Source organism: Gigantopelta aegis, chromosome 4 (assembly GCF_016097555.1).
Source record: "Gigantopelta aegis isolate Gae_Host chromosome 4, Gae_host_genome, whole genome shotgun sequence".
Classification (NCBI taxonomy): domain Eukaryota; kingdom Metazoa; phylum Mollusca; class Gastropoda; order Neomphalida; family Peltospiridae; genus Gigantopelta; species Gigantopelta aegis.
The window spans coordinates 27656115-27728203 of NC_054702.1; the positions used below are offsets into that span (position 1 = coordinate 27656115).

Consider the following 72089-nt stretch of genomic DNA (forward strand, 5'->3'; position numbering starts at 1 on the left):
ATCAAGTCCAATCTAATTAAAATTAGCTCCACTATTACATGTGGATCTAACACCAGCCAGTTGGAGCTCATGTCCACCAATCAAAACCTTACTTGCAGCATCCTGCCAGTGATTTAAAAATAATTTGAAAACATTCCGAATTATCCTGAGGGTATACGATATGTTTCATGTGAATTACAAATGCCTTATTTAGACCAGTAGAACTAATTTTAATCGGATTGCTAACAACACTGCGTAGTCCCCAATGTCCAGGTAACATTTCGTCTGTAAATAATAATTTATGGGATGGGGATGGGAACTCGTTTAACGTGCCCATACCCACAGAGGTTCAGGCATGCCCACCGCGGATTTAGCCTCTGACTTCGCCAGTGACTAATTCCGGAGCAGGATATGGGGGTGGGGGTGGGGGGTGGGGGGGTGGGGGGATTGAGTTTGAAGTGGGCGGAATTTGGAATAAAACCATTTAGTACAGTCAGCGAAAGCGCGGACCGATTAGCAGACACCAAGTGGTAGCCATGCTGTGATTGGCTGAAGTTCGATTCCTTGGTAAAACCTGTCAAAATCCTAAGTCTACTGAGAATAACTGCATCCAAAACATGTCTGGACTCTAAGTTAAGCCAAAAATTGGTTAAGACTGCTCGGCCGAAAAGGTTTTAAGGTGATATTGAGCAATTGATCGGGCGCCAAAGTAAAATGCGTCAGACATAAGAATTTTGAACTCGATCGAAAATGTTTAAAGTCCAACTAGCCCAAAAAGGAGGTTGTTACCTGTCCTAGTTAAGGTTGGCGCAGCAGGATTCATGGCGAGGTGATGGTCTGTTCAGGCGTGAAGGACGGGAGAGCTGCGTTGAAAAGCTCGAGGTTCTTATCGATGACGTCCAGATAAATGCCTCGCAGCACGATCTTCATGATGCGATGGATGTAGTGTTGGGCATTTTTCGGCTCAGAATTCTCTGCCTGAACAGTCCGTCCTGCTGTGCAGTCATATAGAGATGGTCGATGTTTCCTTCTGTTAGTAACTGTATTTGGTATTTCCCTCTTCCGTTTGGTATTCTTCGCCAGTGGTTTTCCGACCAAGGTCCGGTCAGTTGGCGGGGACTGGAGAAATCTCCAAAGATCGACGCCCGGTACTTGGGCTGGAGTTGGTCGCAGACGATAGCCCAATCAGAGCGGTTGGGTGTTTCCGGTTCGGTGGCCGTTGACACCTTCCTTTTCTTGAGCTCTCGTTGCCCCGCTCCTTGGACAACAACTTTTGGAGGCGCTGGTGGGCTAGCTAGGGGGTCCGTGATTACCACGTGCCCAGTATCCATCTCAGCTGGTGGGTCCACAGGAGAGATCGCCACTGTCAGTGGAGCTGACAGCTTTGGTCCCCCCCTGTTCCGCTCCTGGCAAGTGCTTCTGTCGAGTCTCTGGGGGCGGCCGAGTAGAATGAACCGCCCCCGGTGGTTTAGCCACCGGGTTTGGATCAACCTGTATCGCCCCTTTCGGTCTCGTTTTCCTCTTCGGAACAGGAGGGACTGCCCCTGGCGGTTGAGCCGCCAAGTTAGGTCCCCCCTGCGAAGTCTTAGGTCGCCGCCTCCGGATTCTCCCCTTCGCTGCAGGTGTCTTGATGACTCCGTAAAACAAGGTTACAGTGGCATTGTCCCCATTGTGCTTGATGCGGTACTTGACCAGCGGGCCAAGTACACGCAGCACAGCCCCCAGGGTGGGGGGGTGGGGGGGGGGGGGAGAGATCACCACATTCTCGCTAATCAACTTCGTCGCTTGAAGGTCAGCTTGGGTATGCAAGAATCGACTAGTATAGAATGCCGACAAGAATCGAATGATAATAATTTAAATATTGACCAATCACACTTCGCCTTTTATAACGTTATTTGGGAGCATACAAATTCTAAAAATATCGGGCGAGTCTATTTTAGTGGGCACAGTACAGCGAACCATACCAATACGTACGGGGTGGGTTATCAGTCTTCAATTTTACATTAAAAATTATTTATTTATTTATAAAAAAAACTAAACTAAATCAGTCTTCAGTTTTACATTACAAATTATTTATTTTATAAAATAAATCATGTTTTAAGTGCGAGTGCGAATAATTTTAACATGCTCATATACCACTAGAGTTTCGAGCATGTCCGTCCCGGGGCCTGTCTCTGGATAGCCAGTGACTTGCTCCGGGATAGAACAAAATTAAGGGGATAATTTTGAAATTTACATCTAAAAATTAAATAGTGGGAATTGACTGCTCGGCCGAATATTTATATAATTTGGAGCATTTTAGAAGGACAGTCCAAAAATAAATAAGAGAAAGAAGAGAGGATCGGATAATTTAATAATATTTTTGACATAAAATTTTGAACGAAGGTCTAAAAGTTTAAAGTCCGATCTATATGGTCCGGGCCGGGGGCGGGGGGGGGGGGGGGGGGGGTAATTTTGAGGTGGGCGGAATTTGGAATACGAATTTAGTAGTTAGGTCAAAGACCGAAGACCAAAATGTGCTACAAAAATTTAAGTCCAAACAATAAAATTAGAGTGCTCGACCAAAAAGGTTTTAAGGTGATTTGAGCAATTTAGACGGGCTGCCAAAATAAACTGCGTCGGACTGTTTACAAAGAAAAAAAACAAAAACAAAAAACATAAAATTTTGAACTGCGGCCGAAAATGTTTTTAAAGTCCAACTGAGCCCTAAAAAAGGAAGTACATGTCCTAGGAGAGGGTACGCAGCGGAACTCATGGCGAGTTGATGGGATGATTGGCTCGGAACTTCGGGAAGAAGTGAGGCAGGTCGATGTAGCACTCTCCCCGAAGTATTGCTGAGTAGTCTTCTGGAACTATCAGCTTGATAATCCGATGGACGATTGGATTATCCATGTCTGATTTCAGTAAACCTTGTCGGTACATCCCGTTCTGCTCCGACGTCAGGTAGTAGGTACGACTTCCCTCGACGTACTGGAACTGGTACCGCCCTTGACCAGTTGGTGTTGGTCTCCAGCTCTTGGTGACGAAGGGGCCTGGCAGCTGAGAGGTCGCAGTGAACTCCCCCTTCACACAGTTGCGGTACCGTCCAGGAAGCTTGTTGCGTGCGATCTGCCAAGTCGTGGGCTGTGTGTCGGACAAGTCCTGGACCGACACCTTCCTCTTCTTGGAGAGAAACCTCGACGTTTGCTAAACACAACCGCATTCTGCGCTGTCTCGAGTAGGAATCCATGTTTTAAGGCATTCGTAATTCACACGAAACATGTCGTATACCCTCAGGATAATTCGGAATGTTTTCAAATTATTTTTAAATCACTGGCAGGATTCTGCAAGTAAGGTTTTGATTGGTGGACATGAGCTCCAACTGGCTGGTGTTAGATCCACATGTAATAGTGGAGCTAATTTTAATTAGATTGAATCAAGTCATTCATGTTGTTTTACAAGTCAGGTTGATGAAAGCGAAGCGCCTTGTAGTAAATTAGAGCGTTTGTTTACACTGTGTATAGAGCAGATGGACGGAGTTGACGTCACTTCGCCCCAAGCTATACTACCGGACGTCTCAAAAACGAAACAAAATGGCTGCCCCCATTCTAAAATTATGCGTTTTTCATTTGTTAAAGTGTCAGTATGTGTTGGTGGTCCGGGTATGCATCTTTCCAACACACAAGACTCTTGTTTGAGTTGACCCTACCTTTAATGCTTGCTAAAGTTAACAATATTATAAAAGAACTGAATATCAGCACCAGTACTGAAACAAAATATAGGGGCGTAGCCAGAAATTTTCGTAGCATTACGCACGCCAAAGGCGTGCCCGAGCGGAGATATTCAGGGGGCCTCCCCCTGTGAAAAAGTTGAAAATCAGGACGCCTGTAGATCTGAGCCTTTTCGGAGGCTTTTGTTTTTTCTTTTTTGTAATCTTTTTTCCGAGTCATTTTTAAGAGGATAGTTTATAGAACAATTACAGACAGCCTCGACCTATTCCCGGATTTTGTTTTTGCATTAGGCACATGTGTAATGTGCGTAATGGGCGCTACGCCTTTGAAATATATACATAATCATTTGGAGGGATTCTTTTTTGCCGTTTGCGTTGGCTATGCTACTTTCACTTTATCGATGGTACGTCTATACTACGTTAAAACTGTTTTTAATATATGCAAAATTATAGCCAATCCAATATTATATCTACATATATACCTTTAAGAGATAAAATAGCAGGAGATAATTTAGCCGTCCCTAGTGGTCCGAGTACATTTCTTTAAAACTTTAAAAAAATGTTTAGACTGGTCGCAAGTCACAAATGTTGCAATATAATGTAGTTTACTGGTTGGCTGCGCATCAAGTATCTAAAATTCAGCCTAAAACATTTGTCGGAATACTAGTACTAGTAGTAGTATGTCTGGATGAATAAACTTCCTGTAATCGTGAAGTTTGCAAGTTTTAGTTTCTGAACGTTTACATGTCATGACGTAACCAATTTGCGGTTCGCGTAAATTTAATTTTGCGTAACCGACACGCGAACAGAACGGCGGTTCGCGTGAAATATTGTGCCCTGAAATAGATATTAGAGTTGGACTCTAAAAGCTTTATAAGCACCAGACTTTTTCTGAAAGTTCAGTACCTATACAGAATGTACTTATGTAATTACAATATAATTGTACATGTTGGACCAAATATATTTTGCAATTAAGTAAAATGTTAAATAATTTATTTCAGTACTAATCCACGTGTTTTTCAGAAAATGTATTTAACATAATTTCTTTTCGCATATAGCTGCTCTCATTCGATACACTCCGCAAGTTGTTGCAAGGGAAGACTTCTTTTTGTACTGTGTTCAAGATCTAATTTAATATAATCTAACAGTGTCTGAAAAGACTCCTTAGAAAGTCAATATCGTTTAACAAACTCAGCGTCATTAAATTCTTTCAATGGATTATACCTGTCTTTAAACATTGGAAATGCTCGTCCATAGACGTACGGGCTCTCATTTTTGTACGGGGGGACAGGCTGTTTTTTGCCCGAATTAGAAAATGCCCGAATCTGGAAACAAATGTTTTAAATATTTGTATTACTGCCAAACGGCTATATAGAGTTGCAAACGAACCATTACGCATTTTTACATGGATTACTAATTTTGCGGGTAGACTGATATAAAAGTAAAAAGGTGAAAAGGCCTCAGTTTAGCATATTTTCCCGAATATCTCCATCATTTTTGCCCAAATTTGAGGATTTGCTCCAGCACAAGGGGCGGGGTCAGTTTCCCCCCCCCCCCCTCCTCCCCTTGTTTTGTAGGTTTATTTGTCTGCTCTATGACATCTTCCTGAACAATTTCGAGCACTTGTAAGGCATCCGGCAGCACTGTTTTTTTTCATGAAAATTGTCCATTACTTTGACTTAAATAACCACTTTCGTGCGTTTAAGTATTCCAATGTGTTTTAAACGCAGGTGTATAACTTAGTGATCTTGATTATACGCGTGTAACATAAACGTGCTTCGAAATTTGGTTACTAAAATATACACGGCTGTTTTGGATAGTTACAGGCGATTGAGGGATACACACCTTTCGCAAATTTGGATTTATATGTCAAAATGACCAAATGTTTTACATTCAATAGTCGATGATTAATAAATCAATGTGCTCTAGAGGTGTCGTTAAACAAACCACACTTCTATTTTTGTTTTCATCGGGATGGACACAACAAATTTCGCAAATTTTACCTATTCAGTTTTAAAGAGATTCCGTGTAGTTCGTTTGCGTCAATGGGAACCGATTAATTAACATGTAACTCTATTATAATTAATAATATTAAAATTGATATAAGAAATATATATTAGAATTAGACATAGTTTAGTTTATTAGCTTTAAGCCTTCCGGCTCATAGGCATACCTGTTATATAAGTGGTGCATAATAATTATTGGAGGATGGACACAGAAAACATGGATGGAGGGACAAGGGTTGGAGAGTGGAAAAGGACGTAAAAATGAAGTGGAGAATTGGTTGTGCACATGAATACTAGAACTGGCGTGGGTGTAATAAGGGAGATCAACTCACCAGCACAATGCAAGCTAGGAGGAGTCCACCTTCCATTTAGTTTACACGTTGATGTAGTCGTTCCAAACACATAACCGTAGCCGACATTGCATCTGTATGTAGCCTGTACAGTTTCGTATAACAGCGATATGGTTGCAGTGGCATTTGCTACACTAGGAACTCGGTTGCAGTACATACCTGGAATAAATAAGTGTGGTTGGGTTTTTTTGTGTGTGCTGTTCCAGCCGTCTCTGTCTGTCTGTCCCTCCCCCCCCCCCCCCCACATGTTTGACATCCAATAGCCGAAGATTGGTAAATCAATGTGCTCTAGTAGTTTCGTTACACAAAACAATTTTATTAATTATACGCTCTTGAGTTTTCGGACTGCCAGGTGCTAGGTTCGTATCTCGCTATTTGTGTGTGTGTGTGTGTGTGTGTGTGTCTCTCTCTCTCTCTCTCTCTCTCTCTCTCTCTCTCTCTCTCTCTCTCTCTCTCTCTCACACATACACACACACACACACACTTCTTTCTATCTTGTAATTTGTAACATGCATTTACCTTCTAACAAACATTGTCTTTTAGATCCTGACTCGGCGCAGACTTGCATCATTTCACATGGATTCTTCCCACAAATACCTTTATTCTAAAAACAAATGGGATACACAAAAATACAGCAAATCAAATGGCTTCTTTTGCTTAGAATATTAATTTATGTTAGTCTCATCTCAGAACATTTCAAATAATTGTCGACAGCATGCTTTTTTATTCACTATGATGCTCCACGATGGTGATTAATGTAAAGTTTGTTTTTTATTTAATAACGCCACTAGAGCACATTGATTTTTTTATCTTATCATCGGCTATTGGACGTCAAACATATGGTCATTCTGACACTGTTTTTTAGAGAAAACCCGCTGTCGCAACATAGGCTACTCTTTTACGACAGGCAGCAAGGAATCTTTTATTTGCGCTTCCCACAGGCAGGATAGCACAAATCATGGCCTTTGTTGAACTAGTTATGGATCACTGGTCGATGCAAGTGGTTTACACCTACCTATTGAGCCTTGCGGAGCACTCACTCAGGGTTTGGAGTCGGTATCTGGATTAAAACTCTCATACCTCGGCTGGGATCTGAACCCAGTACCTACCAACCTGTAGACCGATGGTCTAACCATGACGCCACCGAGGCCGGTGGTGATTAATGATGATGGCGATGGTATTGGTGCTTATTGTATGTTCAAACACGCTCTGTGGAGTGTCGTTGTGCAATAAAGTGCCGAATTGAAATTTTGAAAACATATATTTTTCATTTCCTATTCCAACTTACTCTAACATGATATGTGGTCTCAGTTGAATACTGCCAAACCAATTGTATCATTGAGTCGATCAACGCATTTGTGAAATGTTCGGACTAATTACATTTCTATTAGCAAAAAAAGAAAGAAATGTTTTATTTAACGACGCACTCAACACATTTTATTTACGGTTATATGGCGTCAGACATATGGTTAAGGACCACACAGATTTTGAGAGGAAACCCGCTGTCGCCACTATATGAGCTACTCTTCCGATTAGCAGCAAGGGATCTTTTATTTGCGCTTCCCACAGGCAGGATAGCACAAACCATGGCCTTTGTTGAACCAGTTATGGATCACTGGTCGGTGCAAGTGGTTTACACCTACCCATTGAGCCTTGCAGAGCACTCACTCAGGGTTTGGAGTCGGTATCTGGATTAAAAATCCCATTCCTCGACTGGGATCCGAACCCAGTACCTACCAGCCTGTAGACCGATGGCATGCCACGATGCCACCGAGGCTGGTTTCTATTAGCATGTCATTTTGCAATAAACAGCCTTTATCAAATAAAAAAGACTGTTTAATCATTTCACTGACATACACCTTTGTTGGTATATGATGGTGGGTGTCTTTGCGAGTGTGTTTGGGTTGATATCACCAGCGTAGCCAGGATTTTATTGGGGGGGGGGGGGGGGTCTACATTATGTATGAATGGATGTATGTATGATTATATAAAAATTAATAGTCTTTTTTAAGGTTAATTGGGAGGCATGGCCCCCGTGACCCCACTCCACCCACCAACCACCCCACCCCGTACGCCAAGGGCGGATTCAGAGGGGGGACCAGGGGAGACCCCCCCCCCCAATTTAAAAATAAATAAATTCAAGTGCCCTCAAAATGTTCGAGTGCCCTTTTTGTATAAACATTGTTTTGCACGTAAGCATTTTTAGCTGCATGAAGTTAAGTTGTGCGTGTATGCGCAAGCTTGCAGATGTGTGTTTGTGTTACTCATTTTCAATGAGGTTCAACACATTGTCTAACGCGAGTCATTAGCGCCTTAAATTTCAGTTTGGATTGATGAAAGAAGAAAGTAAAAATGTTTTAGAAACAATAAAAAAATACTACTGTGTGCAATTTAAAAAACAATCGCCTCGAAAATAAATAACTTGTAGACTAGTAAATTCTATAGTATAAAAACGGCCGTTTCCAATGAGACGGATTATAGACAGAACCGTCCCTAGAATAGTTCCAGTTAAAGTTATAATTTACAAGTGCTCCTTTGTATCGTTTTTTTAATGTATAACTGCCCTACTCAGACCGAGCCGTCCCTTGAAAAGTCATTTTAAAGTTTTAATTTACAAGTGTCGTTTGTTTTTGTTTTTATTTGTTTTGTTGTATTTGTTGTTGTTGTTGTTGTTTTGTAGGCGTTATCTGCCCTACCTAGACAGATCCGTCCCTGGAATAGTGCCCTTTAAAAAAGTTATCAATGTCAGATTACAATGTAATATATGATAGTCATACTTACATTCGAAGCAACGTTGATTCTATGGCTTTTTTCTGGATCCCCCTCCCCGTTCTCCCGCCACCGGTCAACGCTAAAATTCACCATTTAGTGATTGAAATCTAAGAGTAACGGGTTTGAACTCTTCTAAATGAAATTTTTGGGTTATAAAACTCCAAAAGAGGAAGTGATCACTGTCGGAAAAAGGGTACTTTTGCTACCAAGATGCGAAGTGGGGTGTGTGTGTGTGTGTGTGTGTGTGTGTGTGTGTGTGTGAGAGAGAGAGAGAGAGAGAACACATTCTTGGGTTATAATATTATGCAAAATAATGTTTAAAATAGTTTTAAAATTATTGTTTAAAAATGGCTAATTTTGCTATTCAGATGCCAAGAAAAGGCGTTTAAAGCCATCTAGTTTTAACAGAATTTCCGGAGTAGCGTACACATCTCATGCCATGCTTAACAACGACCCTGATCATTAGCACTCCCCACTTTTAAAAAAAATGACTCGACGGGCCTCAAAGCTCATATTTTATTATAATTTTGATTAATGCAGCTAGCGCTACAGAAAACCGCAGCTAGTCATTTAGTGTACACTTCCGTTCGTACACTGTGATATACACACAAACGCATTCATATTAACTGCAAATATTAAAACGTTTATTAAGATTTCCTTTTAACGAGCCAATGTGCCCTTTTTTCTTGGTCCCCACTTAAAAATATGTCCTAGATGCCATGCTACACCACTGGTTAATACGACATTTCACCTGCTGAACAGAAGAATTCTTGTTTGCATACATCATCTCGGCGCAATCAGTAAATAATGACGTCATTGGAGCACTGACGTCGACTTCCACTGAGGAGGCTGTGCATTCTCTCGTCCTGGGGTTGTAGTAGACGGATCTACACACCGATCGATGTCCACAGAGTTTCTCGCACTGGTGGAAATTCCTAACTGTCTCCGTCTTCATGAGACGATGGTAACTCGGAGGGGGATAGACGTAAGTCCCCGACACTAACGCTAGCATGCAAGAGCACCACAATGCTGATTCTAGCATCCTTTGCATCGTGTGAAATAGTCCTGAGATCCGTTTTACGTACCTCTACAAGTAATACCTTCCACAATACTGATCCAGATATGATGTGTATCGGTACCCAAGTGGTAGGCAAGTCGGTTAGCTTGAGACAATAAGTATGTTAAATCGTTTAGCTTGAGACAATAAGTATGTTAAATCGTTTAGCTTGAGACAATAAGTATGTTAAATCGTTTAGCTTGAGACAATAAGTATGCTAAATCCCTATTGAAACTTAACCGGAGGTCAATTCTATAACAAATGCAATATTTTTTCCTTTCATATGTCTTGAAATATTTATTAAATATTAAACGCGATTATGCAAATTACTATACTGTTGTAGTGACAGAATTGAAAAGACTTCATTGAATTTCAAAGTAAAATGTCTGATTCAGGAAAATAAAAAAGACACAATGCAGAATACTAGATGAAAGACATGTTAACATAACAATTGCGTTGACGTATAACCACAGACAAAGGATACATTAAATCGGCTTTAAAAACATCATAAACAGGATGACAGTTTCAAAGAAAACCTTGCATAGAGCGGGATTTTTGTAATCAGGAAATATACAGACTTGTTTGCTGTTTGCTAGGTGGTATTTAGCTGCTTTATGCACGTTATTAATAAGAAATAATCGTATAAATGTTTTGTATAATCAGTTACAGAACGATTTATATTGAAAATATGTGTTCTATCACGCAAAAGAACTGCAAATTAAAGCCTGGTTTCCATTCAATGTGTAGCAGGTCGGCCATTGACGCAAGTAGAGAATTTTTTGTTTTGTTCTTGTCTTGTGTGTGTGTGTGTGTGTGTGTGTGTGTGTTGTTGGTTGGGGTTCTTTTGGGGGGGGGGAGGGTTGTTGTGGGCTTTTAGGTTTTTTTAGTTAGGCAGATAGATGACAAATTCTTGTAGTATATAATTTTGTATATGAAGGTTTTAAGGTATCACTGTAGGGGCACGGATGTGTATATAATTGTTTTCGTATCGGATGTGGAATTACTGTCAAGCGAGACGTTCGGAACACGTCAAAGGTAGGTAGTAAGAATATTACTTTTACAATGTTTTCCTTAATATTTGATGCTAGTTACGATTTCTTGATTAGGTCTATACTTTGTCAAATGATTTTATCAGCGTATTGCATAAATACAGCTGTTATTTATTGTATTTGTATGTGTTCAATCATCATTTAAAAAAAGAGAAGAAAATTATCACTTGGGTCCAATTACCAATTACGTGTTCAATCATCAAGACTACATCAAGAAGACCCAAACATTGCGAATGAAATCACGATAAACTTAATTATTTTTTGCTAAAACGTTTTCAAACGTGTACAAACCATAGTTTGACACCCAATAGCCGATGTATTTTTCGTGCTGGGGTGTCGTTAAACATTCATTCATTCATTCAAACGTGTACAGAAACAAACTCAGTTCTATTTAGTGTCAAAAACTTTTACACAAACCCTACAATAAACATGAAACAAATTTTTAATTAATTAAATTCTACGTTGTTTAACAACTGACGTCTGTATAGGTTGTTATAATAATGTTGTATAGGTTGTTTTGATATTAGGCCAAAAAAATGTGTTGGTTGTTTGATTTTGAATTTATGTCCAGCTTTAAAATATCAAAATATATTTTGTAAAAATATATTATAGAATGACATGAATATATACTGTAATAATTATATTATTTATATTTAATTTATATGAGACATCGTTTTTGTTTGTATTTTGCAGGAGCACAATGGCGGACTCTCAATATATATGTTACTACTGTCTAGTGCAGTCGGGTGATTTTAAAAAGATTATTTACCATGGCATAATGTAACATGGAAAGTTAGAATTAAAGTTAAAGGTAGCCACAATTTCAGACATGAACAATGTTTTTCAAACTAAAAATTACAAAATTATCCCTGAACAATTTGCTATGGAAGGAAAAATTATAATTCCACAAAAAGCAACTCTGAGTGTAAAAATTTCACGACAAAAAGAACTAACCTCCCCAGCACAGCCAATTAAGAAAATTAAATGGCATTCAACGCCAAAAAAATTAAGTTACGATGCATCTGATAATTTGTGCCATGACGATGTTTGTGAGGGCCTTTTGAATATGTCTATTGATGACCTTCAAGAAGACAGCAACACTGGTCTAAGTTCTATTGTACCAAATGTTGAAGATGACACTGAAGATGCTGACTATAACAACTTAATAGAAATGCTTCCGAAAGTAGTAGAAACTTTAAGAGATGGTGGCCGTTTAGAAATGTACATCAAATTCAACCAGCTTCTAGCAGAAAAGAAACTTCCTTTGTCAAATATAGCTCTTTTGTTGTTCAGTGACGTTGTGGAATGGTTCTCCTTAAATGATACTCGAAACATGCGATACTCTCCAGAGGTTAAGCAGTTTTGGAGAGTTGGTGCCAAATTGTTTAAAGGTAATTTTTTACGTTTTATGAGCGGATGGATGAATAAGGGACAAAAGGTTGATGGACATATTAAACCCGATGATTCTGCAATAAACTTCGCTGTTCCAGACACAAAATGTCTCATAGACAGTGAGCTATCAGATGTATTGAAAAACATGAAGCCTGGGATCTTGTCTGAGATGATTGACATCTTGCATGAGGACGACATACAACAAACAAAGTCGTATAAACTCTGCGTTGATGGGAAAAAAATAAATTCTAGAGTGGAAGGTCAGAAATACGATGATGTTAATTTGTGGGGATATAAAGGTCCACCTCCAATTAAAGACCAAGAGGATAAACTTAACTAGAGAAAATCAGAAAGTTGGAAATTCTTACTGGCGTATTGGAAATGAGAGATATTGCAAATATATGTCACGCACCAGAAATTCACAAGATTAACATAGTTTCTCAACTGAAGGATATGTTAAACACTTTACGTGAAAGAATAACAGATCTGCGTCAAATTAAAATGAGGAAAACTATTACATTAGAGAGATTAAAAGACTCATGCACCACTACTGAAATGAAGTCAAAATACTTCTATGCAATCAGTGCTGTAAAAACTTATATATACCTATTTCTAGGCGCCTTTTTTCCCCTGCTACACAGGTGGTGTTTAATTAATGTTCATGTGTAAATGGCTGATTTTGATACATTCCACGGAATAATATAATACAGTGTAGTAGACAAGTCTAGTTTCAGTTAACTTTACTTTAATTTTGTATGAAATGACAGATGTTCGTTCCATAACAACCTATACAGTAAATCAGAACAATCTATACAGTTTACGGGGTTTTTTTTTTGGCACACAACCTATACAAAAGGTGTTCGGCGCGACATACAAAATGTTCTTATAAAGCAATGGCCAGTAACGTTATGCATACACAGTGGTCGTTATTCTCATTTACGAATACATATTAACTCTCGGTTGTGTTCTATGTTTCCATTAACTTCTTATTTTTGGTAAAATTTTCAACAATGCGACGTTTCCAACGTCAGGAACGTCTCACGGCTGTATGCAAGCTCCAAGTTGGCACCAATCAGCGAATTGTGGCCCGTAGACTTTAAAGTGTCACAATCAGTCATTAGCCGATTGTGGGGCCGATATCGACAAAACACAAATGTGGATGATCGTCCCCGTTCAGGGCGGCTAAGGGCCACAACTGCGGTTCAGGACCGCTTGATTAGGACTTACACGTTGAGGAATCGAGATCAGTCAGCCAATCAAATCGCAAGAGAACTCCATGTTACAACTGGCGTTATAGTGTCTGGTCAGAGTATTTGTAACAGACTGCATATAAGTAACATCCACGCATGACGACCCTACGTTACCTCACATTTGACTGCGAGACACATTGCTTCTAGACGTCAATGGTGTACACAGCGTAACCATTGGGCTAACAGGAGCTGGGCTCGGGTAATGTTTTTAGAGTAGTTCAGATTCACATTAGACTTCCATGATCGACGTCAGCGTGTCTGGCGACGTCCCAATGAACGCTACACCAACGTCAACGTTCGTCCTCATGACCGATTTGGAGGAGGGTCCGTTATGGTATGGGATGTCATCACCATGACTGCCAGGACCCAACTGCATTTTGTTCATGGGAGAGTCACTGGGCAGTACTACCGTGACAACATCCTTGCACCGATCGTTGAGCCCTTCGCACGTCAGGCTGGATGCCATTTTGTTTTTCAGGACGACAACGCCCATGCTCAGCGGAGTCTACAGATTATTGCGTATCTGCAGCAACAGAATACCACCACACGGCCGTGACCAGCCTTAAGCACAGACCTTTCACCCATTGAGCACATGTCAGACATTATCGGACTACGTCTGAGAACGTCAGCGTCAGCCAACCACCTTGGCTGAATTAGGCGCCGCTCTCCACAAGGAATAGGACAGGATCCCCAAAAATGTTACTGGACGTTTAATCAGAAGCATGCCACGTCGGATTCATGCCTGCTTGGCGAACCGCAGGGGTTTTACCCGTTACTAGTACAAATATTGAAAACGTATAATTGACAAGCACCACCCCTGTTGCCCAGGTGTGTCTCCTCCAGACCTACAACACTATCCTGGCTATAATCTTTAATGCCAATCCCTTGTCACATGAGTGCTTGTGTTTTACCATAAATTAATATTGCAATAAAAATTAATACAACTCTGTTATATTTGAATACCCCCTACTTATTTCGAACATTATATTGATGTTTGATTATATTTCTTGCACAGCCATTTAGACTACATAATGAAATAACTACCAAAATGTTCACTAAAATTATAATAACCTTTTATTATGCATCTATATTGCATGTCACTGTACTGGTTTTGTACTGGTGCAAAATCCTGCTTGAGCCTCTTTTTTCTCTCTTTTTTTTGGGTGGGTGGGTGGGTGTGGAGGGAGGGGGGCCTTATATCATAGCGGGGTCGGGAGTTCTAACCTCAAACTGATTGTTGAAGCACCCGGTAAACGCTTTTCTTGAATGCCGGCTATAGATGATCATATCCTTCATATAAGCTGGTTCATTCCTGCAGCAACTATAAAGACCATTGCAGGCTGAAATGTAGCGGGTCGCCGATTGATGTACAACACCGGGGAGCAGACAAGTTATGTTGTTCGTTGTTTGTTTGTTTTTTGTTTTCGGGTTTTTTTTGGTTGTTTTGGGGGGTTTTTTTCTTTGGGGGTGTGGGGTGGGGGGGGGTTTCTTTGTTTGTTTCTTGTTTTTGTTTTCTTTTCTTGGGGGTTTTATTCTCTTTTTTTGGTAGGACTTTGTTCCCATAACATTGTTCTATGACCTGCGACTGTCTGTATCTGATTTTATGGAAACCTGGATTAAGGTTATAATAATGTTATACATGTATATGTTTAGTGAAGTAGCTTGATTATGTCCATTCTTTGTGTGTGTGTGTGTGTGTGTGCGCGCGCGCGCGTGTGTGTGTGTGTGTGACAGAGAGAGTGTGAAGGAACGTCCACATTTATGGTACTTTACTTCATTCATAAATTTACGAGACTTTGTTATATTCGTTTTAGCTACGTTCATTCTGGGTGATTTGGGCTATTCTTAGATTCGTTCATTTCCGGAGATTGTAACTGAACGTATTTAATTATATTACATTTGTTTGCTGAAAGGTTGCAATAGACAATGTTATTTTATTCTTTGAACCCAGTGTATAGCCGCCGATACAATTATAATACTCTTTGACTAGAATTTAATTGTCTACAGTGATGCTTTAAGAGGTCAGGTTACTACCGGAAATGGCAGTTGCGTCAGAACAAACAGAGTGAAGCAAAACTAATTTCAAAACGAACTAATCGATACGCGTGTGTGATTTACACCAAATGAGTTGGAGCACCTGTCTGTTTCTTTGTACATCACCCGGGAGTCATCATTTTGGTGCATTTTCGTCATCTTCAACTCTGATCAATAAACATGTTGCCGTCTTGTGTTGACAATCCACGTTACATATGTATGTATGTATTATGTATGTATGTATGTATATTGGCCTTGACTAGTATATATTAACGCATTGGCACAGGGGATAAACTCGTTTTGGGCCTCACAAATTGTCTCTTTGCTGGAATTCGAACCTTAGGTACCGACTCGTCCGCAGTTCCCAACCCATCTCGGCCACCAGGACATTCTTTGAAAATAATGTTCAGTTAATCGATAATGATATACGCGGGGCCTACAACCCACGTGTTTGACCGTTAACGTACATGACGTTCTGGCCAAACTTGGCACTAGCAAGTATGTATTGATGTATGAATATCTATAAATACTCTTTGTTTGTTTGCTTCTTACAACTTATTTTCGTACTAATATCCAATTACGTTTCAAGCACGTTGTCCTCAGCTATCTGGGCTGTCTTGTCCAGGACAGTGAGTTAGTAGTTAGCTGTTAGTGGTTAGTGAGAGTCGGTGTAGTGGTCTTACACCTACCCACTGAGTCATTAAAACTCGACCTGGGTGTGAGCCGGTCTGAAAACCCAGTACCTACCAGCCTTACGTCCGATGGCTTAACCACGACACCACCGAGGCCGATTTACAAATACTCTATACCGGTCTTCTCAAATCTACGTCCAAGGGCTGTCAAACATGAATAAATTCCATTTGTGACAGTTATGGCCCTTGAATATATTCCCATGAAATTCGACTTTGATCTGCCCATAACTCTGCCAAGAGTGGGTAAATTCCCATAAAAGTTAAACTCGATCTATAACTACATGATTAATCTATACACAAAACTTAAGTTGAATATCTTGAGGCATTGCGAAAAAGCTATATAGTATGTGGGACAGACGGACAGAGGGACAGACAGACAGAAGAACGGAAACGATATCCACATTCTATTTGAGGTATTTTTTGGAGGGGTTGTTGTTGTTGTTTTGGGGGGTGAGGGGGTGGGGGGGTGGGGTGTTTTGGTTTGTTTTTTGTTTGTTTGTATTGGGTTTTTTGTTGGGGTGTTTTCATCCTAACTTCGTAACTGTATACTCAGAAGAAAACAATAACGATAGTGATGGTGATAGTGAATGACAGTTAGGATGGTTTGGCCGGTGGTGGTAATGACGAGTTTAAGGATGATGATGATTGTTCTGGTAATAATAATAATGATATTGATGATAACGATAGAGAGATTATTTTGCCGATGGTGGTGGTGGTGGTGGTGATTTTGATGTTTATCATGATGAAAATAATGATGATGATGGTGATGGTGATGATGATGGTGATGATGATGATGTTACGAGCCGACGCTGGATCAAAGTCAGTCTGTAGCTTGCTAACACTTTGTACCATCTTTCTCATTATTGATAATGTTTGCCTCAATCAGTATTTATAAATAAATCAAGCACATCCCACTTTTCTCTTTGGTTTTGCTTTTGTAGGTGGGGGTTTGGGTGGGTGTTAGCACAGTGATAGAGTCGTTGCCTGAGGTAGAGATATAGATGTATAAATATACAGATAGATAGATAGATAGATAGATAGATAGATAGATAGATTTGCTTTTGTAGGTGGGGGTTTGGGTGGGTGTTAGCACAGTGATAGAGTCGTTGCCTGAGGTAGAGATATAGATGTATAAATATACAGATAGATAGATAGATAGATAGATAGATAGATAGATAGAGATATATAGATGTATAAATATACAGATAGATAGATTGGTTGGTTGGTCGATTGATTGATGCAGATATTTATGTATTGATGTATGAATCTCTATAATATAGTGTATGTATGTCAATGTTGACTCTTACATACATAAATATTAACGCAGTGTCGCAGAGGATATGCATGAGAACTACAAGCTACGCGGTCTATCCCGCTTACGTGCATGAAACAGTGGACAAACCTGGCAAGGTTGACTATTACATACATAGTTATTAGTGCACTGGCGTAGGGGATAATTAAATCCTTTCTGGCCTCATAAACTGTCCCATGCCATTGCTCGGACTCGACCCTGTGATATCGAATCGCCCGCAACTTACAGATATGCCACGATGTGTTATGAGCTGTCCAGGCATTTATCAAGAAGATGCTCTTTAACTCAACCATATGCATGGGGCCTACACGCTAGGTCTATCCCGCTTACGTGCATGAAACAGTGGGAAAACCTGGCACTGGCTAGTATGTATTGGTGTGTGTGTGTGCGTGCGTGCGTGCGTACGGATACATGTACGTATATAGTAGTTAGCTTTATGGTATAGACGACAAGAACTCAAGCTACAGAGACCAAGTTTTATTCAGTCAATACACCAAGTGAAGAGATAAGCGATCAGAAGATGTAACGAATACAACACATCGTCTATTAAATATATTATTAAAAAAAAACGTGCATACACATCACAGAAAAAATCATAAAGGGAAATAATTCTTACATAAATAATAATTTACTGTTTAAAAAGAAAGAAAAAAAAGTTCGAATTACATGTATACATATTTTCATTGTGTTTTTACATTTGTTGTCTGTACTAATCCACGAATATTATATCACCACGAACAAAAGTTATTTCATAATATATTAATGGCACACCTATTCTGTAATTCATCATGTTCAGGCTTTAATACTGGGTTTACTGTCGCACAAAATTCATTCAATTAGAATCGGGTACAACCCTTGACATATTTCACAGACTAAGTACAACATATAAAGCCATTTTGATACAGTCATAAAGAGGAAACCCACTATATTTTTTCAGCGACGCACTCGACACATTTTAATTACGGTTATATGGCATCAACCATATGTTTAAGAACCACGCAGATATTAATAGAGAAAAGCAGCTGCCGCCACGCAATGGGCTACTCTTTCCGATTAGCAGCAAGGTGTATTTTGTATGCAGTATCCCACACATACCAAAACCTTTGTTACACCAGTTGTAGAGCACTAGCTGGAACGAGAAAATAATGTTTAATAACACCCCAGCACGAAAAATACCTCGGCTATGGGGTGTGAAACAAAGGTAAATGGGAACGAGAAATCGTCCAATTGGCCCCATTAACGGAGATCGATCCTAGACGGACTGCGCATCAAGCGAGCGCTTTACAATTTTATTAATTAAATGTATTCACACACACACACGCACACACGGATAGATATAGATAGATAAACGCTAAACCTATCATTAGTGACGTCACGCCACAGTCGCTCTGCTAGCTAACGAGTCGGTCAAATTTCTGGGAGTTATTTTCGACCATGCCATTGCATTCGGTGAGCACATTGCGGAGGTGACTGACAGGTGTATTTATTACATTAATTTAATCCGGGTCTTCTCAGGCACACCATGGGGATCAGACAGGCAAACACTTCTTATAATCTTTGAAGCCTTCATAGTATCCAGACTCCAATATGGGGCCCTTGCCTTTGGGTGTGCCACTGATAATCAGCTTAAGAAACTTGATGGGATCTACTGTAGAACCCTCAAAATTATAGTAGGAGGGACCGTATGTACCCCATATGAGAGTGTCTTGGCTGAATTGGGTGTGGTCCCTGATTCTCCCATAAATAAAATTAAACCTATTCAAATAGCTTCTGTTAGAGATAAACACGTATCTATTATTTCATATTTGTATAAGTTTGCAGTTGATTTCGGGATTGCGGGTCTGCCAATCAGTCGTGCCAATCTGAACTTTGAGTTCCCTTGGCAGATCGGTACCCCCGTGGTCGGCTACCACATCCGCAAAGAAATTATACAAGTTAAAAATGATAATATTAAAAAAATTCTTTTTTCCGCTGTGGTTGGGGACTTGTACCCGGATGCTATACATGTGTATACAGATGGGTCCAAGGATCCAGCTACAGGCAGGACAGGGGTGGCCTTTGTTATTTATAATAAAGATATTCAGGACAGACCCGTGGCTGTTAGGGCTAGACTCACGGATAACATCTCTGTCTATACTTCAGAATTAATGGCCATTCTCTGTGCGTTGATGTGGATTGAAAATTGCCATTGAAATCATAGCCCTGATAGATACGTGATTTTCTCGGACAGTCTTAGCTCCTTACAGGCAATATCAGGCTCTAATGGCGTCAGACCGGAAATAGTTAAACAAATTTATAAATTTTCAAACAAGTTAGTAGCCATTGGAGTAAAGGTCACCCTCGAATGGGTCCCAGCCCATGTGGGGATAGCCGGTAATGAGCTGGCTGATGAAAATGCCAAAATGTCTCTCCAGGAGGTCAAGGTCGGGGTGACGACTAGTTACAACTACGCTGAGATATGTTCCCTGGCAGAGCCACACTTTGGTAAGTTGTGGCAGTTAGAATGGGATCACCATACCAGAGTGTGGCACTCCTATATTAAACCGAAGGTCACTACTCCTGGTCCAGTTTCATTTAATGTAAAAGCTACTAAAATTATTGCAAGATTAAGAATGGGTGTATCTTATGGTTTAAATGATACTAAATTTAAAGTCAGGACATCCAATACACCCAACTGCTTGGTATGCAATAAAATTGATAATGTTAATCATTTTTTGATTGAGTGTACCAAGTATAAATTAATTGGACAGAAACTGGAAGACTTTTTCAAATCAAAAAATATTATCTTTAATTCCTATAATATTTTAAATCCTTTAGACAGTTATAAAGCAGTAATTGATAGACTTCTGGTGGCCTTCGTTTATCAATCTAGGGCACATATGTTGTGATTAAAATTTACTATTTTTCTGCTTTGTATTGCTGTTCCAACTAACCAGTGTTTTTGTTGCTAATTAATTTTTGGATCTTCTACGTAAGGTTAAGACGTATGTTGGGGCCGGGCGCGGCTGTTGTTTATGGTTTGTCCTCCTCAGTCGTGTCCGGACCCATATACTGGATCCTATACTTTTTTGTACAGTTGGCTCCATTTTTATTGGGGCTGCTGGCATTATTGGTGTAGCTCAAATTACGCTTGTTGGTTGGTTATTTTTGCCTGTATTGACTGTTTGCGTCATCTTTGGCGTTAGTTGCTTTTGTTCTAGCACGCTTTCTCACCTCTGAGGGCTGTCTTTCGCCGTCCGCGGATTATAACGCTTCGCGCTCTATCCGCTTTTAAAGAATTTTCTCTCGGCTTGTTTTAACAGTTTTAAATTTTATTTAATTATTTTTAAATGTTAGTTTGTATGGATGTGTGAATGTATGTTTATTTAGTTTAGTTTGGTCAGCTTCAGGTTTGTATAGGCTGGGGTCCATTATCTGGCAATAATGCACTCCATCCTTCGCCGGCTTGTCCTTAACAATTAAAAAATTAAAAAACGCCAAACACATTAGGGGTTAGACGCTTAGGCGTAGGCGTTTTGGATTTAGGGAGATATAGGATTGTCTGGGGCCTTCCCCCGTCCCTCGCTCTCCCTGGTCACCCCCCCCCCCCCCCCCCCCCCCCACGCTGAAGCTCAAATGGACTCGGTATCTCCCCATAAAGGTAAATTACTGTTAGTATTATATTTTAATATCAACCTCCTGTGACAACCTTCAATCAACAACCTCCAACCTCGTTCCAGATAGGGCTTAGAGTTTGTTGTATTATTTTAATTTAGAACGCCCATTTAAAATGGTGAAAAATGTATTAGTGTAGGAAAATTTTGGATATAATAATAGTTTTTAAATAAATTTTTGGAATACACCTTCAAATTTTTTTTCTTTTCTTTTATATATAGTTAAATTTGTCCCCCTATATATATTTTTTATTTTTGAGTAAAATTCAAAATTATCCCGTAAAATTTTCTGTCCCGGAGTAGACCTCTGGCTATCCAGAACTCGACCCCGGGACAGACATGCTTGAAACCTTCGTGGTATGGAAGCATGTGAATAAATACATGAATGAATGAGCTAACGAGTCTACCGCTGCCAAATATAGTGACATTCAACCTACATTATTGACATTGTTTACAATTGTCGCAAATGAAAATAATGATAAAAAGAATATCCCCTCGTGTCTTGTGATATAATTTAACAACACTCGTTCATAAAAGCATAAAAAATCCTCGGCAAGTGTCGGATTTCATACTTTTATCAACGAGTGCTGATAAATTATGATATCACAAGACACGAGGTGAGTATCCTCTATCTATTAGGCTTTAACTGGCCTAGGTAAAATGTATTTCTGGAGTCGTTTTGATTGCTACAACATACCGAGTCCTTTCTCTTGTTCGGAGCTGCTTACAAACAACATTTAGCAATAGAAGGTGTGGACTATTCAATATATAAATTTTAGTCTTTCAATAAAAATGTCTAAAGCAATATATACTCCAGACGCCATCACCACTGGGTGCGTCGCAGTGTAGTTGTAAATGAAACCACCGTTGGCAAAAAACTGTAATGACAAGAAAAATAATAACAGCTAAAACAAAGATCAAGATCATGATGATGATGATGTTGATGCTGATGATGATGACGATGATGATGATATGTCCAACAGTAATAACAAAACATTTATTTGTAACAACACATATAATACTTATTAAAATTGAAAGCATTAAAAAGATGTTCCTAAAAATTCTCCTAATTTTACAAACATACAATTTAGATTTCGCAATTCAAACAAACCTACAACGGCTCTAGTATTTAAAGATGTCTGAAATATATTTTCATTAGTTACTGACACCATCTCGGTTGTTAATGGAAAATTAATTTAACATTTTTAAAAGTTAGGTTTTATAATTGTATACGGGTGTATACCACCAAATCAAATCACATAGATGATTAATTTAATATGCGTGGCAGAAACTGCTAACACATAGTGTCTTGGTCCACATTAATCCTACAGTCACTGTATACATCGGCAAAGATATAATGACTATAGTCTGTCCCACAGGTAACGACTTGTTTTTCATACCATAGAATTTACTACAAGTTATTCATTTCTGACCCCATTGTTTTGTAACTTGCACACAAAAGTAGTTTTGTTTTTGTTATTTCTAAACCACTTTTACTTTTCTTCTTACGTCATACCAAACTAAAATTATTACTAAAAACACTTTCGTAGAACGCTGGGACGGATTGTAGATAAAATCTCTATATTTGTGTCACTAATCAAAAATATAATCACGTGACATAAGCCTGACTCGACTCGAGTATGTCAGACTAGATGTTCAATAAACATAGTCTTCAAATCATTGTTTTAGTACAGTAAACCGGCCTTTCCCCAGGATATTTTAAGCCGCTTCCATTTTTAGCATCAGTATAACACAAATCAAGCCACAATATGAGGGTAGTGGGTTGAAAGCAGTTAAGTGTTTGCCTTGAATCCAGCTAATCATACTCTTTTTTTAAACTTGTTTTTTAAAAGTAACCCATCAGTTCCCCACCCCCAACAATTTCATAATTTGTGCCATGTTGTTGCTGTTAATTTACTAAATACAAATACCTTTAAGTTTTGCGATAACTATATAAAACTTGTATATGTATTTATGAATCCGAGTTTAGAAACGCTTTTTGAATGTGACAGAATGTAGCTAGCGTCTAACAAAGAATGACATCATTTATCTATACTGCAAAAGCCTTGCTAGGTTGACGATACTCGATTTGCATACACAAAATTTTTTGAATAAATAATGATTCTCCGACTATTTCTGTAGGATTGCAGTATAAATAAAATAACCAGCTATTCTCTATATATACCATAGATAAAAATATTACAATACCTCACACTTAAGGTAAATATGAAAATCTGGTACATCAAAAGTCGTGGTATGCGCTATCCTGTCTGTGAGAGTGAGAAGGGAATCTTCATACCACCTCACTTCTACTATTGGTTTTAACGACACTACTTGGTAATTTTGACATATATTTCATTAGTAGTAAGGTATATTTTATATGCAGCATCAAACAGACAGAATAGCACATATCACGACCTTTGATATACCAGTAGTGGTACAAAATATCCCAATGGGCCCAGATCCTAGACCGACTACGTATCAGGCAAGCGTTTTACCACTAGGCTACGCCCCCCCCCCCCCCCCCCCCCCCCCCCACACACACACACACTGATAAAGTTAATAGTTGTTATTAAGACAATTATCGAAACGTGGCATTACCATAAACGTCCCGTTGTGGTAGGCTATCCTTAGCTCGAAGAGAACACCAACTTGAAATGGAAAAATGTCAGGTCTGATAAATTCACCGCTTCCTTTTTCCCATATAAGAGAAAACCTACTGTTGAAAACCAGGTTTTGATTACGTAACCTCGAACTAAATACTACATAAAGATCTGACGAGTCTCGGATATCCACATGGAATCTGAAAAAAAGAGTATATATCAGTTAAAAGAAACGCATTTATTACTTTTTAATAGTTGTTGTTCTTCTTCTTTAGAATGAAGGAAGGAAGGAAGGAAGGAAATGGTTTTAAACACTGGGTGATGTTGTTAATTTTCACAGAACATAAAGTTGCCACCATGAGGTACACCCATCTTGTGGGTGAATGTTAGACAAAGTCGACCCCAGTCAGACTTTAAAACATCTATCCTTTAAAAAAATTGAGAAATAACAACAGGAAGTCGATATGGTGGAAAAGAAGGAAATGTTTTATTTAACGACGCACTCAACACATTTCATTTACGGTTATATGGCGTCGGACATATGGTTAAGGATCACATATATTGAGGGACGAAACCCGCTGTCGACACTTCATGGGCTACTCTTTTCGATTAGCAGCAAGGGATCTTTTATATTCACCATCCCATAGACAGGATAGCACATACCACGGCCTTTGATGTACCAGCCGTTGTGCACTGGCTGGATGAATGAATGAATGAATGAATGAATGAATGATTACTGACACCCCAGCAGAAAAATGAAGATCGGCTATTAGGTGTCAAACAAAGGTAAGCACATCAATACGATTATCTCCATTAAAAATAGAAATTGTAAAATGATGTAAGACAGTGTAAAGAGCTGAGGGAATCGTGCAACAGAATACAATACAAATGTCAAGGTAAGTATATTTTAAAACATTGTATAGAAATATTCTTATGTATGTCATCTGGTTCCTAATAAAAACATTATTTAAATTTCTTAATCTCCAACCAGTGCACCACAACTGGACAAAGGCTGTGGCATGTGTTTTCCTGTCTGTGGGAAAGTGCATATAAAAGATCCCTTGCTACTATTAGAAAACAACATGAAGCGGGTTTCCTCTTATGTCTGCGAGTCAGAATTATCAAATGTTTGACATTCAATAGCCGATAATTAATTAATCGATGTGCTCCAGTGGTGTCGTTAAACAAAACAAACTTTTAATTGTTCAGGTAGATTAAGTGTCAGGTCAGGTCATAGGGTTTAACGTGTACATCCAGCACAAGCTGTTGTAGCGGACGCCTGTCATGGGCGCAGGTGTCATACCATGCCGACTCCTCCGTCCAGGACACGAAAGGGGTTTCGGGTAGGTGGAAGGAGGGCATTTGTGGTGCTATTGAATTTTGAATGTCCTGTAGGATTAAGTAAAAAAAAATAATAAAGGTTTGCGCAAGTTTCGTAAAGTAATTTTGGAACGGTTCACCGAAAGAGAAAAAGAGCTATTGATTAATTTTGATTTAGTTTGCCGAGTAGTAGCTCAAAGATTAAATGAGAGATGAGGCATTGGTATACGTGCACTGTCTGGGAGTGATAATAGTAATATGTTGCTTATATGGGTTCATTGCCACATTACCACAAATACAAAGTGGTTTGGAGCAGTGAAATCATCATCCCAGAGCACAGCTGATGGTTGAATGGCAGGCGCTTAACGACACCACTAGAGCTCACTGATTTATTAATCATCGGTTATTGGAAGTCAAACATTGGGCAATTCTGACATATACAAGTTGTTTTAGAGGGAAAAGCCACTACAGTTTTTCATTAGTAGCAAGGGATGTTTTATATGAAACATCCAACAGAAAGGATATCTGACACCACGGCCTTTGATATACCAGTCGTGTTGCACTGGCTGGAGCGAGAAATCGCCCAATGAACCCACCGACAGATATCAATACGGTTACAGACAAGGACATGGATGTGAATTGGGGAAAATAAGTGACCTGAAAGGGAGGTTCAGTCAGAATGTGAAGAAGAAGTGAATTTCAAGTGTAGCAAGAATCAGTGTTTGGGGAAGAATCAAAATTGATATTCCTTTTATAAAACGACTGTCCTGGGTTTGTCGTCATTATAAGATGTTTCAATCCAACAGAGCCTTATAAAGGGACATTACTGAGTTTGCTGCAATTTTTAAGATGTTATCGACTAACAGAGACTTTTTGACGACTGTAATTACATATCAAATATATTTTTCTGCATAAAATATTAGTGGATGTATATTAAACATATTTCTGGTCGTTCTAATATTTGTACTAGGTTAAATTTCATTTTATTTCCTAAAAAACATATTTTTTCCTAATAAATTATTTGAAGACAAAATCCAGTTTGGGCTTCATACAAATATTAAGACGTCCAGAAACACATTGGATATACAGACACTGATATTCTAAACAAGAAAATATATTTAATATGTAACTTTAATCGTAGAAATATTTTGTTTGTCGTAAACATCTTACAATGCAGCAAACTCGGGAATGTCCCTTTAACTACTAAAATTACATATTAAATATATTACCTTGTTTAGAATAACAATGTCTGTGTAATTATACACAATTAGTGTATGGTCGTCCTGTTGTTTGTACTAGCTCAAACTGAAAACATTATGGAAGGAAGGAAATGTTTTATTTAACGACGCACTCAGAACATTTTATTTACAGTTATATGGCGTCGGACATATGGTTAAGGACCACACAGATATTGAGAGAGAAAACCCGTTGTCGTCACTTCATGGGCTACTCTTTTCGATTAGCAGCAAGTGATCTTTTATATGTACCGTCCCACAGACAGGATAGTACATACCAGGGCCTTTGTTATACTAGTTGTGGAGCATTGGCTAGAACGAGAAATAGCCCAATGTGCCCACACACGGGAATCGATCCTAGATCGATCGCGCATCAGGCGAGCGCTGTACCACTGAGCTACGTCCCGCCCGGAACATTAGGGTGACCGGAAACGCGTATTATACGCACCTACAAACATTGATATTCTAAACAATAAAATGTATTTAATATGTTATTTTAGTATTTAAAAGTCTCTATTACAATAGCAGCAAACTCGAGACAATTTCTCAAAACATATTCTTACTGATTGTTTGTCTCTGGTATGCCATTGAAAACCGTTTCCCAGCCATCACGTATTGGTTCAGGAAGCACTGCCAGATAATGTCCGACACCGTCCGGAAGAGTCTAAATTAGAAATTACACTTTTCTTATTTAATACATTGATTTTGTTTTTATTACTGATTATTATGTGTGTGTGTGTGTGTGTGTGTGTGTGTGTGTGTGTGGAGAGAGAGAGAGACAGAGAGAGAGAGAGAGAGAGAATTCGTCACGAGTATTTTTTAATATGGAAAGTATCAACCGAGTCTACGTTAATCGGTATTTGTCGAGGCTCTCCCGAGACAAATACCGATTGACCAGACGAGGTTGATATTTTACATATTAAGAAACACGAGTAACGAATTCTATTTATCCTATAATACTTCTAAAATAACATTTTAATTACATTTTTAGTAAATCACTGTACTAAAGTCGCCGCCATCGGTAATATGACATCATCACGATTAGCACAAATTAGTTTGACGTCACGCATTTCAACTAAATCTTTGAAGACACAGGTCTTACTGGCTTGTAAGCAAATGACCCATCCACAGCAACACATTACCTAGAGACCTTGCAAATTTGCATACCATTATTAACCGGGTTAATACACTAACATTATCGCATGGGTTTATGTCATGGATATATATACTACTCAAAAGAATTTAAGGGTCAGACGATTATTTTCGACATTATTTTCTGAATGTCAATTATATTAGCTAGACCATAATGTCACGCATGGTATTGTTCCATTTTGACGAAAGTGGGTCTAAGCAACCCATAAATGAATTAAAATCCACTGTCATTGACACTGTCGACTATTCTAATGGCGAGTTAAAAACATTTTAGGGCGAAAGCGAAAGTTCTGCTAAATAGAAACTTGCTTTTTCACAAAGCGCTTCATTTGCACGCTTTGCACGTGTATTCCATGTTCCCAATGCTGAATTGCAATAACGGAGCTTGCGTTCGTGTACGGTGCACACTCCAAATTCACAATGGTACGACGTCATGGCTATCGAAGATCGAGGAAGGGCTATTGCTTGGCTTCAGGATGGCAATACGCAAAGAAATGTTGCTCTGAGACTTGGTGTCAGTCAGAGTGTCGTTTCGCGACTGTGGCAACGGTACCAAGCAACGAATTGTTCGAAATCCTCCACGTTCGGGAAGACCCCGAAGCACTACAAATAGAGAGGACCGCTACATCACCAATATGGCTCTACGTCAACGCACAACCACTGCACGCCGATTACGTGACAATCTGCGGACTGCGACTGGAACTCGAGTGTTTGATCATTTATACGCAATCGTCTGAGAGCCATAATCTACGCTGCCGTTTAGGCTGTTTTACCACCACTCCTACCACGTCACAGAACGGCCATTCGTCACTGGTGCACGCTATATCTGCGGTGGCAACGTGTTCAGTGGGGTCGAGTGATGTTCACTGATGAGTCCAGGTTTAGTCTCCAGTTTTCGAGTTCGTGTCTACAGATCTTTGGGGATTTCGCTGACGTTAACGTTACAAAACGTCACCGGTTCGGTGGTGGCAGCGTCATGGTGTGGGGCGGCATCTATATCCACCACAGGACCCCCCTATAACATTATGGTATGGCAATCTGAATGGAATCCGCTATCTGAATGAGATATCCGGCCGTTGGTTCTTCCAGGCCTAAGATTGGCGGCGGGGCAGTTCTGCAGGATGACAATGCCAGACCCCACCGCGCCAGGGTGGTAATTTCTCAGACAACAAGGTATCGCCAGGATGGATATGGTCAGCATATTCGCCTGACTAGGGAAAATATTCGCCTGACTTGGCCCCAATAGAGGCGCCTGGGACGAATTAGGCAGGAGAGTTCGGGAAACCATGCCCCTAGCGGCCAATTCATGATCTGGGTCAACTTCTTATGGCAGAGTGGCAGGCCATTCCCCAAGAGTTCTTCAGACGTCTGATCAACAGCATGAGGCAACGATGTGTCGAGTGTATTCGCGCCAGGGGTGGATTCACACACTATTAAACGAATGTTCTAATGTGTAAAATCCATGTTTGACAACCTTCAACTATGACAGCATGTCATGTGACTTTCTTGTATACAGTGACGTTTATTTATGTTTTTTTGTAAATATGGAACAATAAATTAAATTTTTGGTGTAGTTTACATCATCAATCTAATACACTCTGAAACTTATTTGGTTATAAATTTTTGACCCTTAAATTCTTTTGAGTAGTATATATATGTGATTTTCTGATTTCTGCGGCATCGGGGTTTCCTGCAGGAAATACACCAGTGGAATACAGAAATCAGAAAACCACATATATGTAGTTTTGTCTATATATTCCACAATTAATTCATGCGTTCGTTCGTTCGTTCATTCATTTGTTCATTCGTGTGTTTGTTCGTTTTGTTTATTAATTCACTGATTCATCGACTATTTGACACTTTCTTTCAGTGTATGAAAGAAAAAAGGATACTTTACTTTCGTTTTTTATGTTACGATAATTCAGACTAGATTGTAAAAGAGTTTAACTAGAGCTACAATTCGGCAAACCAAGTTAAGATTACTTAAATAGGTGCATTTCTTTTCGATGAACCGTTCCAAATTATGCGTCGAATTACCTTATGAAAACTGCGCAATATTTTATATCTTGGACTTAATTCTACATGACATTCAAAACTCAATAGCACCACAGTTGCTGGAGATCTTTTGAACTTGCCAGCGCGGGCGGTCCCTCCTCCCACCCATCCCAAACCCTTTTCTGTCCTGGACGGAACAGCTTGCTCTGAATGTGCACGTTAAACTCTTAGACCAGACCAGACCGATATAATTACTAAAAACCAGGGCAATTTATAATTGAATGTCAAATTAGGTAGTTCACTGCAGTCCATGATAGTTCTTATTACCATTTATTCCATCAATATAATTCAGGAGTTTCTAATTACAATTCGGGAAAGGTAGTGTATTTAAATTAGTCATGGCAGTTTGTGTGACATATCAAGCCAATGTTACCCCCCAGGACAGAACTTTTACAACTGAGGGCAATTGTTATTAAGCTTAATCCACACATACAACTCCAGTATACCACGACTAGTATATCAAAAGAAAGAAATGTTTTATTTAACGACGCACTCAACACATTTTATTTACGGTTATATGGCGTCAGACATATGGTTAAGGACCACACAGATTTTGAGAGGAAACCCGCTGTCGCCATTACATGGGCTACTCTTTCGATTGGCAGCAAGGGATCTTTTATTTGCGCTTCCCACAGGCAGGATAGCATAAACCATGGCCTTTGTTGAACCAGTTATGGATCACTGGTCGGTGCAAGTGGTTTACACCTACCCATTGAGCCTTGCGGAGCACTCACTCAGGGTTTGGAGTCGGTATCTGGATTAAAAATCCCATGCCTCGACTGGGATCCGAACCCAGTACCTACCAGCCTGTAGACCGATGGCCTGCCACGACGCCACCGAGGCCGGTAAACTAGTATATCAAAGGCCGTGCTATGTACTACCCTGTCTGTGGTATGGTGCATATAAAATATCCCTTGCTGCTAACCGAAAAGAGTAGCCCATGAAGTGGCGACAGCGGGTTTCCTCTCTCAATATCTGTTTGCCAACAATGTTGTACATTTTAACTACAGAATTGATGACTGCATGTTGTGTTTGTGACGAGTGTCACCTGTGAGGCATGATGTGCTCTCTCCTATATATGTTCGTAAAACTTTTTGTTGTCGTTGTTGTTGTTGTTTTATAAAACACAATCACCTGATTTCTCCATTCCACCTGTAGACACTGCCCATCGGGTCCTGCCCACATTCTAGATGATTGACATACCGCTGAATCGTTGTTGCCAAAGAACTGGAAAAGTTCGTCGCACTTGATTGTTCCTCGATTGCCGACAAAGGTGGAGGTGGACACCAGGGAACCATTCTTTACTTCAAGAACTCCGCAGTCGACTGGAAGAGACACACTGGTATTAAATTAAAATATTGAAGACGGACATTTTGAAATACTGCTATTATTGATGTTTCATACAGCGTTGCTTGGTTCATTCCTGAGAGAGAGAGAGAGAGAGAGAGAGAGAGAGAGAGAGAGAGGGGGGGGGGAGATAGTATATGAGGCTACTGTGAGCTCTGCCTTTGAATCACAAATCTACATTAGCTTGTCTGGAGGAACTTTCAAGCACTTTTAATAAGTTCTAAACAACAAACACTTCTCGTTATAGTCTGTTTCAAAAACATTTAGATTGTGCAAATGAGATAAATATAAATGGTGTTCCATGCTCCTTAATTTTTTTCTGTCCCAGGACAAGCCCCTGGCTATCCAGAGACAGGCCCCGGGACGGACATGCTCCAAACTAGTGGTATATAAGCATGTAAAAATCATTCGCCCTCGCCTCAGAATCTTCAAAGTCTGTGTGCAGCTATTTTGCATTGTGTCACTCGAAGGGAAATTCAAAGTATGCTTGGATGTTTACGTTAACAGATAAAATAAGACATTCATTTCATTTATGGATTCATAAATTACAATAAGGTATGTATTGAAGCTTCTATGTAAACTTGAGTAAATTGATATACAAGGTTGATCATTACAGCGGTGACAGACACCTGTTGACAGGTGATACAAAAATACGTTGATCGAGGCTGGCAAAAAGTGCATTAATTTTGAGGGGTTTTTAATCAAATTGTTATCGACCAGTTTTATACATATATTCACAATCAAGATGTGTTGTTATAACACTGGTTTTGTGAATTAAATTAACGTTGTTTCTTTGTTTACAAACATACCCCAACACTTGTTTCAAGACGTAATGTAACGTAATAATTAACGTGCGCAGACTTTTGTTCCGCACAGACTAAGGTGATATGTGTGTGTGTGTGTGTGTGTGTGCGTGTGTGCGTGTATATATATATATATATATATATATATATATATATATATATATATATATAACCATCAAGTTCTTCAACCACACGAAGTATGAAAAGGAAACAAAACTGTAACTAAAGGGTACCAAATAAAAAATAAACTGGAAAATCATGAAAGAGTACACGCGCAATTCTGGGCAATGCAACTTGTGTTTGGAAGAGAAGCTGGCCATTCTGCGCAGAAAAAAAGAAAACATACTCAATAAAAAATCCGACTTCATTTCCAGATGTCGTCACAACAATCGTCCCATGACGTAATAAAACGCAGGACAAATATTAACGTTCAGCCATCTGATGAACGCGTTGAACTCCGAGTCATGGCAAAACTTCTCAGGATATGGTACAATCCATGTATGTTTCACTTATATATACATGTATATATATATATATATATATATATATATATATATATATATATATATATATATATATATATATATATTTGAGGGGGGGGGAAACATCGATATCCGCCAAATTAATATATTAGGATACAAACAGTGTTATGCGAACTTATGGCGAGCATCTACATCATTATAACATCTTTAGAGACATATATTCAGTAAGCTTAAATACAACTGTTTTGTATAGGAGCCGTCCATAATTATGTTAATTTTCACGAGCGTACAAACTGTACACTTTTGACACCCCCCCCCCCAAAAAAAAAAAAAAAAAAAAAAAAAAGTGTGCATACCCAAATGAAAAATGTTGATTGAAATTTTTCATTTTCAAAAAAAGTGTACGCTGGCCCCCTTAACCCCTCCCACCCGCGTACGGTTTGTACGCTCGTGAAAATGTTGCAAATTATGGACGGCCCCTAAACTTTATACCCAATTTTAATTCCAGTCAGTCATTATTCGATAATAATTCCAATCTCTAAAAATCCCTTTATTATAAACCCTTGGATTGGTCAAATTCGTATCACGTGATGATACAGACTGGGATAGGAAGTAGCACCAGACGTTCTCAGTTTAGCACTATGTTTTATACGAAAACTACTTTATGAATTATGTCAACAAAGGAATCCCCGAGGAATTTCCTTGAGATTCTGTTTTTAGACATCAAACAGTAATCGTCTGCTGTCAAACTTCTAAACATCTTCACATATAAATTATACCATACAAAATAGGTCGCTTCAGACAGTTTTATTAAAGGTTAAAAGTTATTGAAATTACTTACGTTATATGTTTATAGTGAATTCAAAATCCCACAACTAAAAATCTATTTTGCCGATCCAAAAAAAGTATATAATTCCAATGGAATTTGGACAGCCTAAAAGCGATTTCAAAAACAAAATTCAGTCAGTTCATGCCATACCATTAGCATCTAACGCGCATTCAACGGCATTGTAGTATGACGTACACAACACATAGTTTCTAAGTTTGCGCGCCACTGCGATGCAATCTTTAAACGAGTCGGGTTTTGAAACTATCAATATCATGTACATGTCGGGACACAGGAACGAAGCTTCAATTCGAAGCTACAACAGAGAATGTTCCACTTTCCAAAAACGAAACATGAGCATGTTATTGTAATATATGTATACTTGTGCGCACCACTTGAAGTCACACATGCCAAAACTATCCTGTTGCCACTTCCACAATTACAGGCCAGTAAACACAGAAAGTCGCGACAAACAGGTTTCATCCATTTCCGGAAACATTGAAGCCACTTTCTCCATGTCAAATCTATCAAAACATGGAATTATCACGCACTCAAAATTTTATAACTGTAATTTCAACGTCGTAATTGGTACAAACTGGACAGTAATAAAAAAAATGGCGCCCATCCACAGTTCGTAGTTAAATATTCATACACCAACCGCTTCACATATAAATTATAGCATACAAAATGGGTCGCTTCGGACATTTTTATTACAGGTTAAAAGTTATTAAAATTACTTACGTTATATGTTTCTAGTCAATTCAAAATGTTTTTAGTTGGTATTGACATTTAATGCAAAAAAATAATATGAATTGTATTAATGATTTTAACATTGTCATTCTCTCATTCGGCTATTGACGGAAAAAGCCGAACCACCATAGGGATTCCGCTAATGTTGAGTATGAATTTCGTGTTAATAAAATAGTAAATAGTTGGAAAATAGAGTTCACTTTTTATTTTCAAGAGCTTTACATTAATGACATGGTTATGTGTTTGGAATTATAAGAATTATAAGAATCCAAGGGTTTATAATATACGCCATTCATACAGTGTGTAGAGCGTTTTTGCGTTTCATACTAGCATGAAACCCAAAAACATTCACGTTCAATTCTTAATTAAAATGGCGTGAAAATATGTAGACGCGGTGGGTTATTGTAATGGAAATGACGTCAAACATGAATGACGTCATTTTGATTATCCTTACATAAAAATAACCAATTTTAAGTACAGTGAAAATATAGAAATTATATTTATTTTTAGTGAATAAATTCATGATTTAGTTATCTCCCTTGTAAATCATTACGTTTTAATTACTGAGGTCAGTGTCGCATCGTGTTTAAGCTTGATGATTACCAGTGTATCTGATCGTATTTGAAAAATAAAAACATGTAATTTAAACGAGTGTACCCATTAAAAATGAATATGAAGTGCAATAACGATAGGGGTATCTAAAACTGATTGAGTACGAAGCTAAATAATGATGACACAATGTCCTTGGGAGGATCGCTTGTCAGATATGTTTGCACAGCAGTATTATTAAATAATTGTTAATTTAATAAAATAAAAATAATTTGTATTCATATTTCTTTTAAAACATCCATGGTCAAGCACATTTCTTGAAAAGTTTCAACGGAATTTTTTTTTATATATCATTGCGTTACAAAAGATACTAACAAAAAGCAAACGATATTGTCAACAATTAGTAAATATGTATGCAATAAACAGATTATTTCATGGTGAGGTTTTTTCGAATACGATTTTTATGTCCACTCGTGATGTGTGAAAACCATATTTTCACCCATTGTTTCTCAATAACATATATGTATATATTAGAATGATGAATGAATGAATGAATGAATGAATGAATGAATGTTTAACGACACCCCAGCACGAAAAATACATCGGCTATTGGGTGTCAAACTATGGTTAATGCAAAACTAAAGTGGTATATATTAGAATATATCTCAAATCCAGCATATCATTTTCATAGTAATATTGAACAATATAGCTTAACAATGGAAGAAACCATCAATTCACTGGTTCTAATATACGTTTAAAATATTACGTTGATTATTTTTGTGTTAATATGTTAAGCGCCATTTTATAATGTAATACTTATAACGTAACAGGCATCAGCTTTAAATTTTCATGATTCAAGTTCAAGTTCTTTATTGCATTAAGGGTTGCAACTTATCAGCATTATAACACTGAACTACAATATTAGGTACAATAGTGCGGGACAATGGTGGAGAATGACTTACATAAATACATACACATATACCGATAAAAACAATCCATCTATATCTACATATAAACAATCAGCAATATGGGTCACACAAATATAGATATATTACGTTGTTTGTAGTAATAGCATATCCCTCATATTGTTCGCCTGTAGTAAGTATTTGCCAGGGTTATTTATCTCCTTATTGTTTGTAGTTGACAATAGCTGTCTTAGTTTAAAAGCACTGGGGTTCTTGGGATAGTGTTTCTTAATATATCTATTTCTTAAAGTTTCGTATCGTGGACACTGAAGAATAAAATGAAACTCATCCTAAATCTCATTAATGTTACATAATGTACATACTCTTTGTGTTCTCTCGATATTTTTGTACCTACCAGCTTCAATATTTAGCCTGTGTGCACAAATTCTCATTTTCGTTATTTCTTTTATATTATCTGGCTTCGTCAGATATGCTTGTAATTGATATTCCTTTATTAAAGGAACATTCCTGAGTTTGTTGCAATGATTAAGATGTTATCGACTAACATATACTTTTTAACGATTGTAATTACACATCAAATATATTTTTCTGCATAAAATATTAGTGGCTGTATATTAAACGTGTTTTGATCGTTCTAATAGTTTTACTACGTTAAATTTCATTTTATTTTCTAAAATATAATTTGTTCGTACGTAGGAAATTATTTGAAGACAAAATCCAGTTTGGGCTTCTTATACATATTAAGACGACCAGAAACACATTGAATATACAGACACTGATATTCTAAATAAGAAAATATATTTAATTTGTAAGTTTAATCGTAGAAGTATTTTATTAGTCAGAAACAATGCAGCAAACTCAGGAATGTCCCTTTAAGTGTTTATATAGTAAACCTTTTGGCGACGCTGTTATTAAACTGTAGGACTTTTGTTTAAATACATCAAATATTCTTTCTTAAATTATGTAATAAAAACAGACATGGGTATGGGTCGATTTCCACATATAACTTAGCCCAAGCGTATTTAATTCCTGCTTAATATTCGTTAACCAAATATCTCCATACTCATATATTTCCTCGTACACAGCTTTTAAAATGCAATTACTGGTACTACCAAGGTTTATCCAATATTTAAAACTTTTCAGCTTTCTTATAATAGCTAGTGGAAATCGTCCCAATTCTCTATAAACAAAGTAATTACAAGTTCTGTTATGTACACCCAATAAACGTTTACAAAATTTTATATGCACTTTCTCGATGTCGTGTGCTGAGTGAAAACCCCAGACACTCCGATCCATAATCAAGAACACTATTTACATAGGTATCAAATACCGCTAACATCGTTTCAATATTAAAATAGTTCTTATTACAAATATTCATGGTCCAGTATTGTGCTTTATGTCCTTGTTCTGCCAGTCTTTTCTGTGCCCGATTAAATTTACCATTATAGCTTAGTAACAATCCAAGATAGTTAAATTCGTCTACAACCTCCAACTGGTGACCCTCATAATCCCATTTCTCGTTATCTTTAAGCTTACCCCCATTGGAATCGGTATTAATCAATATAAAATGGCAATCTGATTACAAGTAGCTCCACTAGTCTACTAGTAATTAATCAATGGAGCTAATTTTAATTAGATTCATATAATGGATACTGAAGCTCTCAATGTCGTTCTTCTTTTGGGTTGGACAGCTATAATTGCTTAACAGTCCTTTCTTACATACCCGGTGGTGAGAACATCATTTTGATAACACATATGTATACTATGGATTTCTAGACATACGACTGCCTGCTCCTAGGTGATGACCCAGTCGCTACAACAGAAAAAGCACGATTACAATCGACAGCTCTATGACATGTTTATAAGTTAAACTGCATCCGATTATACTGTGTCGCATGCATTAGTCACAAGCGCAAGGGGCGGGGAGTTTGTTGTGTGTGTGTGTGCGTGTGTGCATGTGTGTGTCTGTGTGTGTATTTTTAAGGCTATGTAAAACAGAATACTACATTCATGTTCGTAAGATACCATCAGATACAGGAAAAAGACGAAATATAACCAACGAGACACACACACACACAGATATTAATAATTAATAAACAAACAATAATTTTTAAAAGCATACGAAAACTAAAAAGAAAGAAAGAAACTTATACAAATTTATAAACTGACCTTTACTTATGTTAGTGATGTACACTTTGCTTCCATGTCCCGGTGTGCCTCCTGTATCGGACCCGATGTCACAGAACAGAGAGCAGTTTCCATTTTTATCAAATCTGAACATAACACAGAGATCATGTCTCGCACAAAGTCAATAAAATATTAATTTAAAAAAGCAGCCTTTCATGTTGGAGAGAGAGAGAGAGAGAGAGAGAGAGAGAGAGAGAGAGAGAGAGAGAGAGAGAGAGAGAGAGAGAGAGAGAGAGAGAGAGAGAGAGAGAGAGTCGAATGTTTGAAATGGACTTGACTTGTTTAAAATAATAAAACAAACTTAAAATAGTTTTACTTGTGTTAGTGATGTACACTTTGCTTCCATACTCCAGTGTTCCTCCTGTATCTGACCCGGTGTCACAGAACAGAGAGCAGTTTCCATTTTCATCAAATCTGAACATAACACAGAGATCATGTCTCGCACAAAGTCCAGTACATACTAGCACGCGTGCAACCACACCATTCCAAAGATGACAACTGGATGTGATTGTATTACGAACCTTACGAAATGTTTTTTCCTCCAAGGAGAATATTCCGACAGTAAATATTGCAATAAATATGATGTTCAACATACCTCGATTCTTCACCGTACATCTATAGAAGATGGCCATATTGGTGTCGTAATCATCAAGAACACACTAGAAAGTCGATTTAATCGCGCACCATGTACTAAAATACAATGCGACACGATTGTCCTGCGAAGTGGGAGAGTGAAGATCGCAAATCAATTAATACTGCTTTCCCCGCCCAACTGAGTGAAGTAACTAATGAAATGCCGTTTAAATTGGTTAGACAGAATTGGTCCAATTTACTCACAAATGCTTCTTTCATTTTTTAAGCGCTGTAATATGGAGTAGCAACTTAAAAAAGAACACCCCCCCCCCCCCCAAAAAAAAAGCATTAACCATCACACACACACACACACACACACACACACACCAAAACAAACAAAATAAAACAAAACGAACCAAATAACTGAAAAACAATGGATTGTACACTTGTACTGGACTGTGCACTTAAGTTCTGTGTACACCTTCTTGAGCATGTGTTCCAAGCCTTTATCTAACCATAATATATGTGTGTGTGTGTGTGTGTCTCTCTCCTCTCTCTCTCTCCCCCCTCTCTCTCTCCTCTCTCTCTCCACTCTCTCTCCGCGGCCATTCTCTCTCTCTCTCTCTCTCTGTGTGTGAATATGTATCAATGTAATGTACCTCCTCCCCCCTCCATCTCTCCCTCCCTCTCCTATCTCGTATGTATGTATTATGTCCTCGTCTCTGTCTCTCTCCCTCTCTCTCTCCTCTCCTCTCCCTCTCCTCTCTCTCTCTCTCTCTCTCTCTCTCTCTCTCTCTCTCTCTCTCTCGCTCTCCTCTTCAATCTCTCATCTCTCTCTCTCTGTGTGTGTGTGTGTGTGTGTGTGTGACAATTAACGAACATTATATTTGTTACACCAATATATGCACTTTTATCAAATATAATGTTCGTTAATTGTGACATGAAAACAAATAGTTTTTGGATCAAACTGGCTTAAATTTAATAATGACACCCAATTAATCAGGACCCAGGGTATTTACTGAACCCATTGATCAGAATATATAGCCTAAGTAAGACATAACTGCACATAGTGTGTTCATTTATTGAGCTGCCTCTCCGGTATTTTCACTCAGAGGTACGCAAATTCTTCCGTGATCCTTCCGGTTATGAGAATGGGCCATATCCCTCTGTCTACTCATAATGGCACATTAATTCAACTTATGTTAGTGCTTATATCCAATTAGGGTTCTAACACGCTGTCCTGGACACACACCTCAGCTTTCCAGATCCCGTCAAATAAGAGACTCTACAGCCACTCACCGGGGTGCAAGATGAAGTTGCCTCCATTTACCAACATAGTTTTATAAACTATTGATAGGGTTTAAGCACGCAGTCCTGGGCACACACTTCAGCTATCTTGGCTGTCTGTCCTAGTGTAGTAGAGTTAAGGTATAATAGTGCAAAATGTGATACTAACATGGCACTTTGCATTTCGAGATTTGTTTTATTGAAAAGTTTACATATGGCGGCCATCTTTAAATCCAATATGGCGAACATATTACCTACATTTTATATGCATTGGTGGATTCGCAGCTCATTAAAACATGACAAAATATTTGGAAACATGGTTCTATGTGCCTAAGAATCCTAGATTTTCAGTACAAATTATAACTGGTGGCGGCCATTTTGAAATTCAAAATGGCGGCCACAGGGGAGATATTAATGTCTGTTTTTAAATTGACATCACTAAGCAATAGAAGATTTGTGTCAAGTTTCATGCTTTTCTAAAAAGTTAACGATTTCATTGATATTTAGGTTTTAGCAATTGGGCTATTCTATATATGGTGTTTGTGATTAGATGCGTTTCTTTTGTTGTTCAGCATAATCATTTTTTTTTTCAATTATTAATATATAACAGCAACACTTAAATAGTAATAATATTGTCTTAAATGTGTCAATGAAGCTAATATTTTATATCTTATACTTTTAAATGTGATACAGAGTGAGAAATAGTTAATTGGCGGCCATTTTGAATTGTAACGTGACCTGGCCAATAGGGGTCACTGCCAGGTTGGGTCATATATCAAGTTTTACTCTATATATGATGACCTGACTGCATGCAAAGTGGCATGTTAGTATCACATTTTGCAGTAATTTACCACTATATGTCACAAATCTACTGCACTATCCAGGTCAGTAGGTTGATGAGAGAGAAGTAGGTGTAGTGGTTTTACACCTACCCATTGAATCGTTAAAACTGGATCTGGGTAGGAGACCTTAACCATGACACCACCAAGGCCGGTCATGCTGCACAACATGTAGTTGCACTTAAAACATGTGCCCACTAAACCCGACATCCCACCTCACTTTCAAGATCCCGCCAAATAAAAGACTCTTATAGCCACTTACGGGGGTGCAAGTTGAACTGGCCTCCATTAACCAACAAAGATATATCAATGAAATTATTGACCTACTTCCTACATTTGTGAATCGCTATTGACCTGACTACAACATCAGTAACAACCGAGTTCCTTTGCTATGAACTGTGTACTGGCGTTATAAGAATGTTATGTTCGATAGTATGTGTATAGCAAATGACTTTGTCTTAATTGAACGGATTATCTGTATAAAGAAACATGTTCCGCTACACGTATAAAATGGGAGTACAGCCCTTGAGAAACAGGTCTACCAAAAGTAATTAATTGATTCGAGAAGACACGTTTTAGCAATTTGGGATCAATAACGAGTTCTTTATGGTATGTGATGCATGGCAGATATGTAATTAACTGAAAGTAATTGCACCAAAAGGTGTGCTAATATTGACGTAATATCGACACGTTCTGTTACAATACCGTAACCAGGCGACAATAAACCAGGATCAATGAAGGAATGTTTAACGACACCCCTACACGAAAAATGGCTATTGGGTGTCGAACTATGGTAATTAAGTGATGAACAACATCACTATAAAAATGCCAAAGGTAAACTAAAACAGTGTAAAGAACTGTTAAAAAATACAAATATCACAGATACATAAAATGAAAGTTTTCATTTAAAATCAGTATCACAAAGAAATTGCAACAATAGTTCAGGATGGAATCGAAATGATAATTCCATCACATTTCTTCGTCCTAATATATCTTTTCCAGTTTCTCTCAGATGATTGCACTCCACCAAAATGTGGCGTATCGTTAGAGTAAACTGACAGTGCTCACACTGAGGTGGAGGATCCATCTTCAAGATAAATGAATGGGTCAAGTATGTATGCCCAGACTTCAGCATCAAAGATTGATTCTGGATCTGGCAATCGCATGGAAATGATTGTGTCTAATGGAAAAACTTTAGCACAAGCCACATAATTCCCATCCCGTGATCCGTCTGTATACACAGGAATGTAATCACGGTACCTGTCTTAATGTCCACACAATCTGTGCGATTTTTGTCCAGATGAGCAAGATCCAACACAATGTTAGGTGGTGAAATACAACATGGTGATAAAACAAAATATGAAGGAGTTTCCAAAGTGTCTGCTAAATCAATGTTAGAAATCGACAAAAAACAAACAAACAAAAAACCCTGAATGCGAAAACGAAAGGTACAAATAGCATTTGGCCTTGCATCAAACAACTTCATATATTTGTTATCAAACACCGCATTATGTGTAGGATGTTTCGGTAATGAGTTAATCTTGGTAGCATACTGCAGAGAAGGCCTTGCACATCTAGCACCCAAACAAGGTTCGTGTGCATCAACGTACAAGCTCTCAACAGGAGATGTTCTAAATGCACCAAGACAAAGTCCAAGGCCCTGCTTGTGTATATGATCTAGTATCTGCAAGTAAGACTTGCGCGCCTATCCATACACAATGCATCAATAATCAAGTTTTGACCTCACAAGAGTTCTATACAGACGGAGTGTAACCTTGCGGTCTGCTACCCATTCCGTATTACCAATAACTTTTAAAATAGTGAGACCTTTTTAGCCCTTATTTTAGATATTTAAGATGGGACACAAAGGATAGCTTCCTGTCAAAAAATAACCCAAAGAAATTTAGTCTCCTCCACATCTGCAATTGGATTTTTGTCCAAAAACAACTGTGGAGACCTCTTTTCTGGCAGAAACCGCTTTTGCCTTTGATAATCTAAATCCATTGTCAGTTGCCCATTGATGAAGTTTATTCAAACAAAGCTGCAACTAACGTTCAATGACACTCATATTGGACGATCTATAATGAGCAATCCACACCAGATGTTAAAAACTGGGTGATGCTGTTAATTTTCAAGAAATAAAGTTACAGACAGAATACTACCTTGAGGCACACCCATCTCCTTTGAGTGAATGTCGGACAAAGTCGATCCTACCAGAACTTTAAAAGATCTATCTTTTAAAAAATGAGAAATAAAAACAGGAAGTCGACCTCTAAGTCCCATGCCATGGTGGTCGTTTAAAACCACATACTTCCACATGGTACCGTAAGCTTTTTCCACATAAAAAACCACTGAAACCAGGTGCTGATTATGGATGAAAACTTCCCTACAAAACGTTTCAAATCTAACATGATGATCAACCCGTGCTACGTGTACATCTGAACCCACATTGCACGTTATTAAGTAATTTGTGAGATGCAAGATACCAGACCAGTTGACGATTGATCATTTATTCCATGGTTTTACAAATGCAACTTGTCACGGCGATAGGGCGATAACTAGTAGGATTAGTTGGATCCTTACACAGCTTGGGAATAAGAATGATAATTGCCTTCCTCCAATCAAAAGGAAAATCCAAATATTGTTAAACATATTTAAAAAGAACTATCAAATATGATTCAGGTAAATGCTTTAATAATTGATAATGCATTTCATCTGGTCCTACTGAAGTATCATGGGCTCGACGAAGAGCATCCTGCAATTCCTCCACAGAGAAATACATGTTGTATACTTCAACACTTTGAGATGAAAAGTTAATGGACTGCTTTTCAGCTTTAGTTCTGACAGATGTAAAACATCTGTACTGAAAGCAGAAGATGAGTTATGAGAAAACCTGTCTTCCAAGGCATTAGCAATGTCAGGATGGTACGTCACAATCGTATCATTGACAGACAGATGATAAACTGTATTACTGGATTCTTTACCTTTGATTTTACGGATCCTATTCCAGACTGATTCAGCGATGTTTCTGAATTCAACGTGGAGACAAAACGTTTGCAAGATGATTTCTTACTCAATCTGATCTGTTTGCGAGCCATAGCAATACGATAAGCATCCAGGTTATACCCAGTAGGTTCACGTTTGAACCTCCCAAGGAACCTGTTTCGCTCTTTAAGTCCATTCTTGCATGTATCATTAAACCATGGTTTACTGAAACGCTTTGGCACTGCCGAGGTCTTAGGAATAGTTTCATCTGCTATGTCCTTCAAGATGGAAGTGAACAAAGACATGGGATCATCAGCATCAGTAATGGAAAATTGTTGCACTCGAGTGCTGCACAGATGCTGAAACTTATCCCAAATCGCCTTCGTCAACTTCCACCTTTGAACCCTTTCAAGCGATAGAGGTCCATCATTCTCCAAAATAATGGGTAAGTGGACACTACCACAAGGGTGTGAACCAACTTTCCAGGAGAAATTAAGAAAAAGTGAAAGACTACAAAGTGCTAAATCTATAGAAGTGAAAGAACCACTGGCAGAATGAAAATATGTATGACTTTTATCATGGAATAAAAGTAAGTCATTTTTTAGAATTAAGTCTTCTAATTTTTTCCTATAATCATTTGAAGTCCACAAGAAATGATATATTTGGCAACAGAAATGTTTTGGAGTCATTTAAATTCCGCCCAGAAATCATTTTAAAGTTTTTAAAACACTTTGATTTCTATACAAAGTTTTAAAATATACCTAGCTTGATAACTGTATTGTATTATACTTTTTCCACAGCTCTTTACACTGTGGTTTTATATGATTGTAAAAATAATATTTTCATATACTTACCTTTCTGACACCCAATATCCGATATGTATTTTAATGCTGGGGTGTCGTTAAACATTCATTCATTCATTCTTTTTTTCATTCTTTCTTTCATTCATTCATTCATTCCGTCAAAAATGGGTAAATTGCAATGAAAGTCAAACTTGATATGTAACAGTGCATGATAAAGCTGTACACAAAATTTCAGGTTTTTATGTAAAAGAATACACGTAAGGAGTACCGTTCAAAGGAAAGTTGGAAAATTGTGTTGCTTTCTGTATCTTATTTCTGTAAAATACGTATGTTCCTCACTGTGTATAATATCCAAAATTTCATTTTTTAAATATCTCGGAGAGTGAAAAAATCACCTTCTTAAACAATTGGTCTTAAAGACGAAAGGCACGGGTGAATCATTTATTTCCAAAACAAATCAATTTATTTTCTCACAAATTATTACAAATGAATGTGCCATATTAGTTTTACACAATTAAATATTCTAGAAATATTTCCTTGTAGCTATATCACATGTATTTTGTGTTTAAATTCTGATTAAGTTTAATCTAAAAAATAGATTTGAGGTTTGATGAAATCAAGGGTGCAGTGAGTCACATCTGAGAAACTGAATTGACAGGCAATCGTGTTTGTGCCCCTGAAAAACGATGTGTTTATAAAGACTGCAGCGATTACAAATCACTTTTCTTTAGCTGATTTGTCTTAAAATTGTCAACGAGACTTGCATCAAAACAGCAAAGGTGTATATCATTGTTCTAAAGAGTTTGCTAGACAAGAGAAGTAATTCCGATTCTGTAGTTATGCTTGAATACTTTAGAAAACATACTGACTTACAGACTATTGTTTATTCAATATTATCTAGATACAAAAATACCTTTGTTTTGTTTAACAACACTACACAACGTTTGGTAATTCTAGTACGTCTTCCGACGAAAGCCGCTACATTTGTCATTAGTAGCAAGATATTCTATATGCACTTCCTCAGAAATAGGCCAGCACATACCATGGCCTTTGTATATACCAGTTGTGGGACAAAAACTAATAATAAACATTTTGGTAACTCTTTAAAGCATAGCAAGTAATAACAAACATTTTATAAAAAAGATGTTAACACATTTATTACACATTTTCTAATTTAAAAATGTTATAAACTTACATTTGACCTTGGGAGGGGTCACAAATAATGCTAAACACATGTTTTATAGCTCTTTCGGAAGTATTCAAAAACAACATGACAGGAATGGTTTCGTATTGAATTTCAAAAATAATGTTTTATCACCCCCTCTACTTTAAGCCGATATAATATTAGGTTGGTGCATTAAATGGCATACATACAATGTGGCCAGTGTGGTCCTACGTATTGCCGTGATAAATCCATTGTGAGTATTGTCCGACCCAGCCTCCATGAACCCTGATTTTTGTAAATAATTTCAGTTTGATCTGACAAAAAAGTTTTAAAGAGAGAGACAGACAGACAGAGAGTTAAAGTTTGTTTTGTTTGGGGACACCACTAGAGCACATTGATTTATTAATTGTCGGCTATTGGATGTGAAACATTTGGTAATTCTGACAGTCTTAGAGAGGAAACCCACAACATTTTTTCTATTAGTGGCAAGGGATCATTTATATGCACCATCCCACGGACAGGATTGCACATACCACGGACTTTGATATACCAGTTGTGGTGCACTGGCTGGAACGAGAAATAGCCCAATGGGCCCACCGACTGGGATCGATCCCATCAAGGCAGCGCTTTACGACTGGGCTACGTCCCGCCTCCAGAGAAAGATACTCCTCTCCTCTGTTTAGTCACTTTAATATGGAAGAAGAGCGACTTAACGGTACGAGTGCCCCTTATAAGAGTAGCAGATTGCTTAGCAACCGATGAATTCGTAATGTTTGTTTGTCTTGTCACAAACTGTTTCGTACGTGCCTCTCGCATCGTTTGGCGTCACCTTAAAGTTTCGACTTTACAAGTTTTATAAGAACACGACGAGGCTATTTCACAAGGTTGGGGAAATACAGCACACATTCTTTAGTATATTATGTTATAATTATTTCTAAAAGCTTCTCTATATTATAACATTTCAGTTTTTAAAATGTTTGAAATGTTTCAGATAAACTGTGTTTGATAGTTTGATGCTATGATATTGTTTTTGGTGTAGTTTAATAAATATTTGCCTGTGTACAATACAACTACTCCATACTCTTTTTTCGATGGTCTAATCATAATATTTCGTCTATGTTGGTACGTTTTTCACCGTTCTTGGATGGGGGCTGGATCTAGGTTAGTCGGAAGAGCGCCTGCCCGAGGTTCTCTGGTCGCTTGATCAGTACTTCATCGATGTACCTATTCTCTTAGGTGTTTTCCCCATTCCAATCAGGGTCCCCACAAATGGCATATCAAAGGCCGTGGAATGTGCTGTCTTGTGTGTGGGAATGTGGATATAAAAGATCCCTAGCTGCCAATGGATCAATGTAGCATTTGTTTTTCTGTGAAGACTACGATTCGAATTTCAAGATATTGTACATCTAATGGGTTGATTTATAAAGCAATGTGCCCTTTAACTTTTACTTTTTGTGGATGTGGTTTGACACCCATAGCCGATAAAACATTTCGTGTTTGGGTGTCGTTAAACATTCATTAATTCATCCGTGGATGTGAATCTTAACAGCTGTTTCTACCGTGTTTAATAAGTTCAGCATTTTTGTTTTGATGTTGGTAATCCATTTTTCAATTATTTGTTTGCATTTACCATAGTTTGACACTCAATAGCCTATGTATTTGTCGTGCTGGGGTGTCGTTAAAATCTATTCTATTCCATTTTCCAACCATATACCTTTACCTCGTTCCAGCCAATGATGCACAACTGGTGAAACAGAGGCCGTGGTATGTACTATCTTGATTGATGGATTATGCATATGATGCACTGCTTTTCATCGAAAAGAGTAGTCAATGGAGTGGCTGTAGCGGGTTTCATCAATGATTATCACTGTGGTCCTTAGCTATAATATGCAGGACGCCATAAAATCGAAGTTAAAATATGATGAATGCTTTGTTAAATGAAACATTTATTTATTTTCATATAGTTTTATTTAACACCCAATAGGATGTCATTGATCATTGATTGATTGATTGATAGACTGATTGATTGATTGATTGATTGGTTTGTTGATTTGTTGATTGACTGACTGACTGACTGTCATTCATTTTTTACTGCTCATAAGTTTTCGAAATGTATAAATGTTTGGTCGGATATGATAGCATAAACATATATGTATGAAAGAAAATTGCTTACGACTAAATAATGAAAATCGTCCACGTCATCATTGTCATAGCAATGGGCACACAGTCTATCTTCCAACAGAAGTTTGTTCCAACGTCCAGCTGTAACAGGTAGATAGTGGTTAGAAGCCCTACATTTCATCATAATGGTCAATAACGTTTCAGGAATAATAGATACAATTTTTTTATTTACTGGCTCTTTAAAACGTGTGTAGATTTTACGTCCAGATGACTCTTGTCACGGGGATCCTATAATACCCGTAACTGAATGAAACACGGTTATCAAAATATCTCTCCTAACTGTATATCTATTAGATCTCTCTGTAACGGGCGGTTAAATCCTAGTATGGCTCGTCTAGGTATGATCAGAGATACGATCTTATATAAAGTATATGTAATATAGCACGTTTAGTTCACTAGAAAACACAACAAAAACACAATACACCTTGGAATCTGTATTAACCTACGCTGACAAATGTACTGCCGCAGTAGTTAATTAACAACAACAAATAATAAGTTCACTGATCACTTAATTAGTTAATCTCTAGGTGTCTAGTTTACACAATATGCTAATCACTTCACCGTGACACAACACCCACACGTGTGATAATTGAGAAACGCTAACACACACACGTGTGATAATTGAGAACGCTTCCAGGGGAACTTAATTAATAAAGGAATTACAACTGCATTCCTAACTGGTTAATTTTTAATTAACCGTAACTACTCATTCAATAACCTTGTAATACAGACTTAATACTGGTACCTATCACAATAAAGACAATAACCTACAGTTTACCTAGGTCCTCTAGGATGACTGGTTAAGCTTTTTATAATTATTTAGGACAGTGAGCCTACAGATTACTGCGTCAGATGACCGGCAGCACCGTTTAAATAATATTGGTATAATACAGTATTAAAATATTTAAAGTCACATCAATCACATCAAGGTTATACACAGAGCAGAAAATATATATTTACCAAAGTCCCGTCTGAACTAATATAGATCGTTCAGTGGACGGACAGCGATCCCCTGGAGCCTTCCTATCGTTTCTCCTCGATATATCTAAACTCCTAGCTATTTATTCAAAACTCTCAGAGACAGCGAATATCGCCTGCGGGTACAAGGCGGTACCTTACGATCATGTGGATTTTCCACAACCACCACGCCGGCATATTTTTCTCTTATCGTCAGACTGTCTGTCGCCATTCCGCGAGCAATCCCCTGGCCATAAACAGCACTACCCTCCGGTATATTACGGGATATTACGTAACTAATAGCCACATGGCCACCGCAACTGGGCTGGGTGTGTATTAGACGACCGTCACGCAAAGGTATCACGTAACAAGTTGCCCACCTGGGCTAAGTGCATTTGGAACTGCACACGGCCTTCTAAAACAATGAATATCGCCACAGGCGAAAAGAAATTAAGAGCATGTACCGTCACACCCCCCCCCCCCCCCCCCCCCCCACCTCAAAAAGGATATTTCCTCTACTCTAGGAATAGGGAAATATACTACATTAAAACAAAAAGGTGCGTTAACCGACGCATACGGGCATTTATAACACATATAATAATAAGGTGACTACCAGTAATCACACTGAGTCTCTGAGTCCCTGGTATACAAATAAAATATATAAAAACAAAACAGAAATCAAGAATGTCAACACATTATCATAACGTTCAACTTCGGGACAGGGCATCAGCGATTACATTGGATGTGCCCTTGATATGTTCAATGGTAATTGGGTATTCTTGCAGAAGAAGACTCCGCCTCAAAACTCTCTGGTTGGTGGCTTTCATTCTGTGAATGAAGGTAAGCGGATTATGATCAGTAAAGACCACCACTTGATGCACTGCCGATTTCACGTAGATCTGAAAATGCTTCAGAGCTTGTACCATGGCCAACGCTTCCTTCTCTATAGTGGAATAGTTCACCTGGTGTTTGTCAAACTTTTTGGAGAAGAAACTTACAGGATGGTCCAGTCCATTTTCGTCTTCCTGGAACAGCACAGCTCCAGCTCCCACGTCACTGGCATCCACAGCTAGCTTGAAAGGCATTCGGTAGTCTGGTGCTGCCATCACGGGAGACGAGTAGCGCATCTGCTTGATACGGTTGAATGACTTCTCGCATTCACCTGACTACTGGAACTTCGTTTCTTTCTTTTTCAGTGTCGCACGTTTTCCAGGTTTTCTCCGACATGCATGCTGTCGAATCGGTGTAGCGTTGGGTTCCAAGCGCAGATCCTGGCTTAAGGTATTGGTAACCGTTGGAAGGTTCTGACAAATGGAAACATTGTCTTGTTTCAACGTAGTCAACTTTGCTCGCTGGGGGTTCAAATCTGCTAGAATCTGGCAGTTGCTTAATTTGATCTCTGCAGTCTTGACGTCATCACAGGAAATTGAGTGACTCTCAATTTGGACCGGTAACTCTGGAACTATCGGCAGTCTGTCAAAATAACCTTTTAGCAAATTGATGTGACAATACCTACTTTTCCTAACCCTATCAGGGGTGTTTATCACATACTCTGTCTTAACCCGTTTGTGCACAACATAGGGCCCGAAATACCTGTTCTGCAATGAACCCCGTTTAATGGGAAGGTACAGCAGCACCTTATCCCTGTTTTAAATTCCCGACTCCTAGTCTTCCTATCAAACACTGATTTTATTTTGCTCTGAGCATGGCTTAGTTGCTTCCTATCCTTTCTATCTCTAACTCTCTTATTCATTAATACTCCCTTGTCCACAGTTAACAAGGTAGTGCGAGCTGCCAACAAATTTGGATCAGCCCCCTGCTCTAGAACTAACTCTTGTCTATTATAAGGTAAGGCCCCTCTATCAAACACAACTGGTTCATTTACCCTCTGCGGGAGGTCAACAGGTTCCACCACATTTAGTTCGTCAGTTGACTTATCTACCAATTTACTGATAACCTCATCCACTCCAATTTCATGGCTCACACACGTATCAGACAATTCACAAATATCCTCTGGGTCTCGTGCTACCCTACTGGTCATAGCACTAGTCTTTACACACGCAGGATATCTAATCTCATCAACCTCACTCTCTTCTATTGGTAAAGTGCTGTCTTTAATTAACAATTGGTCACATTTCGGCTGACAACACTGACTAGTCAAATCATTACCCAACAAAACTCCTATGTTTTCAATAGGCAAGTCCTTCACAACACCCATAATGACTGGTCCCGTCACAAACTTCGAACACAAGAAAACGTTATGTAACCTGACAACCATTTTTTCGCCAGTAACTGAGGTTAAAGCCAAACTACGTCCTGTATCGGAATTAGATATATTATTACTCTATGTTTGTACTGGTCGTTTTGTCTAATCCTAATTTGTGATAGCCATTTTATTGATAGAAACATTTGTCATATCCATATACTGGTCAATCCTAGAAGAAGAAAAAATGTTTAACAGTAATAATTAATGTATAGTTAATTCCATTGCTAATATGATCCTTCATAATTGCTTTGTATAGTAATATAGATTGATAACATTGTTTTATCTGAGATAACTCGTGCCCAGTAATATATTATTCCTTTGTCGATGACCAATTCGACTGGTACTCTACCAAGCTTACCACATAGTGTCGCTTTTTATAGGCAGAATAGGACAGCAACAAATATCGTTGTTTTCGTAACCCCATAATTCAGAGCCATGTAATAAGGCTGGAAGAACTATCGAGAAACATTTTCAGTTTAGAGTCTATTGATAAATTACGATTGTTTGTTTTTGGCAGCACAAAATACATATACTTTGTGGCATGTTATTAATTATAATCTTGGTATTTTAAATATTAGTAACAGTGGCTTTTCAAGAGTGGTACTTCCAATCTTAAAAGTATATTTATAATCTTTAAAATTTCCACTAAAATGAATATGTTTTATTTTTGTAGCATTTATTTTAAGTTTAGATTTATCACAGCAGTTAAAACACATTTAACGTATGTTGTAAATTTGTTGCTTTCAAATGCTTAAGTTAGAGAAATAATTAGTTGGAACAACAAAGCGTGATTATTGACATATAGTGACTGCTAATTAAGCAACAACAACAGTGCTAAACTAGGTATAAATATGCAAGTGATAATACTTTCTGCCACTTGCAAAGTGGATCTAGAAGATAATTTTAAACGTGCGTTGTTTAAGAGCTATGGCGAAAATAAATGTGTGTTGCTTCCTAAAGACGAATACAGCAAGGCATCCTAGAAATCTTCCTAAAGACGAATACAGCAAGGCATCCTAGAAATCTTCCTAAAGACGAATACAGCAAGGCATCCTAGAAATCTTCCTAAAGACGAATACAGCAAGGCATCCTAGAAATCTTCCCACCAGTTTTATCTGCTTAAAAAGTATGAAATTCTGCAATGCAGTGATGTTCAAAAGTTTATTCCAAAACGCAAAGACCAGTGATAATACTTTCTGCCACTTAATGATTAATTTTAATGATAATGTTAGAAGAATAATGATAATAATATAGTGGAAGAGGAGGAAACAAGAACTATGACAGTAACGTGTTAAGTCTTTGCATTGCAACATAAATAATAAATAAATGTTCATAAATCTAATACAATTTTCTTTGATTTTAATGTTAATAAATTTACAAACTTGTTATAGAAAGGTCAAGAACAACAATATTTCTTCAAAAATCGTGATCTAATATCACGATAGCATGGACAAACAAGTAAAAAGTGATATTCATCTCAATCTTTTGTTTAAATTATAGCCTTTGTCAATTGGATATTAAAGCCTTTGTGTGCTGTATGATTCAGAGACATCCAACTATTTATTTTTACATTAAGTCAACACGCTGGGGTCGGATTATTCGACGAAGCAACTGGACCGAGTCAGATGTTTGGCATATGGTAACCGGGGACGCAATTGGTCCATGGAGGATCCAGAGAAATAGGCAACAAACATGTGTATTTATTTGGAAGAATAATACAAAATTGGGCCAGTGCAGGTCTATTTTTATGTTACGATTTCCTAGTAATAAAAGCAAACAAACCAAATGTCTACAAATAACGGATTTCAGCACACAAATACCAACTAAAATGTCCGGTTTTAAGGGGTATCCGGTTTAGAGATGTTCTCTTTTGTACTGATATTTAAAAGGGGACCGTGAAAAATGTCCGGTTTTTAGATAATTCCGGTTTACAGAGGGTCCGATTTTGAGATGTCATGTCATGTCATAGGGTTTTACGTGCACATTCAGAACAAGCTGTTGTAGCGCACGCCTGTCGTGGGCACAAGAGCCGGCCTTGGCCGGCTCCTCCGTCCATGACAGGAAAGGTGGGGGAGGGAAGAGGGGGGACCGCCTGCACTGGCAGGTGCAAGGGAGCACCAGCAGCCCGATCAAATCGGTAGCAGGCGGGTGGGGGTGGTGGTGGTGCTAGGGGTCATCCATTTAGTACGTACGCACAATTTTTCGATTTTTTTTGCACCCCCCCCCCCCCGTACGCATGCGTACGCCAGTGCCCATACCCCCCCCCCCCCCCCCCTTGCGTACATACGCAAAAGATCGTCAGTCAGTACCAGTAAATGTAGACAATGCCACCGTCGATGTCATCATGGTATACTATAATTAATGAATACTGCTCATTGTACAAATGTATTGAACAACGCTTGACGACGAATAAAATGTTTCTAAATGTATTATAAACCGGAACGTCTGCTCTGTTTTTAACTGAAGAATCCGCCTGCTAAAGGCCGAATCGTCATCCTTCAGCAACTTCCATTCGGCCGCGGCAAGTTCCTGAACCTCGCCCGCCTTCTTGGTTGGGTTTACATATTTAATACATTTCAAAAGTTGGGAATATTTGTCATAATTATCACCACCGGAGGCCATTTTCTTGGCCATGCATGCGTGCGTCAAATGACACAAAGGTCATGCAGTGGAATGAAGCAAAGGGTTAGTATGGCGAACAAAACAGGCGCCGACGATCTAGAACGTCAGTAAATAATCAAATTAACTATATATTTTTTTTTTTAATTTTACCCTAATAACACCCCCCCCCCCCCCGCCGTACGCAAGCGTACGCAAAATGGCTCTTAAATGTTCAACCCCCCCACCCCCAAAAAAATGCGTACGTACTAAAAGTATGCCCCCCTATGGAATTTGAATGTAGCAGTTAAATGCCAAAGAGAAAAGGGTGCGCAATTTTGATCGAGGGAATTTGGCGCAATTTTGAACGGTCGGTCGAAAGGTAAATTGCCGAGCTAATATAGGTTTTGATATTAGTGAATCGAGAGTAGCTCGTTAATTTTAGACCTCTACGATGCTGTGGTGTATCCCTAGGTTGTCCATAGGGCCCCTATAAAGGGCCTGACCGCTTCTGGTCGAGGTATCACCAAGTACCAAGTTATTACCAGCAGCAAGTATTGGGGGTTTGGGTGGGGGAGGCCGATATTCTTTTGTTCAGCTTCCCCCGGGTGCATTGCAATTGTGTACTCGGAACCGGTATTCTTTTGTCTGGTTCCTTATGAGAGTACGTGCTGGGCCATTAAATGGGGGCGGGTGCCTTGTTATCATTAGTCAATGCACCCTGTGTACTGATGCAGAGAGCGTGTAGTCTGTGTGTGAATCCTAGTTTTGTGTTAAGGTTGTACCTATTATCTTAAGTCCCTATTCTAGTGAGTTCAACGGTCATTCATGACCACCCATTCCCCTCCGTCCTTGTATAGCATTGAATACAATGACGGAGGGGGGGGGGGGGGAGATTAAACTAGCCTAGCTATCTAATTTGAAGGGTTAAACCCTTATAGTGTAGGTATTGGTTTAACAAGTCTAGTGCTTGGCATACTTAACTTTATTACCAATGCAATAAAACGAAACTAACGGTGGCAAGTAGCAATTGTATATATATATGCACCAATCTAGATATTTAGTTTGAAGAATTTTGATTCCCGCCCCCTAAATATAGGATTTTAGTAGGCTTACTTGGTTTGTCTTCAGGCTATCTGGATAGTTGGGTATCGGTTTTTCTGCATGTCTTTGCTTCTGGAACCCTAGTTGACTTACCTTAGTTAGCTAGGATGGAATGCATCAGTAATATATCATTTTTTTTTAAAAATGGTGCGGGTGCAAAGACATATTCGTGCAGTTTATTTACAGTTAGGTGTAGTGTGGTTCTTGATCCGTGATTGGCTGGATTGGACCAATGAGAGTACTGCAAAAAATAGGCGATAATTAGTGGTGTCCTATCTTTGTTGATTGCCTAACGATGTTGATTGGCTAATTGGGTTGCTGTGATTTCGATCTTGTCTTAGTGGAGAAAAAAACAAACAAAACAACAACTAATGTGTCGTTAGCGGGTGGTGTATGCCAGTTGTCAATCACGAGCTTCAGAACATGAACATATTTACAGTAGAATAATATGGTTATCGTGGTTAGGTCTGGATGGCATTGGCATATCTAGTGGTTATTAATCTCTCGCTACCGTCCCGCCGTTAATCCCCAGGTTGGAGTGCCTGGTCGAGTGCTTAAGGTCGCTCTTCCATCCAAGGGATGTACAGTCGGGTGGTTTTTGGGAAGTTTCACTGCCAGTATATAGCCATATAGCAATGACTGGCTGCATTTGTTTTGAAAATGGCAGGCTACGTAATTCTCGACAAACAGCACAACCTCATGCAGGGGTGGGTGGGTCCAGACTGCGTCAAAGAGAAAGCTACCTAAACGTGGTACAATGATTGATGACACTGATCTTTAGGTTTTCGGAGGTACAATTTACACTATATCAACACTTTGGGACTGAATTATTCGTCAGGTTTAGCCAGGTAAACTTTAGTCGTCGTCATAAAATTACTGGGTGGTAAAATCCAGATTGAGCTGCTACAAGCTTTAGGCACATTAAATATACAGATGGTGATATTATAAACATCACAATATATTCTAGCACTTAAAAAAGGTTCCAATTGTCAGAAGCATGTCACTATGGAGAAAACTCGAGATTGTCTCTTTAACAATAGTGATGGGTATTGCCAAAAGTTTTGTATTGCAATATATTGCAAAACATATATTGCAAAACATCTTAAGTTTACGTCTGCGACTAACAGTTATACCCCGCATACATTTACAAGTGTTTTGCATCTATTTCACGAAGAACATTACACCGTTAAGGAAAATGGAGCATTTTAAGGACAAAGGAAAATGAAATATGTGTATTTCTAACTATATTTGTTGAACTATAAATAATAATACGAATTGTGGTTTAGTCGTAAATTTACGTTTACATGAATGAATGAATGTTTAACGACACCCCAGTACGAAAATACATCGGCTATTGGGTGTCAAACTATGGTAAAGTCAAACAAATAAAGTGATGTTCAACATCAATATAAAAATTCAACAGGTAAATAAAAACACAGTGCAAAGGACTGTGCAAAAATACAAATATCACAGATAGATACAATTAAAATTTTGAATAAAAGTCAGTATCGCGAAGACATTGGATTCCATCACATTTCTTTGTCCAGATATATCTTTTCGAGTTTCTTTAAGATGAGGACACTCCACCAAAATGTGGCGTACCGTCAAAATACACTGGCAGCGCTCACACTGAGGTGGAGGATTTTTCTTCAAAATAAATGAATGGAATAAGTAAGTATGACCGATGCGAGCACGACACAAGACTATTTCATCCTTCCTGCACTGTCTATAGGATGATTGCCACTCGCTCAAGACCGACTTGATGGCATGAAGCTTCTTCGCAACCGCACCGTCCCAGTCATGTTGCCAAGTGGAAAAGATAAATTTGTTAATACTATATTTAAAATCAGTATACGGTACACCAACACTGGCATGAGGCAAATCCAAAGCAGACTTGGCAGCAGAATCTGCCTTTTCATTACCCCTGATACCAACATGGCTGGGCACCCAACAAAATGCAACATCATTATTGGCAATAGATAAAAAGACACACTTTCGTATCACCATCCCAATTAAGGGATGGTCCAGCTTCATATTGTAGATTTACGTTTACGTGCAAAACCAGGCTTACGATGTTTTGTGAAATTTGTCCCTGGAATCTGAATTGCGATAAATACAAAGATATATTGCGAAGACCAATTCTCGATTATTAGAATTTATAAAGTGCTCTAATTTAAAGTACATTGTGTACAACTTAACAAAATGATACACCAGTCAATCAAGATTCGTTCCGAATAAGTGAAGCTATTGTTTCTTTTCTTAACCTAACACGCACAAAATCTATAAGCGCAATATACCGGTACGGTAGTAAAATATCGCGATACGTATTGATAAAAATGTATATGGGGATATACCGGTTATACGGCGCATACCTATTTAACAAGCGGCAGCGGGACATAGACAAGTGGTAAAGCGTTCGCCTGATGCGCGGTCGGTCTAGGATCGATCCTCGTCGGTGGACCCATTGGGCTATTTCTCGTTCCAGCCAGTGATCCACAACTGGTGTAACAAAGGCCGTGGTATGTACTATCCTGTCTCTCTCAATATCTGTGTGGTCCTTAACCATATGTCTGACGCCATATAACGGTAAATAAAATGTGTTTCCTTCCTCTATTTAACAAGTGAACTGAAGTCTGTTTCATGTGTTTCACTAGAACGTTTACTCTTTATTATATACCAGTTCTCGTTCCAGCCAGTGCACCATGACTGGTACATCAAAGGCTTTGGTATGTGTCATCTTATCTGTGAGAAAGTTCACATAAAAGATCCCTTGCTGCATTAGGAAAGATGTAGCGGGTTTCCTCTAATGACTACGAGTCAGAATTACCAAATGTTTGACATCAAATAGACGATGATTGATTAATCAATGTGCTCTAGTGGTGTCGTTAAACAAAACAAATGTCTTCTTCTTCTTCTTTATTAGTATATACATACTCTTTATTGTATTGATATTTATTATTTATTGATATATGTATTATACATACATAAGGTTATTTAATATTTGTAATACCCATGGCTAACAAAGTATATACCCCTCAACACCGGACCCCCTCTAAACCGGAATCCCCTCAAAACCGGACGTTTTCCGCGGTCCCGTGATTTACACATCTTTTAACACTATATTTTACCCCTCTAAACCGGAAACCCCTCTAAACTGAACACCGGACAAACAATTCGGTCCCAATGTGTCAACTTAGTGTAAATCCTACCCCTGAAAACCGGACGATCAAACCGATACCAATCAATATGGCGTTCACCTGTCTGTGAACACCGATGGCTAGTGCAATATGCGCATGCTCGAGATCGCTGTTATCAGTGTAATCACCGCTGCATACAGTACAGGTACCGCTCAGCAGGCAAGATTAGCAACTTGACAATAAACAATTAAAAGGACTGATCGCAAGCTGTGGTATGGAGTTAACTACTGTAAACACATTGATTGTGTTGTAATTATGGTTAATATTAGCGGAGTTCGGGTTTGGGTTAGATGTCTTTATTAAGTTACGAGTGTGTTTTAAGGTCTTAAATGTGATCCTTCACAAACATGTCTTATGATTTGCTTCAAAGATTGACACAAATAACAGGGAATTTAATTTGCTGCCTTCCTATTCTGTGAATGTGTTGGGTTTTTTTAAAACGTTTGTTTAGCGAAATAAAGAGTAAGCAAAAGTATATGTTGGCTTTGCGTAGTCGAATAGATGTTAGTAGTGTTTCATTTTCATGTCGATTTTCAACATGACGGAACGTCCAGATAAACGTCGCCGTGTTGAACTCTCGCTCGATGATAAACTCAAAATAATTAAAAGTTTCGAAAGTGTACCTAAACCAACGTTAAGATCTTTGAGTGAAAAGTTTAGTATTGGCAAATCAACAGTTGGAGATATCAAAAAACGAGAGGTTTATAAGGCAGAGTTTGAAAAGAATATTAGCGGGAATAAACGGCGGTTTAATAACGCATATAAATTTGATAAGCTCAATGAACTGGTATGGCAGATGTTTTAATTATTATTCTTGTTGTTCTTGTTTTAAAACACTTTAACACTTTCCCTATTTTATGGAGAACGGAAGGTATTTCCGTCCAGGCAGACCCCTGAAAACCGGACACCTTTGAAAACCGGACATTTTACTTGGTCCCATGGATGTCCGGTATTGAGGGGTTTCACTGTATAAAAGGTTTTAGGATATTGATTTATACACAATAAAAACATCAATTAATTACTGTTAGATGAGCACTTCACGTTTGGTTTCATACACAAACTCACTCCTGTTGTCAGCCACAAATAACAATTAATAAAGAGATCTTCTAAGTGCAGATGCATGCTTTGTTTGAGTGCATATGAATGTATTCACCCAGTAAATCGTTATAGGCATTGAATATAAGAGAGAGAGAGCATGACTGTGTTATGGTTTGCATCGATTCTGGATCATTTGATATCTAGCATTCTACCTGATAATTAATTCCACGTGTTATTAAGTATATAATTAAAGGTTAAATTGAAGATGTTTATTGTTTATGGTGGCGATGTTATTCGTATTAGTCATGCAGCGAACCACTAAACCCAATTTATGGTATTAAAGGATTTTTTTAGGGTGTTTTTTTGCTGATTATACATTGTTAGGACATCTATTTTACAGATTTGTAGGATCATATCGTGTCACCTTTGAGCATTTTGAGGTTTTAAAATGTATCTATTCAGTCATTTCATTGATAAAAACTGGTAATCTTGTCCAAGTAGTAGATAAAAAATTAGGCATGATTCGTGACAAATATTCCGGGAATTAAGTTTTAAAGCTGCAGTCCCTGGAATATTTTTATTAAAGCATTTAGAATAGATGATCCAGTTCTGTTTGGTACATAAAAGGTCCACTACATCACTATAGTTTCGCAATGCTCGCTTATCTACATTATCTAGGTCAACTACAAACGCAATGGCCAGCTTTGTTTTTCTTCATTTAGCGGGACGCCAGTAGAACTTATTTGCGCAGGCACGTGATTTTGAACAAATTTAACTGTCTTGATTCAGGGATCGACAGGCCTCGGTCGCGTCGTGGTTAGGCCATCGGTCTACAGGCTGGCAGGCACTGGGTTCGGATCCCAGTTGAGGCATGGGATTTTTAATCCAGATACCGACTCCAAACCCTGATTGAGTGCTCCGCAAGGCTCAATGGGTAGATGTAAACGACTTGCACCGACCAGGGGTCCATAACTGGTTCAACAAAGGCAATGGTTTGTGCTATCCTGCCTGTTTGGAGCGCAAATAAAAGACCCCTTGCTGCCTGTCGTAAAAGAGTAGCATATGTGGCGACAGCGGGTTTCCTCTAAAAACAGTGTCAGAATGACCATATGGTTACGGTGGTGATGGTATTGGCTGCGGTGGTGATGGTGGTAGTGGTGATGGTGATGAATAGAATAGAATGAGTGAAAGTTTAACGACACCCAAGCACGAAAAATACATCGGCTATTGAGTGTCAAACTATGGTAAATGCAAAAACAATGTGATGATCAACATCAATATAAAAATTCAACAATTAAATTAAAACAGTGTAAAGAACTGTGCAAAAATACAAATATCACAGATATATAAAATTAAAATTTATATTAAAAGTCAGTGTCGCGTAAAAATTGTAAAACAAATTCTGGATGGAATCGAAATGATTCCATCACATTTGTTTGTCCAAATATATCTTTTCGAGTTTCTTTGAGATGAGGACACTCCACCAAAATGTGGCGTACCGTCAGAGTACATTGACAGTGCTCACACCGAGGTGGAGGATGTGCTTGATGAAGATGCCTCCGTTAACCAACAGAAATGTATCAATACAACTATTGACATGCTTCCTACATTTGTCAACCGCCACTGGATTGAATACTCCAACAGCATCAATAACAGAATTCTTGTTGATCCAATGACATTGTGATTGATTGATTGAATGTTTGTTTAACGACACCCCAGCACAAAAATACATATCGGCTATTGGGTGTCACAAATGGTAAGTATATGAACATATTTATATAGACTCATGTAAAACCACAGTGTAAGGAGCCGTTGGGGGAAAGTATAATACAATATATAAAATCAAGTTAAGTATATCTTAAATTTTTGTATAGAAGTCAAAGTGTTTCAAAAACTTTACAATTAACATTGGATGGAATTCAAACGATTCCAAAACATTTCTGTTGCCAAATATATCATTTCTTGTCGGCTTGAGATGATCACACTCCACCAAAATGTGCCGCACAGTCAGTGTACACTGACAGTGTTCACACTGAGGAGGAGGGTCCTTCTTTAAAATAAATGAATGCGTCAAATATGTATGGCCGATGCGGGCACGGCACAAGACTACTTCATCCTTCCTGCATCGCCTGTAGGATGACTGCCACTCTCCTAGGACTGCCTTGACAGAATGAAGCTTATTCGCAACCGCATCGTCCCAATCATCTTGCCAAGTCGAAAAGATATATTGGTTAATATGAAATTTAAAATCACTGTAGGGGACACCAACATGGACACGGGGCAAGTTCAAAGCAGACTTGGCAGCAACATCTGCCTTTTCGTTACCCCTCAATGACATTGTCTTAATACATGATCTTATATGCAGACACTCGTTCCGGTGTACGTGTGAACTTAAAAGAGTACAGACCCTTGTTAAAATATGTCTGATAAAATTAATTCATTAATTCGTGAAAACACGTTTTAGCAATTTGGGGTGAACAAAGAGTTTTTTCATGGTAGTGATGTAATGAATGAATGAATGAATGAATGTTTAACGACACCACAGCACGAAAAATACATCGGCTATTGGGTGTCAAACTATGGTAAAAGCAAATAAATAAAGTGATGATCAACATCAATATAAAAATTCAAGGTTTAAACACAAACAGTGTAAAGAACTGTGCAAAAATACAAATACAAATATCACAGAATTTTACGGACACCGAATTTTACTCCAAACTTCAATTTGTGCTGTATTGGCCATTCTCAAAGAGAATGTTACACCCCTGCACCACGGTGAGGTTACAGCACGCGCAGGGGTGGTAGTGATGTATGACTGGACATTATTTTATCACAAACTGTGATAATATTGACAGGAAATGTGTAGGTGTGATATTGACGGTGTCTTCTACAGAGACAAAGCCGTCTATGATACATGTTGACCTTTAGGAAGCGAACAGTTTCCGTTACAATACCTTAACTAGCTAGAACACTGAATCGATGCATATACATGTAAACCAGGAGACTGTAAATAATTAATATGGATGCATTTTCCTAGTGGCGCACGTGTAGCACCTGCTACGGGCCCCACGCTTCAGGGGGCCCCGCGGTGATGTAAACATTTATTTTCCCCGCGGATCCTTAAACCGTCTCTGCAAACAGCAATGTTTTTTGGTTGTTTTTGTTGTTGTTTCTTTCAATGTAATGTTTATTAATTTTATTTATTTATTTTTATTTATATAAATGTATTTATTAGTGGAAGGAGGGGTTGCTTTGGTGTGAGATTTGAGGTTATTTTGTTATTTGTTGGTGTTCTTGTGTTTTTCATTGTTCTTCTTCTCATTTTTTTTCTCATTTTTCGGGGTTGTTATTTTTTCATTTTCATTGTTTTGCTTGGGGTTTTTTCTTTTATTTTCTGTTATTCGTTTTAAGTTTCAGCAGAGTATTTAATATACACTTTATGTCAAACAACACAGCACATACCACGACATTTGATATACAGTGGTGAATCATACCGATTGGAGCACACAATACAGATTCGACTATCTGATAACACTTGAAGCGAGCATTGTACCACTGAGTCGCACTCTGTACCGTGCACTGTACTCAGTCTTTACTTCGCGTTTTTCATCATAAATTCGTAATTGTATCTTAAGAAGAATAAATCAACAGTAATGTGATGGTGGTGCCAATGGTGATAATTGTGATGATGATGATGATGGTGGTGGTGGTGGTGGTGGTGGTGGTAGTAGTAGTGGTGTGATGAATGTGATTGTGATGATGATGTTGAATGAATGAACGAATTAATTAATTAATTAAGTAATGAAAAATACATCGGCTATTGGGTGTCAAACTATGGTAAATGCAAATAGTAAGTGATGATAAACATCAATATAAACTTTTAAGAGTGTAACGAACTGTGCAAACATCACAGATAGATACAATTTAAATTTAGAATAAAAGTCGGTATCAAGTAAAAAATTTAATAAAAGTCCTGGATGGAATCGAAAGGATTTCATCACATTTCTTTGACCAAATATATATTTTATAGTTTCTTTCAGATGAGCACACTCCACCAAAATGTGGCGTACCGTCAGAGTACACTGACAGCGGGAACACTGAGGGAAATCGTTCTTCAAGATAAATGAATGGGTCAAGTAAGTATGACCGATGCGAGTACAACACAAGACTATTTCATCCTTTCTCCACTGCTTATATGAGGACTGCCACTCTCCCAGGACTGGCCTGACAACATGAAGCTTATTCGCAACCGCACCGTTCCAATAATTTTGCCAAGCCTAAAAGATAAATCGATTAATACCATATTTAAAATCAGAATAGGGCACACAAACCTTGGTATGAGGCAACTCCAAAACAGACTGGGCAGCTGAATCTGCCTTTCCATTACCCCTGATGCCAACATGGCTTGCTGCCCAACAAAATTCTAGAATCCTGTATTTCTTCCAAGACTTTAATGACTTCCCAAACTTCAGCACTAAAGATCGACACCGAGTCAGGCTGTCGCATGGAAATTGGTGTGTCACTGTAGCATAAGCCTCATAATTCCCATCCCGTGAATGAATGAATGAATGTTTAACGACACCCCAGCACGAAAAATACATCGGCTATTGGGTGTCAAACTATGGTAAGTCAAAACAAGAAGTGATGATCAACATCAATATAAAATTTCAAGAGTCAAATAAAAACACAGTGTAAAGAACTGTGCAAAACATACAAATATCACAGATGGATAAAATGAAAATTTAGAGTAAAAGTCAGTATCACGTAAAAATTGTAAAACAAATGGAATCGAAGTGATTCCATCACATTACGTTGGCCAAATATAACTTTTCGAGTTTCTTTAAGATGCTCACACTCCACCAAAATGTGGCGCACCGTCAGAGTACACTGACAGTGCTCACACTGAGGGGGAGGATCTTTCTTTAAGATAACTTAATGGGTCAAATATGTATGACTGATGCGAGCACGACACAAGACTATTTCATCCTTCCTGCACTGTCTATATGAGGACTGCCACTATCCCAAGACTAGCTTGATAGCATGAAGCTTGTTCGCAACCTCACCGTCCCAATCACGTTGCCAAATCGAAAAAATAAATTTGTTGATATTATTTTTAAAATCAGTATAAGGTACACCAACCCTGGCATGAGGCAAATCCAAAACAGACTTGGCAGCTGAATCTACCTTTTCATTACCCCTGATGCCAACATAGCTGGGTACCCAACAAAATACAATGTCTTTATAGGCAATGAGTATAAAGACACACTTTCGTATCACCATCCGAATGAAGGGATGGTCCAGCTTCATATTGCGTAAAGCTTGGAGACACGAAAGTGAGTCGGTAAAAATAATAAAGTTGGATGCAGTCGAATTGATTTCATCTAAGGCTGTAATGACTCCCCAGACATCAGCACTAAAAACTGATGCCGAGTATTTCCCATCCCGTGATCAGTCTGTATAAACAGGAATATAAGTACGGTAACTGTCTTGAATTTCCATTAAACAGTGTTCGTATACAACAGCATCTGTACGATCTTTCTTCAGATGCGCATGATCAAATACAATTTTAGGTGGTATAATACACCAAAGTGGTAAAACAAAATATGAAGGAGTTTCCAAAGTGTCAGTTAAATAAATGTTGGAAATCGACAAAAAAAACGCTGAATGCGAAGACCAAATGTTGAATAGCATTTGGCCTTGCATCAAACAACTTCATATAGTTGTTATCAAACACCGCATTATGTGTAGAATATTTAAGTAATGATTTAATCTTGGTAGAATACTTCAGTGAAAGCTTTGCACATCTAGCACCCAAACAAGGTTCGTGTGCATCAACGTACAAGCTCTCAACAGGAGATGTTCTAAATGCACCAAGACAAAGCCCAAGTCCCTGGTGTATATGATATGCAAGTAATGAATGAATGAATGAATGTTTAACGACACCCCAGCACGAAAAATACATAGGCTATTGGGTGTCAAACCATGGTAATGCAAATAAATAAAGTGATGATCAACATCAATATAAAAATTCAAGACAAACAAAAACAGTGTAAAGAACTGCAAAAACACAAATATCACAGAATTTTACGGATACTGAATTTTACTCAAAACTTCAATTTTGTGCTGTATTGGCCATTCTCAAAGAGAATGTTACACCCCTGCACCACGGTGAGGTTACAGCACACCCAGGGGATATATGCAAGTAAGACTTGCGCGCCTATCCATACACAATGCATCCATAATCAAGTTTTAACCTCACAAGAGATCTATACAGACGGAGCATAACCTTGCGGTCTGCTCCTCATTCTGTGTTACAAATAATTTTAAAAATATTTAGTGCTTTTAAGCCTTTCTTTTCAACATATTTAAGATGGTGCATGAAGGATAACTTCCTGTTCCCATCACAATTGGAATTGGATTTTTGTCAAAAAAACAACTTGGGATCTACGTGGAATGAATGAATGAATGAATGAATGAATGTATGAATGTTTAACGACACCCCAGCTCGAAAAATACATCGGCTATTGGGTGTCAAAATGTGGCAAATGCAAACAGTAAGTGGACACCTTCTTTCTGGCAGATATGCATATAAACCGTTTTAGCCTTTGATAATCTAAACCCATTGTCAGTTGCCTATTGATGAAGTTTATTCAAACAAAGCTGCAACTTATGTTCAATGATACTCATACTGGACGATCTATAGCAAATATGAAAATCATCGATATATAACGAGAAATCCACACCAGGTGTTAAACATTGGGTGGTGCTGCTGTTAATTTTCACAGAAAATAAAGTTACGTACAAGATACTACCTTGATGCATACCCATCTCCTGTGAGTGAATGTCGGACAAAGTCTACTCCACTCGGACTTTAAGATATCTATCTTTTAATAATTGAGATCGCGGTGTCCAACTGCAGCGTCGACTGGTCCAGAGGCTCAGGCTATTTAGATATCTCTACGTCGGCTGGCACTGGTTCGTCGGGTCCCGGGGATGGGGGCGGCGACGCAGACCGCCGCTGGCGGTTGAGCCGCCAGTTTAGGTCCCCCTGAGCTGCCCCTGGTGCAGGTTTCTTCTTCCTCCTTCCTCTTTTCTTCCTGTTCGTCGTCTTCGTTACTGCGTCGCCATACACCAAAGTTACGGATGCCCGTGACCTGGTGTAAGTGACACGGTACTCCAACAAAGAGCCGTAGCTTGCAATGAGGCCCGGCGCCCCCCTCCCCCCCCAGGTGGGGATTGGCAACTCAAGAGAGCAGAGCGACACGTCGTTTCTCATCGAAGGCACAGCTCGGAATATTTTCTTATGGTCCTTGAATTTGAACGTGTGGTGTGCGTGTTGCGTTGAAGATCACATCATGGTGGGTTCGAGTCCGCAATCTGTCAAGGTGTCGCTGTCTGGGCTGCAACTTAGGTTTTTGGGCTACATGGAATGGCAGAAATGTGATGGAATCATTTCGATGCCATCCTGAACTTTTGTTGTAATTTCTTCGTGATACTGAATATTATTCAAAAAATTTATTTTGTGTATCTGTGATATTCGTATTTTTTGCACAGTTCTTTACATTGTGTTTTAATTTAACTGTTGAATTTTTCTATAGATGGTGTTCATCACTTATGTTTTGCATTTACCATAGTTTGACACCCAACAGCCTATGCAGCCTACGTCGGTATCATTATATTCATAAACAAACATGTTTCTGGTTCTGAAAATATATGATACAAAAGTATATCTTTCTGTTCACTTTTACCCCCATTGTTATTGGCTCTGGTTCCCCGGCTATAGATAGTACTAAAGCATCAAACATTTTATTTATTTAGACATGCTAAACAAACATGATTACTCTTTTACTGTACTACCAGTCATTTGATATCAGTCGGCAAGAAGAAAGAAACCGTTAGATGCGTGACTTTTCAACACTTGTGTAAACGAAAACCCACCCAGAAATTTGCTATCATAATATGGTGACTTAGACGGGGTAGAAATGCACTTAAAACGACCAATGGGACCGACTATACTGGTCGTAATCCGCAATAGCGGGGTGGTTGTAATACCGGGGTTGTTTTAATTATAAAATAATACGGAAATATTCCGTTCTTGAAAAAAACCGGGATGGTCGTTAAGTTGGGTTTCACTGTCTGTGTGTGCGTGTATCCTTCAAAGCATTCCAATGAAACACACGTATTATACTGACCCCATGATTATAAAGACAGTAATAGGCAGATCATGGAAGAAACAAATAACATTGACTGCTCCTTTATGAAGTAAAGATGTATATTCGATCATGACTCGATTATGATTGGTCAATTACCGTACATTAGCTCTATTAAATCTACGTTAACCTACTTGTATTCTCTTTTTAATTTGTATTGTAACCGCTTATAATTAAATCCTTTCTAGTCTCAAAAATGTCTCATGTTTTGCTGGGACGCGAACCTGTGGCACCGAATCGCCCGCAACTTGCATGCATGCGTACGTACGTATGTATGTATGTATGTATGCATGCATGCATGTATGTATGTTGTATATTAAAACAAATGTAAACGGACCAGTTCAGTGCGATTCTCATTGGTTTTGTTAGCACTAAAATGTGTATTGTTTGTTTGTATTCTTCATACCGTTTTTTATATAAGCTAAGGTTTATCATCTTATGTAGAACTATCCTGTTTTCTTTCTTCTTCTAGTTTCATAAGTGGTAACAGAACAATATGGAATAATAAGGCTATTAAGTTCTTGTTTGAATGTATCTACGCTGACATTTATACGGCTGGGCACCCAACAAAATACAATGACTTTATTGGCAATGGATAAAAAGACAACCTTTCGTATCACCATCCTAATTAAGGGATGGTCCAGCTTCATATTGGGTAAAGATTGGAGACACGAAAGCGAGTCGGTAAAAATAATAAAGTTGGATGCACTAGAAGAAGTAATTTATGAGGAATCCATAACAAGGGTTACATCAAGTAATTTTGTAACTTCTTAGTCATCCTTTTTTACAGGTGTCTATTTACATCTTTTGCCCTTCTTCTGGTGGATGTAATATATAATCTGTAGCACACAATATAAAGCGTTTGGAAATATGCAATTAAGCCCACTGTAAACAGAATGCGATTCTGTATCTATTTATTTTTTGTTCCACATGTTTTAATGATTACAGTGGGTCTCAAAATAAATAAAACACAAACAAAACATATTTTAAATAGTTTCTTATTAAAAGATAGCACCGCCAAAACGCTTCAATTGGACATCTGGAATCTGATGGAGGCTGTCTATCAAAAGGTTGAGGACCATGGGCCTAATTCACAAAGGTCACTTAAGGCTCTGCTAGACAATGAAGCATCCTCTTTGCAAGTCTTTTAGCATTGCACTGCTAGATCGCAAAGTTGCTAGAGTTTAGTGAATTAGGCCCCAGATCAACATAGCATTGGGGAGGGGGTACTTTGAATGGTTTTATGTGTTGCTGATACCTTTGTAGTGTTTTTAATATAATGACAGATTACCCAGTGAGAAGGAAACGACCAAAACTAGATAAAGTTCCCTGAATAGTGGGATGGCTAAAAAAAAGGTGCACTTTTGGTTAAAAGCGTGAATCTTGGCAGTTATATACTTTTACCCATTACGAAGCAGTTAAGATATGGACCAAAGTCAGCAGCACTTCCTGGTTGCCAGGGAGTATCACTCACACACACACACACACGCTCCTTCCATGTTGGAAATTATTAATAACTTAAGAGTATCTGCATTCATATGTATTGTTCTCACTCAATGTTAATTCTAAATATAATTTTAAATAGCTGCGATACATGCAGGCATACATTCTGAGTGATGAGGAGTACAAGAGTGAGCAATATATTGGTGGGCAGAACTTGTAATTCCATGGCACGAAGCAATCGTATGTAAAATGTACACACTATACAAATCATTACACTTGACACATATATTATGAACAGTCAATAGCAATCCCTGGCGGCCATGGGTGGAAAATAAAAATCCCTCCACATGAAGGAAGTTTCTTATAAATAATCGGATAAGTTTACAATCATACAGTACCTGCATTTAAATGTATCTTATGCAGTGGATGCATGTGGATAGAATGAATGAATGAATGAATGAATGTTTAACGAATGAATGAATGAATGAATGAATGAACGTTTGACGACACCCCAGCACGAAATATACATCAGCTATTGGGTGTCAGACTATGGTGATGATCAACATCAATATAAAAATTCAAGATTTAAATAAAAACAGTGTAAAGAACTGTGCAAAAATACAAATATCACAGATAGATGCTGACTTTTACTCTAAATTGCAATTTGTGCTGTATTGGACATTCTCAAAGAGAATGTTACACCCCTGCACCATGGTGAGGTTACAGTACGCGCAGGGGAATGTTTAACCAAGTTACCCCGGAACCCCAAAATGGATCTTCCTATCCGTTTTGGAATGTGATTAAGCATAATAGTCCGGCAGCTTGTGTGTAATTTGTGATACATTTCGGACAAAAGCACCAATTGTTTCCACATGCTTCCCATTGAATTAGTTTTCAATTTTCAATAGGAACCACTTCTTCAAGACACATTATTGCGGTCATATTATTATGTAAAACCTGTTAGTACCAATGAAGCACCACTGCCACCTAGCCTCGCAATTTCGTTATCTAACCTTACATTGTTGGTGTCAAGAAATGCAAGTATGTTATTCAAATAATCACAAAATGATTTTTTTTATAAAAAGGTACAAAATATGGAGACTGTTAGGGGGGAAAACTGCAGCATCTATTGTGAGTCTTACCAGCTTTTAGCTTTCGTATCATTCAAATCAAGATCAGGTAAATATTCATTACTGTGAAGCATTTAAGTGACTGGAAGCATGTAGCATCTAGCATCTACACTGGTGTAAAGGTTGAACACAATGCAGATAAAGGTACGAGTCACATAAGGGTAGCTGTTTCTTGCAACCCAGGCTGTTCTTTTACCTTTAAAATGTAAATATTTTCATGTGCCAAAGGCAACCCAAATACTTACATCTTGGTCCAAGGTAATCAAATGATGGAACTTGTTTACTTAGGATGACAAGTACACATGTGTCAATCGTGCACATCAAACTTGATGCAACCGTTTAGAATAGCATGCAGCGCATGAATTAAAAGTTTAATGTCTGCTTCCGCGTGGTTACGTGGTGACAGCGAACGATTGAATAATAGCTATGTCACAAGATGTAATTATCATGTCCTTTTCTTTAGTGCAGTCTATGGTTGCATTCTTGGTTCTGAGGAATACAAAATGTTCCTGCTTGATAATTGGATCATGTAAACACTTTACCTGGAAAACTGTTCTTACAAACAAACAGTTGATAAATATGCCAACCGTGTCTTTATTCCATACGCTATAAAACAGAACCTTCAAAAAACAGTTGATGTCATTGTGGTATGGGACACATACGTCACGACAGTGTGGGGTGGAGGGTCAGTAACCTGGAACATGTGAGAGCAAGGATAGTGTGATACTGCCCTACTGCAGCACTCAAAACAAGTTGCCTACCTTGCTGGAATCTATAGCATAATATGCAAGGACTTGTTTTTTAACGGTTTCCGACCATTTTAATCGCTTCTCCTCTGCCGACCGCCTTCGTTGTACTTACTGATGCAGTACATGGACTTCGTAAGGATCTTTTTACGCTCAGGTTCAGTCGACTATCCTACACATATTAATCATCGGCTATTGGATGTAAAACAATTTGTAATTATGACATATAGTATTAGAGAGGAAACCCGCTACATTGTTTTAAATCAGTAGCAAGAAATCTTTCATATGCGCCATCCCAGACAGGATAGCACACACCACGGCCTTTTTATATACCAGTCGTGGTGCACTGGCTAGAACGAGGAATAGCCCACCTGGCCCACCGACAGGGATCGATCCTAAATCGACAGCGCATTAAGCGAGCGCTTTGCCACTGGGCTACCTATTGCCCGACGTGTCACACAGTATGACTGCACATAGATCGTCATGCAAAAAATGTTTTGCCCATATTTCTTTCAATTCAAATTTTTATAATCGGAAATATAATTGCTGTCAATTGTTATAATTAACGTTAGGTGCATAATTTAACAAACTATATGTATGTATTTTAATAATTCTGTCTACCCTTGAATATGTTTATATTATTATTTGTGTAACCTGTATGTGTGTGGCGTAGGAACACAATGTTTCATTGATAAATGGCTACGTCGAGTGATTACCACATGACGTAATTTTTTCAGTCTGTAGTACTAGGGGCAAGGACTAAGTCACGTGGATCGCATTTAGAGATTAATATACGAGCTTGTGTGTCGTACTGATTTTACGAAACGAGTGACAGGATTTTTGTATTGCCCGAGCGAGAGCAAGGGTAATACATAAACCCTGGCACGAGTTTCGTAAAATCAGTATGCCACACACACGCGAGTATAATAATTCCTTTATTATCCATATCATTTTTATTTTTTATGAATAACAAGGACCGTCTCAAAATGCTTCAACAACAACTAGGAGACAACGAAATGACGTAATATTTCACATGCAAATTCCTAAGGCCACCGCAGACATGTGCAACTTTGTAGCATGCAACTGAAATTGCATGATTGCAAGCGACTTTTTTTCTCGTTGCACTGATCCGCACACACATGCGACAACAGCAATTTTAGTCTGACAGTGATCACGTGACAGTCAAAATGGCGATTTGTCCCCGTATTTGTTTCGATGGTGGTCATCGAGATATGTTCTACAACATATTTGTTATGACGTAGAAGACTGAATTTACGTAAAGTTGCACTGAATTCGTCCCACACGCTTTTTGGTCCTTTAGGATATAACCACACAATTTGTGTAGAAAACCTGTATAAACATACCCGATATTCCAAGCGCATATTCCATCTCTGCAAGACACATCTATCTCCCTTTTAGCCCTGTTGCTATATTCAGGGGATGTTGTGTCAAAAAGACATGACATTGCCTGCCACATCACCACTAATTCATCCTCTTTTTTCTGTAGACCACATGCTGCTGGAGGCTGCCATTTTGAGTCATGTGATCACTATCTATCCGTTCATTGGCAGTTTAAATGTTGTTGCATGGAAGGCGCACACGTTTGCGACAGCGTGCAATTTGATGCAATTACATGCAATAAAATTAAATATGTTTGATCGGAGCAATTTCAGTTGCATGCAACAAAAATTGCATCCATGCAACAAAAATTGCACCTTGTTGCAAAGGTCTGTGGTGGCCTTTAGCTTGGGGAAAAACAACGTCATATTATGACGTCGCTTCCCAAACTTACGTCATTACACTTGTTATTACACGTGTGTTTCGTATGATTACTACTAAAGCTCGTGACAACTGAAAATTATTTCACTCGGGACATAAATTTGATAATAACTGGAACCGAGTTTGTTATTCTATTTATTACCTCAGCTATTTTGTTTTCTTCTAAAAACCTTTATTTTCCACGCACATGCACGAAGGCCAACCTGTATAGAAATGATGTAAACCACTAAATACGCACTGTTCTGAGAATTATTATAACGTTGTAATTTAATCACGTTCATAGATAATTAAAAAAACA

General features: G+C 38.4%; 1 protein-coding gene across 1 annotated transcript; it reads right to left on the reverse strand.

Moving 5' to 3' along the window:
• Positions 1-18064: 18064 nt before the first annotated feature.
• Positions 18065-53168, reverse strand: LOC121369773. Its single transcript, XM_041494831.1, has 7 exons — positions 52984-53168; positions 37824-37904; positions 37473-37576; positions 30755-30945; positions 26977-27077; positions 23857-24058; positions 18065-22133 (listed from the first exon to the last, which is right to left on the reverse strand). The coding sequence occupies exons 1-7, from the start codon at positions 53166-53168 to the stop codon at positions 22017-22019; spliced, it is 981 nt and encodes a 326-aa protein (XP_041350765.1). The 3' UTR covers positions 18065-22016.
• Positions 53169-72089: the final 18921 nt, after the last annotated feature.

What these genes read in the sequence shown, in the direction of transcription:
- LOC121369773 (XM_041494831.1), bottom strand. Translation starts at nt 53,168, where the DNA reads ATGGCCTCCGGTGGTGATAATTATGACAAATATTCCCAACTTTTGAAA. An exon ending in AGGTGGAATGGAGAAATCAG is followed by an intron (nt 27,078 to 30,754) that starts GTGATTGTGTTT and finishes TTTCTAATTTAG; the next exon opens with ACTCTTCCGGACGGTGTCGG. An exon ending in ACCACAACGGGACGTTTATG is followed by an intron (nt 22,134 to 23,856) that starts GTAATGCCACGT and finishes TTGTCATTACAG; the next exon opens with TTTTTTGCCAACGGTGGTTT.